The following is a 63100-nucleotide window of genomic DNA, read 5'->3' as shown; positions in this document are numbered from 1 at the left end:
CATCGTCCGGTGTCTGGCTCTGATACCATTCGTAACGATCTAGGCCCACCACTAGCAGATATTGTCCTCTTTACGCTCACTTTCGAGCTTCCCCTCAAGGCTTTAAAATACGTCGGCTAGGGGAAGGTTCCCACACCCTTATAAAAGGTATTTTGTTCTCCTCCCCGACCAATATAGGACATCACAGTTTACTTTTCATTTTTGTAGCATTTTATACCCGTGATGAAATATAGAGAGAGCAAAAAAAGAGAAATTATTGGTGATGAAAAATTGGTAAATGCTCGATTATTAAACTATGTTGGCACAACCTTAGTATCCTCTCATCATTTAACCCATTGCAAAATATTATTAAATTATGTTATAATTACATTCTATGTCCTTAGTAAGTAGATTCTCCAACTATGATCACGTTACCAATAGGTTGCTTCTTAAGAGTGACGACTATCCCTAAAAACCATGNGTCTACTAGGGAGAGGTTTTCACACCCTTATAAAAAATGTTTCCTTTCGAGGATCAAAGTTTTTAAAACGCTGTCTGCTAGGGAGAGGTTTCCAGACCTTTATAAGAAAATGTTTTCTTTCAAGGATCAAGGTTGAATATTTCGTTCTCCTCTCAACGATCTCACAATCCACCACCTTTTAGGGCCTATCGGGAAAGGTTTCCACACCCTTATAAATAATGTTTTATTCTTCTCCCCAAGCGATGTGGGATCTCATAATCCACCCTCTTTCGGGGCCCAACGTCCTCGTTGGCACTCGTTCCTCTTCTAAAATCGACGTGGGAACCCCAAATCCACCTCTTGTCCACCGCCTTCGAGGCTCAACTTCCTCACTGCCGCATCGCTCGGTGTCTGGCTCTGGTACCATTTGTAACAACTCAAGCCCACCATTAGCATATCTTGTCATCTTCCAACTTTTCCTTTCAGACTTCACCTCAAGGTTTTTAAAACGTGTCTACTAAGATAGGTTTCCACACCCTTGTAAATAATGTTTCGTTCTCCTTCCCAACCATCGTGGGATCTCACCGTAAAACTTGATTAAACAAACAAAATTTAAAAATTCAAAAACCTATAAAAGTCAACAAAATTTCAAAAGATTGAACTTGTAGTACAAGTAAGACAATTTTTCCTTTATATTTTAACATCTTGATTGCTCATGAGCTGGAATGATCTCAAAACATTGCAATTCTTCATCACAAACATCACTCAAAACAATAACAAAACCCTTATTTGGAGCAGGTGGACACACAATTGGCACCACACAATGCCAGTTTTTCAGCTACAGGCTTTTCAACTTCACTTCAAACGGTCCAGATTCAAGCATCGACCCAGCATTCGTGAGCCAATTGCAAGCCCTTTGCCCTCAGAACGGCGACGGCAGCCGCAGGGTTGGGTTGGACAATGGCAGCCCCAACAGGTTCGACACATCCTTCTTCTCAAACTTAAGGAATGGACGTGGGATCTTGGAGTCCGATCAAAAGCTATGGACTGATGCCTCCACTCGCACTTTTGTGCAACGCTTTCTGGGTCTGAGAGGGCTGTTGGGTTTGACCTTCAACGCTGAGTTTGGGAAATCCATGGTTAAGATGGGTAATATTGAAGTTAAAACTGGTACTCAGGGAGAGATTCGTAAAGTTTGTTCTGTAGTTAACTAAACAAAACTGGTTTTTCTACTTTAATTTCTCGTGTTTTCTACGTTGCATAATTGCAATGAAAGGGATAATGTATACGTACGATTAATAGTGGAAAAGTTGTTGAATATCATTCACGGTCGAAATATACATGAAACAAATAAAAGAACATATAGAACCGGGGAGAATTTTGTCTTACTGTCCAAATATACCGAAACAAATAATAGAAGCATACAGAACAAGCTGAGGGGAGAGTTTTGTCTCGCGGTCCAAATATACCGAAACAAATAAAACTAGTATACAGAAGTCTAAAAGAAGCCTACAGAACAAGCTGAGGTGAGAGTTTTGTCTCACTGTCCAAATATACCGAAACAAATAAAAGAAGTATATAAAACAAGGCGAGGGGAGAGTTTTCTTAAAACAGAAGAAAAGAGACCTCCCCAATCAATGTGGGACATCACGATCCACCTCCTTTGGGGCCCAGCGTCCTCGCTAGCACTCATTCATTTCTCCAATTGACGTGGGGCCCCCCCCCCCACCAAATCCACCATCTTTGGGGCCAGCGTCCTTACTAGCACACCACCTCGTGTCTACCCCGGTCCCCCCTCACCAAATCCACCCTCTTTGGGGCCCAGCGTCCTTATTGGCACACCGCCTCGTGTCTACCCCCTTCGGGGAACAGTGAGAAGGTTGGCACATCGTCCGGTGTCTGGCTCTGATACCATTCGTAACGATCTAGGCCCACCACTAGCAGATATTGTCCTCTTTACGCTCACTTTCGAGCTTCCCCTCAAGGCTTTAAAATACGTCGGCTAGGGGAAGGTTCCCACACCCTTATAAAAGGTATTTTGTTCTCCTCCCCGACCAANAGTTTGGCCGAGACCTCAACCCAAAGGCAGAGATCCGAGAGTCGTCCGAGAACCGTGAGCGAACTTCCGACGCTCTTAAATCCTCTGATAGTCAAGAAAAAATTACAAAAAAAATACTAGGATGTAGCCTGTAACACGATCTAGAACTTTGCCGAAGAAATCATATCGATCCGATCTACGGATCGAAAGATATGAAAATCGGAAAAAAAAACCGACTGGGTTTCGATTTTCAGAGGACAGAGAACAAAGAAGAAAGAGAGAAAGAAAAAAAAAAAAAAAAAAGAAACGGCCGGCGAGCGGCGGAGGCGGCGACAGGTGCCGGACACGCGTCGACCACTGGCTGGAGCAACGCAGCTCCAGCGAGGCATCGACACATGTCGCCTGCAAGCCGGGCCGGCCGACCCGTGACTGCGCGGAAGTGGGCGCACATGGCAGGCGCGCGTGGAACGGCCAATTTGGCCCTGTTGTTTTCTGTTTTCCCAATTTTTGTCCCGGTTCCAGTTCTAATACTGTTTTTACGTGAATAGGGACCTAATTTAGAGAAATCAGTATTTTTGGACACCTCACGGGCAAAGAAACGCTAGCGAAAGGGCACGCATCAACCAAGTAAGTCACCGCCTGGTATTTAAGAAGAAATACTTGTAGGATTCGCTCGGATTGCATGCATGCTAGTAGTTCTGATTCAGATTAGCTCTCCATGTAAATTATTAGTCAGATTAACTGTTGTGATTGTATTGGGTAAATTACATGAGTGTTGTTGTATGCCTTAAGCCTCCGCCGTATGTATGCATGCGTTATTTTATGTTAGAATTGTGTATGTCGGGTTTCGGGTGCTTGATGGACGAATTCGCCCCATTGAGCGCGAACTTCGTTCTCTGGGTGCTTGATGTAGGTCATCGCCTCGTTGAGCCGGTATGCCTAGTTTGCATGAATTACATGCTATGATGTTAGAAGAAGATTGTATGCACCCTCTGGTAATTGCTAGGGCCCATTTCTTTGATAAGATTAGGGAATCTCTGTTAGGAGCGATATGCCGCTCTAGTCAAACTTAATTTTTCCCTAGAAACTTAGCGGTTTACCACGGCAAGAAGGTACCCCGGAGTGTTCATAGATTGCTAGCGTGTGAACGGTATCTTAGCCATTTCGCATGGGAAATGTGTCCCCACGTCGTACAGCCCATTAGCTGATGGGAACGAGTTGGGTCGCGCCCCCCATAGGGGGACTAGATGGGAGTAGGGGTGCTCAGCACACCCCTAGGCTAGGTACCATGTAGTCCCAGATAGCCATGTAGAGGTAGCACCTCATAGAGAGATACCGACCATATTAGCTTGGCATAAAGAACCTCTAGGCATTTAATGAGAGAATGAAGAACCAGTGAAACCCAAGGGGCAAGCCCCAAGGGACCTAGATTAGAGCCAGACGTCCTAGAACCGAAATAGGAAACCGTGGCAACCTGTTAAATTAAGATGCAAAGAGAACCTACAAGTAGGTGGCTTACTGAGTATAATTTTTATACTCATCCTTACTATGTTTTCCTTTTTTTTCAGGAGCGCGAGGCGTCGGTCAAGAGTGGGCGTGATCAGAAGGGAAGTGTCACAGAGGAATGGGTTGTCTCGGGGCGTCAGTTCAATCTTAGTCTTCATTTTTATATTCGCATTCTTTTGAAATTTATTTTCCAAACGGTCTTGTGTTCTGTGTTTGTCGTTTGAAAAACTTTATTGGAATTTGATAATTTTCGTTATTTCATATTTAAATCTCTTGTGCATTTGCGTCGTGTCGTTAGTCACGGTCCGTAGTAAAATATTGGGCTGTGACAAAAAAAACTTAAAAAATTAAAATTTACTGGCAAAGTACACCTTCCTTTTTAGTAGTTCAATCATAAAAACTTCTACTTACCTTTATTGGACGAAAAATAAAAAATCTTAATTTACAAATCTATAACAATAAATACCAAAAACAATGAAGACAACAAACCCAAAACACATATGGCATAAGAAACACTAGTTAACCATAGTGCAAATCCTCCGAATTTCACCTCGAGTTCCCGTCTTGACTCCAATGTTGCTCATCTTAACCATAGATTTCCCAAACTCGAGTTCGAAGTTCAAACCCAACGAACCTTTGAGCAAGAAACGTCGAACGAAAGCCCGGGTCAAGGGATCGTTCCACAGCTTCTGATCAGACTCCAAGACCCCACGCCCATTCCTCAAGTTTGAGAAGAAAGATGTGTCAAATTGGTTGGGAGTGCTTATGTCGAGTCCAATATTGAGTGAGCCTTCTCCATTTTTGGGGCAAAGTGTTCGTAGCTGATGAACAAAGGATGGGTTCATGGCTGGATCTGCACCACTCCTTGTTGTGGTGCTGAAATTGTAGAGCCTATATTTGAAAACGCTACATGCGGTGGTTCCAATCGTATGTGCACCTACTTATTTACCGTTAATAACTGAAATCTCATAAATTTCAAATATCAAATATTTACAGGTCACAACACATCACTAGCATTGGTTAGAAACGTTAACTATTCTTAATTTTTTTGAAAAGTAAAAATAGGTTAGGTCGTAACTTTATTTTCGCAGTGATCTAGTTGACCCGAAAAAAATAAATAAAAACTCTCAAAACGAATCAAATTTTCGGCTTTCAAAATACTCANAAAAAAAAAAAAAAAAAAAAAAAAAAAAAAAAAAAAAAAAAAAAAAAAAAAAAATCTACCCAGAGTTCGATAGTATGAGTTGGTCGAGTTTTTAGTCATATGAATACTTCTATATCGAACCAACCAAACTATTCTCGGGTTCGAATATACTAGTCATTATTCTCGATTTTAAAATTTACAAACTTCATTTTGCTTTTTTAAAGAGTTGTTGGAGAATAAATAATAAAAAATAATTATAAAATTAAATAAATATATGTATATATATATTGTATATTTTAAAATTAATAATAAATTTAGATCGGTTCTGATCAACCCAATCTAGGAAAACTCATGAACCAACTGAATCTATAAAATTTTCAATTATTTGAATTCAATCCAGCTCAAATAAGTTCATAACCCAACTCAAAACGTACCGGTCCGGTTGGATCCATCGAAATATAAAATTTAAATGAATACTAAATCAAAGGTACATGTATTTTAAAATTTAACGACCAAATAGATATTATATTAAAAGTTTTTTATTAGAATAATCAACTTGTTTATATATATTAAAGATTAATCCTTACCAACTAGAGTGACAAGATCTTGAGTATTGAGACCTTTGCTCTTGAATAACTTCCTATGAGTTTGAATGGTATCATTGACATTAGGAAGAGCATTGTTAGCCTCCAAAGCCAACGAAACCCTTCCATCTCTTCGCCCTGTCGGCACTGCCCAACTCACTCCTTTTGTCTACAATTACAAAGCCAAAAGCTAAGTTGTAATGCCAAAAAGTTGCACAAAATAACCCTACTATTGCCCTTACCAAAACCACCGAGTCACGAGCCGCTAGGGCAAGAATATCAGCACAAGAGACAACACCAGGACAAACACGTTCAAGGCGAGATTTAGCATCGTTAATAACCTCAAACCCGTTTAAAGAGAGGTTGGGCGGTGCTGCTCTCTCGGTTCTCGGACCGACAAGGAGCACAGAAGCATCACATCCTCGTACAAAACAGTCGTGGAAGTGCATTCTCAATAACCCAGGAGCCACCGTTGGATCTAATCGAAAATGAGACTTCACAGTTGCTCTAACAATAGCCTCGACTTGTGGGCATGTCGTCGAGTAGAACCCGACATGCGCACCTCGGTTTGGAACTACGGTTGCAGCCATCGAGCCAACCAATGACACGAAAGCAATTAAAACAAGAATTGGGATGAAATGAATTCGTTTCCCCATTAAGAATGACAATGAATGAGAAATGGGATAGTCGGGTTCTTTGGTTGATGAAGAAACCGAGTCGATACGAGTATTTATAGGGAAAGAAGAGGAAGGCAATGCATGAAAAATACCCTACAACTTGGTACCTTTTGTCCTTTTTACTTAATTTAGGGTTATGGGGTACTTAAAAATTACTCAAGTGGCAAAGATAAGTAAGTAGCCAGGGGTTTAGCATCTGGGGAAGGTCTTAGCTTTTGGATTCTATTTGTTCTTCATGTTATTGACTTGTGTAATAGACTATAATATAACTTTTTATAACACCAAGTTGGATACAAACTTTTTAAAAAAATAATTGTGTAAACATAGAATCTATGCAAAACAACGGGTAAGCCCCTAGAATTAACAAACTAATTTACGCGCGTTCTTCGATTCAGATTTTTCGACGATTTGAAATCAAAATGATTATATAATGTTAAGAATGATGGTTCTGATACTATGTTAAGAATGATGACTCTCATACCATGTTTAGGGGTGTACATAGTCTGGGTTGGGTCGGGTTGGGGGATTTTTTTGACCCAACCCAACCAAACCCGAAACTTTTCACAACCCAACCCAACCCAACCCTCTATTTTCGGGTTGGGTTCGGGTTGGGTTGTAAGTTTTTTTTTTAAGCTTTATTTATCCACAATTTATAATTATTCGGATACAATCTTAAATAAAATATATTAAAAGTTCACCGGCAAACACAAATCAATCTATAATTATTGAAAAAAAAATTTAATAAAAAACAACGAGCAAAAATGGTAACATATTAACATAGTTCAACATTATCATAAAACTAATGACAACTAAATACCGACATTTTTTTAGAATTGGTTAAAGTAACATAAATATAAGTATAGATCCTGAAATTAAATAAACAATAAAAATTATTAATTTAAAGGTATTCTATATAACAAAAATAAAAAATATATAAATATATTTGGATTGAAATATTTTTAATGATCTTAAATAGTCCTAATATTAAAAAAAAATAGATAATAAATACATTATAATTTAGAATATGCTTCAAAATTATTTATATATTAATATAAAAGAAATTAAACAAAATAATAAAAATAATAAAAAGAAACATGTATATATAAAAGAAATTAAATAAAGAAATANTAAAAAAATAAAATAAATAAACGTAGTATAAAGCTGAAAAAATATAAAAGAAATTAAAAAAATTAATAAAAATNTTTATATATTAATATAAAAGAAATTAAACAAAATAATAAAAATAATAAAAAGAAACATGTATATATAAAAGAAATTAAATAAAGAAATAAAAAGAAACATGTATATATATAAAAGAAACTAAACAAAGAAATTAAAAATAATATAAATAAAATAATAAAAAAAGTTATATCGCTGGAATATTTAGACTTGACTCAGTACCATTTTGGCAAGTCCATTAATACGAAAGGATTCTTAACATATTTTTATTGGGCTAGAGTCAACCTGAAGTTTTGCTCACGAACCCGAAGTTTTTATTAGGTTCAGAAAAATGAACCCAACCCTACTCGAAATGCTAATCCAACCTAACCCAACCCTTATAGTTTGGGTTGGATTGGTCCGGATTGTCAAGTTATCGGGTTGAATGTATACCCCTAACCATGTTAAGAATAAAAGGCTCTGATACCATGTTAAGAATAAGAAACTCTGATACCATGTTAAGAATGAGACTTTGATACCATGTTAAGTATAAGAAGCTCTGATATCATGTTAAGAATAAGAAACTCTGATATCATACATACTTGCATGTGTGGGTCGTGTGTAAGAAAGTACTATACATACAATTTTGTCTGGACTGGAGGCCACCCCTATGATGATTTTAACGGTAGGTTCCTAGTCATTAGTTGTTGTGTTTGCATTTCCTACCTCAATAGGAGGGTCACTTACTGAATATTTCTTAATATACTCAAGTCGTGTGTTACTTCTATTTGAGGTAAAAGCAAGACACCTGTACAGCTGACGACGGCATCACAAGTAGAGACCATGACACGTGCATAGGATGATGGTATTTTATTTTCTTAGACTTAGGTTAGTATAGGGAATTTTTACTTTTAATGTTTTATTTGTTTTATTCGATATTTTCTTATGTTGTTTTAAAAATGCTTTTGAACATATAAGTCAATGACAGTGTTTTATGATGAAGTTTTAAATGCATAGTACAAATCTAGAGTCGTTACAATGTCTGGGATTCTTCGATAATTTAATCTAAACATTTTGTGCTTCAACAAGATTGTTAGATCAAATCTCAATAGAAAGCAGCATCCTAAGGCCTAGCCGTGATATTTTTAAAATGATAGGCTCCATCATATTGCACGGGATTGCAATTCCTGATCCCAATAGTGAGGTTAATGATTGAATATTTTAAGAAATACTCGAGTCACGTGCAACTCTTATTTTTCAAGTAAAAGTAAGACACCTCTATACAAATGACACGTTGCAACGAAGGTCATGGAACCAGAGTTAGGATAATTGTGTTCATGTTTGTTTCATAGCCGTTAGGTTAGGTTAGGGCTTGTTTTATTTTATTTAAAATCACGTCATTTATATTCCGCCTCTCTATTTTATGACAACGTTATAATAAGGTATTTATTTTTAATGTTAAATCCAAGAAACCTTTTATGAAATGTTTTAAAATAATGTTTTCGGTACACATTAGTCACGCTATTCATGCAATGACGACCTTGTTTTTAAAAGAAAAATCGAGCTGTTATAGTCACGCATGAAACATAAGGGATTAAGAACTTTATAACAAACCCCGACACAACGGATTAAACTGAAAAAAACACATATTAAAACCTTAAACACACATCAATTAACCTCGGAGCAAACCCTTCTGATTTCACCCTCAATGCCAGTTTTAACGTCAATGTTGCTCATTTTCACCATTGATTTCCCAAACTCAACTTTAAAGGTAGAACGTCCCCTTAGAATCCTTGAACCCAAGTAGTGTCGGACGGTCGGCCGAGTTGAGTCATCGTTCCACAGCTTCTGATCGGACTCTAATATCCCGCCCCCACGCCTCAAGTTTGAGTAGAACGATAGGTCGAACTTTTCGGGACTACCGATGTCAAGCTCGACTCGGTTCGAGCCATCTCCGTCTTCAGGGCAAAGTTCTCGTAGCCGACCGACAAGCGATGGGTTAATGGTTGGATCGGCGCCACTTTTGGTGGCGGTCGTGAAGTTGTAGAGTCTGTAACTGAAAAAACGACATGACGCCGTTCCGATCGTATGGGATCCTACACGCCGTTTGATAACGATTTAGTTTTTAGTTAAAAAAAAAAAACAACAACAACAAAATCTTGTCATGTCTTACCTGCGAGAGTGACGAGGTCATGAGTGTCGAGACCCACTACCCTAAATTTCTCTTTTTGAACTTCAATGGAATCTGAAAAACTTGGCAAGTTCACTTCTGAAACCAATGAAATTCTGCCATCTCGTCGTCCGGTCGGAACTTCCCATCTTAATCCACCCGTCTACGTTTAAGAACGAATGAAATTGACACATATAACACTCGAAGTCAGATAACCCTAACTACACTACAAGAAATAATGGATACAGTAGTATACGGAAAATGCTATTGTAGACAAAAACACACGAAATTCTAACTAGCTAATCTAAGTTAGACAAAAATACTCGAAGTTAGACAACCCTAACTAGCTAATCGGGTGAAGATTTTTTTATGAATATTCTTATATATTGCTCTAAAATTAAAATCTTGATATCTTTACTCTGAATAAGACTTTCGAAAAGGTACCAATAAAATAAGAAACTATATCCAATAATATCTACCAGAACAACGGAGTCACGAGCAGCAAGAGCAAGAATATCAGCACACGACACGACACCAGGGCAAGCATCTTCAAGTTGCGACTTGGCGTCGTCAATGACCTCAAACCCTTTCAAAGTAAGGTTAGGCACAGCCGTCCTCTCGGAATCGGGACCATCAAGAAGTACAGAAGCATCACACCCTCGAACAAAGCAGTCATGGGAGTGCATTCTCAATAACCCAGGAGCGATAGTGGGATCCTTCCTGAAATGGGATTGGACGGTGGATCTAACGATGGATTCAGCATTTGGGCACTTGGCACGGTAGAACCCGAGCCGTGTGCCTTGACCGTGCACGGTCGAGGCGGCAAAGCCAAGCACCACCACCACCACCGTAGTTACAACCAAAATGAAACAAACTTTCGCCATTCAAACAATTGTGGTTTATTTCTTTTGGTATATACAAATCTTAGTTGAATTGAGAAGTTATTTATAGAGAGGAAGACGAGAAATGGAGTAAGCAAAATTGGTTGGGCATCCATTGTGTTACAGCGAGGCAAAATTGTCTTTTTTAACGTTGTTCAGTCAAATAATGCATCATGCATTATTATTATTATGTGTGTCTCTAGTTTATATTGTGTTTTAGTTTTAAAGATAAACACTTCATTAATACATAAGGAGCCAAATTAATTCAAAACGTCAGAGTTAAAAAGAGTCGATCACTGAAACAATTTGGATATTAGATGTGACTTAACATTTTATAAACTACGATGGATGACCTTTCTGACGTCGGTTTTAGAAAACCGACCATAAATTTTTGTATTTTTACGTAAGAGTATGGGTTATTTGTTAAAATAATTGCAATGGTAAACCGTGTTAGGAATAACGAAACTCCACGATGTGGACTCCTCTCCAGCAATCCTCGACAATCCTCCTCTCGAACAAAGTACACCATAGAGCCTCCCCTGGTGTCTATGGAGCTCTCAAACAGTCTCCCTTAGTCAAGGCTCGACTCCTTCAATAGAGTCATCGAACAAAGTACACCTTTTGTTTGACATTTGGGATTCTATTGACACAGCTATGTTTGGGTTGGTTCTAATACCATGTTAGAAATCATGAACCTCTGCAATGGTATGATATTCTTAACTCTGGCTAAACAACTCAACGACCCAAATCCAAATTATTTAATTCCATATACTAAATAACTTCTGACTTGCTAATTCCGCTCAACGTCTTTATAGAGATTAAAATTTATGAATTGATAAAGTATTTATTAGGTTAAACGTGTGAAGGATCAAAACGAGACATGTATTTATTCTCATTTTATTATTGAAAGATTAGTTCTTTGGTAGTTCTTAAATTAGTGTAGGAATGGAAAGTGAATACATGCACCATTTTGCTAAAAGTTGAGTATGATACGTATCAAGTCTTTGGAATCACGATCCCTTAACGAAACAAGACAAGTAACAAGTAGAGTGATGTGAGCAAGCTTCATTGAAATCGAGGCCAAGAGAAGTGTGCATGAATATCTCTTTCTTTGGAATTTTTCTAATAATTATAGATTCATTTGAATTAATAACGAACAAAATTATACGCGACCCATAGATTGAAATAGAGCTATAGTCCAAACCCATACGCGACTCATAACTCAAATCCATTATTGCTCGAACCGACCCCGCTAACTCAACGCTGACCGACTGCTCTCGAGCATCTCTTTGTCGACTTCCCACACAGCTTCCTAATGGCTCTCCAGCAACTCTACTCGGCTCTCAATTTTTACCCCATTTTTCAAGCTTGAACCTCTTCGTTACTATGAGTATGTCCATTTTTTTTTTTTTTTGCGAAATTAAATATTATAAGAAAAGTTAGAGGTATGATTACAAATGTTAGGTAGATTAGGTCGATTAATGAGTTCTAATCCTATGTTGTGAACTCATATAGGTTGACTCGAAGATAAATTAATGATTCTAGCTTAAGCTAGGCAAGTAAGTGACTCTACTATTGACATGATTAAATGAATTGAATAATGTATGAACAACATGTACTTTTATATTTTTTTTTAGGCTCATGGTTTTTTTATAATTAAAAAAAAAAAAAAGAAAAAAAATGTAATGTCGCTCTCTTTCATGCTTTCTAGCGCTGATTCCATCTCTTTCTTTCTCGCATTCAAGCTCTAAATTTCGTCATAGAACATTACTTTTAGAAACTAGGTCAAATTTGATTAGGGCAAAAATACTTGGGTGAATTCCTCAAAATTTTCCATAATTCGAGCGCTACAAAGGCACAGTTTCATCTTGAGTTTGCAAATTTGCCAGTTTAGCAGATTTTCCCTGAATCCTCAATTCCCCCCATAGCTAGCAAATTGTTGATGATGAACCAGTCCAGCCATTTTCAACTCTGGGGGTTGTTGTGGATTCCCCCCCTTTCATCTTATTTCTGCAGTGAACGAACAATCTGCTAGGGATTGATTGATTGATTGATTGATTGATTTAGGACCATGTCTCGCGGTCATGCTCTATCCATTGCCATTTCAAGGTACTTTCTCCATCTCCATAAATCTCATGGGTTTCATTCAAAAGTTCTGGAATCGAATACATTTTCATGCTTATCAACTTAGCCCTAGTGAAATATATTAGTTCATCTCGTAACAGAGGGTCTCTGCTTGTTGAAATCTGTTGTACTCATTATTTAGCATTATAATAGAACATCATTTAAGGAAGATTTCAGGTTGTCTATGAGATTTTACTTCGGAGATATATGGAATTGGATGATTATGGTGTGATATTTATGCAGGGATTCATTATATGGATTCATTTCTATGATTAGAAATGTTTCACGTCTATCTTTATTCAACATATCCACATCATTTGGGCAGTCCTCATATGGAAGTTGTGAGTATCAAATAAGTAATTGTATATCGAAGTCTCTCCAGGAATCGACGTCTATACGCTATCTGCCTGGCTTCTTTTTCGCTAAGCGATATAGTATGTGTGAGAGCCTTGGTGGGTTTGAAAAATGGCAATCTGTTAGGCACTTTAGCAATGGGGCTGTGGAGCTGAAGACAGACAGCAATATTGTCAGGTTTTCTTTTGGTGGGTCTTCTAGTACTAACGGTTCCCCACGGAAACAAAAGAAGGTGGCAAAAGCCAAATTGTCTAAGAAGGCCAAATTGAATGAACTCAGGCTCTATCGTCTTAAGGCGAAAAAGAAGAAGACGTCTCCCAATCCAGAAGTTAGGATCAGATATTCCCTTGAAAAGGTTGGATACCATCTATAATTTATAGTTATACTAACAGCTTTTAATTGATTGCTAGTCTTCCTCTATAGAAACGTGTGCCACAATCTTCTTGTAAGAGGAGTATTCGATTTCAATACTTACTTTTAATCTTTTTATCCATATATAATATGTTTGTTACCGGTATGAAGGTGACTGAGGTTTGATTAGCATTTCTTTGTGTAGTTGTGTGCATGTGATAAAATGCCTAATGTGAGATCCCACATCAGTTGGGGAGGAGAACGAAGCACCCTTTATAAGGATGTAGAAACCTCTCTCTAGCAGACGCGTTTTAAAAACCTTAAGGGGAAGTCCGAAAGGGAAAGCCCAAAGAGGACAATATATGCTAGCAGGGGCTTGGACCGTTACGAATGGTATCAAAGCCAGACACCGGGCGATGTGCCAGCGAGGAGGCTAAGCCTCGAAGAGGGTGGACACGAGGAGGTGTGCTAGCAAGGACGCTGGGCCCCGAGGGAGGGAGGATTGTGAGATCCCACATCGGTTGGGGAGGAGAACAAAGCACCCTTTATAAGGGTGTGGGAACCTCTCTCTAGCAGATGCATTTTAAAAACCTTGAGGGGAAGCCCGAAAGGGAAAGCCTAAAGGGGATAATATCTGCTAGCGGTGGGCTTGGGCTGTTACAGCTAATAACCACTTTTTCTCTAACTTCTTCTGCTTGACACGTTTGTACAACTGTGAAAGTTTATTCTGTGTATCGACCATGTATGACTAATAATCCATAATATTCAGTAATTGTCGTCAAAATTTAACTTAAAGTTTCATGTAAAATCGTTTCTTTTCAATAAGAATCGTTTATATTAAACAAAAATAAGTATTTCATACAAAAATTTCAAAGCAAGCGCCAAGAAGAAAAACATTTTATGTGATTTTTATACCTTCAACACAATGTAAGTGAATTTCAAAGGTTCTGTTGAATTTTGCATTAATATGTAGGACTAATTGAACTCTCTTGGACCTCCTAGTGATCATTTGTTCTTATGAACCATGAAGTTGTTTAATCTTATAATGTCTTGAAGGATCCAATGATATATGTAGGCCAAAAGGAAAGAAGCGTGGCTGATTGAGAAGTTGAGGAAATTCGAGGTTCCAAAATCTGTTCTTGAAACTTATGATCCTGAAATTCTTACTGAAGAGGAGAAGCACTACTTGAAGCGTACAGGGGAGAAAAAGAAGAACTTTGTTCTGTTGGGGAGGCGAGGAGTCTTTGGTGGAGTTGTTCTTAATATGCATTTGCATTGGAAGAAGCATGAAACTGTTAAAGTTATTTGCAAGCCTTGCAAACCTGGGCAGGTTCATGAATATGCTGAAGAACTTGCTCGGTTGAGTAAAGGCATTGTGATTGATATTAAACCCAACAACAGCATAGTCTTTTATCGGGGAAAGAACTATGTGCGGCCTGAAGTAATGTCGCCTCCAGATACGCTATCGAAAAACAAGGTAAGCTCAGCTCATTCCTGAAAACTGAAATGATCAAAGAAAATAGATTTAATTGATTAGTGTTGAAATTACAATGGCAAATTAACCTAATCTGCAGAATTTATTTCATAAGTAGCAGCACCACCCTCCACACACACACACTCTGCAGAGGTTTGTTAATATTTACTCTTATGCATATGAAGTTTTTAGTTTTATATGTTCTATAGAAACTTATGCATATGAAATTTGTAGTTTTTACAATAATTACTTTGTGAATATGTTATTTGTAAGCTTATAGAACCTCATGTTATTTATGGACGAGAATGAACATTCCCAGGGAGGTTGTGAGAGCTCCTGCCTCCTGCCTCTCCGATGCGGATCTGTTCACAAAATGCCAAAAGATGATCCCTCTCTCGCTACCCTGTATATACTAGACTCTCTCCCGGGCCTTGCTGGTCATGAAACTAGCTCAAGGGGCCCACACGCGCAAAATACTCTCTTTTGTGCTCTCCCTCTCTTACCTTTTTCTCTTATATACATTTTTTATAGGGGTCTATATGAGGTCCCACATCGGTTGGAGAGAAGGACGAAGCATTCCTTATAAGAGTGTGGAAACCTCTCCCTAGCAGACGCGTTTTAAAACCGTGAGGCTGACAGCGATGCATAACGGGCCAAAGTGAATAATATCTGCTAGCGGTGGGTTTGAGTTGTTACAAATGGTATCAGAGCCAGACACCGGATGGTGTGCTAGCGAGAACGCTGGGCCGTAAGGGGGTTGGATTGTGAGGTCCCACGTCAGTTGGAGAGGAGAACGAAGCATTCCCTATAAAGGTGTGGAAACCTCTCCTTAGCAGACGTGTTTTAATACCGTGAGGCTAATGGCGATATATAACGGGTTAAAGCGGATAATATCTGCTTGCAGTGGGTTTGGGGTGTTACAGTCTACTATAAACTTTTTGAATAAAAGCGTAGATTCTGCACCTCTTCTACTATTTTATTTCATGCCCATCTTTGTATCTTGCTTTTCTGCATCTAAAGAAACGTTTGTGCCTTCTTTATACCTTCCGGCTCAAAGATCACCCAAGATACTTTCCATACCTGCTTCAAACCCAAGTTTTGGACTATGTAAAGTAGTAAGATTACCTTTCTAACGAAGTTTCTAATGGTTCGAGTTCAGTTTATTGTAACCAAGTGTTCGGCTATTTGGTTAGAAAGGAATAGATCACTTTTTTAGAAAAAGGCTCCAATAGGTTGGATTGTTCAAATTCAGTCGATGGCTTCACTAGTTCACTTTGACCTTCTATCCCAAAATTTTATGTTTTGTTCTTAGACAGTCCTTTTTTACCCCTTCTTCTACATCATAACAGCTTTAAACAAGCAACATAACTTTTCGCATGTAAAATCTTGCAGGCCTTGGAAAAATATAAGTATGAACAATCACTTGAACATACAAGTCAGTTCATTGAAAAGTTGGAGAAAGAACTTGAAGATTTTCAGAAGCATCTTGCTCAGTTCAAGAGAAAGAAGGAAGAGGCTGCTGTAGAATTCATGGTTAACTCATGACTGGTAATATCTCTTTTTTACTTATCATTTCCTAGTCAATTATTGTCGTAGTTGGTTCTTGCCAAACATAAATGTTGTTTGAATAAGTTGTTCAACAATCTAAAGCCATTGTTGTAACAATCTAAACTGTTGTGGTATGATGCAGCTACTCATTCACCCTATTTATTGAACCTTATTAGCACTGAAAAGGTGAAAATAGGCACAGACTGCTTTTTACAAACTGGTTCTTCTTACTACAACTGCTTGTATGCAAGTAGCTATAAAGCCTATTTGAAGTTTATGGGGTCATGCAATGATACAATCGGGAAATTATGGAGCTAGCTCTATTTCAACTTCAAATTGAAAAATAGCCACAAGTTTCATATATGTGAGATCCAACATCGGTTGTGGAGGAGAACGAAACATTCTTTAAAAAGGGTGTGGAAACCTCTCCCTAGCAGATGCGTTTTAAAAACCTTGAGGAGAAGCCCGAAAGGAAAAACCTAAAGAGGACAATATCTGCTAACGGGGGGTTTAGGCCATTACAAATGGTATCAGAGCCAGATATCGGGTGATGTGCCAACGAGGAGGCTGAGTCCCGAAGGGGGTGGACACGAGGTGGTGTGCCAGTAAGGACGCTGGGCCTTGAAGGGGGATGGATTAGGGGAGAGTCCCACATCGGTTGGAGAAGGGAATGAGTGTCAACGTAGACGTTAGGCTCCAAAGGGGGGTGGATTGTGAGATCCCACGTCGGTTGGGGAGGAGAATGAAACATTCTTTAAAAAATGGTGTGTAAACCTCTTTTTAACAGACGCGTTTTAAAAACCTTGAGGGGAAGCCCAAGGAGGACAATATCTGCTAGCGGTAGGCTTGGGCCGTTACAATATATCTCCAATATGGCTGACTAAATTTTGAAGGAAACGATTTTTATTTGTTTTTATCAATTTTGCCCCTCATCTTGTTTTAGATATTTCCTAAATCTTTTGACATTAAATCTTGCTAGATTGTTGAGAGATTTGATTAGTTTATGTTTCTTAAACAAACATTTATTGAGGTTTTGATTTGAAGTGCTCCAACTCTGTTCTTCAATTAAATGAACCATTCTATGAATATTTGCATGTGCTATATGTCAGATTAGGAGCGTGCCACCACTTGTCTTGTGCGATAGGCTATTTTAAAGCAGTGGCTTAACATTTTCCACCATAAATGATGACGCTCAAAGAGATGGTGCACATAGACCCTTCGACAGAAGTGTGAATGATGAAGACATAAAGGTACTTATTCATGTGGGTTAAAAAAATTTGTATAAATGATAGTTTACTTGGTTCCCCTTTCTTTTATTTTTTTTATGCATTCCCTCTGTTTACTTAAATATTTTTCCACATGTTTGTTTAAAAATAAAATTGTAACGGCCCAAGCCTACCGCTAGTAGGTATTGTCCTCTTTGGGCTTGCTCTTTCGAGCTTCCCCTTAAGGTTTTTAAAACGCGTCTGCTAGGGAAAGGTTTCCACACTCTTATAAAGAATGCTTTGTTCTCCTCTCCAACCGATGTGGGGATCTCACCTTCGAGGCTCAGCGTTCTTGCTAGCACACCGCCTCATATCCCCACCCCCCTTCGGGGCTTAGCCTCCTTGCTAGTACATCGCCCAGTGTCTAGTTCTGATACCATTTGTAACGGCCCAAGCCTACCGCTAGCAGATATTGTCATCTTTGGACTTTCACTTTCGTGCTTCCCTTCAAGGTTTTTAAAACGCATCTGCCACCCTTATAAAGAATGTTTTGTTCTCCTCCTCAACCGACGTGGGATCTCACAATCCACCCCCCTTCAAGGCCTAGCGTCCTCGCTGACACTTGTTCCTTTCTCCAATCAATGTGGAACCTCCCAATCCACCCCCTCCCCCCCAGTGTCCTTGCTGGGCACACCACCTCGTATCCACTCCTTTCGGGGTTCAGCCTCCTTGCTGGCACTTTATCTGGTGTCTGCCTCTAATATCCTTTGTAACAGCCTAAATATTGTCCTCTTTAGTCTTTCCCTCCCCCCCACCCCAGTGTCCTTGCTGGGCACACCACCTCGTATCCACTCCTTTCGGGGTTCAGCCTCCTTGCTGGCACTTTATCTGGTGTCTGCCTCTAATATCCTTTGTAACAGCCTAAATATTGTCCTCTTTAGTCTTTCCCTCCCCCCCACCCCAGTGTCCTTGCTGGGCACACCACCTCGTATCCACTCCTTTCGGGGTTCAGCCTCCTTGCTGACACTTTATCTGGTGTCTGCCTCTAATATCATTTGTAACAGCCTAAATATTGTCCTCTTTAGTCTTTCCCTTTCGAGCTTCCCCTCAAGACTTTTAAAACACTAGGTAAAGGTTTCCACGCCCTTATAAAGAATATATCATTCTCCTCCCTAACCGACGGAATCTCACAAAAATGATATCCATTTTTAAAAACATATCCCCTTTAAGGATGTCAATCGCTCCATGTTACAAGCAAATGATGTTAGTTTGAAGACTCTACTTGCGACATGAGATTTCAGCCATTTTTGTTGACTTAGATTTTTGTTCTTTGTGTTTAATATTCTTTGATTGTATATCTTGCTTGTTTTATTTTATTTCACATACCATCACAAAGCCTCCTACCCAGGCTGTACCCAATATGATTAGAATCGAGCACGGAGTAATGTCTCGACCTTCAAAAAATGTATGTTTTTGTGCAGGCACACTTAAAATCCTCACCGAGTTTGGTCATAGGATTGCGGTCGAGAAGTTTATGTTTTTGCGTGGATGAACGAAAGATCCTCATTCAATTTTGTTATATAATCATGTATGACTATGTGACCATTTTGTGAGCATTGTCATTTAGGACTTCAGAATTATTCTTACTTGTTCGGAGCTTTTATGCTATTGATTTGATTGTTTTACATTTAATGTACAATCATTTGTGTTCTCATCTTGCATTACATGTAAGTTAGCGCTTAGAGTCATTTTCTTTATGAAGGGAAGTCTTAGAATGGTAGATACCCCTATGCCTACACGAGGAAGATATGAGAACCCCATCTCGTTCGTGTGTTAGAGTAGATTTTGTTCGCAACCATGCTGAAGATTTGCGAGTTTCATGGGAGAATTTGAATCCAAAGTACAAAGCGGAAATTGCATACGTCAGGGAATAGCAGTGACACGGTTGTATGTTTCCAATTGTGTGGGGTTATGATTTTAGCATACTCATGACAAACATTAAAGAAAGCTCAAGCCCTATTCACATTTTTTCGCCGACTTTGTGGCTTTACTCTAACAGAAAGTTGAGCCTTTACTCTAACTGAAAAGTCACCTTGCTATAACCTTTATATTCATAGTTTGGAAGACTATTCAAATCTTTTATTTTTATACTCTATTCGTTCCTTGAAGCTCCAATTAATTGATACCAAAGTAATGTTCGAATGATTAGTGTCTGTTCTACATGACTCTAGAACGTTATAGGTATGACAAATTGTCAAGGTTCAAGTTTGTTTCATACGTAAGGACCCAAACACTCGAAGTTTCTCATAAATTGGAGAGGTGCCAAAGAGTTTAGAAACGTGGAGGTCGTAAAAAGAATTGGTGTCAAGCGTGATTTGCTATATTCATTCGTGCTACTTTTCTTTTTCGAATAGTATCTGAGTTGTACGATGAGATGAATGCATACCTGAAGTTGAGATAGATCCAAGTCATGATTTAAATTCTTCATTGCTTTATTATGTACCTTATTAATTCGTAAACAATTTCCAATTCATTTTGCAGGTGAATTGTATAAATATATACCAAATTTTGTTTTTCTGAAAGGTATGATTTTAAATAATTAAAATTAAAGAGTCACTTTTAATTTTATGTCAATTTTGTGACTCAAAAATCCTAACTTTTTGGTTTATTTATTTATTTATTTTGTCTATAATTTATTTTAATCATTTTTTACCAAATTTTTATTCCAGATTAAAATAATAAAATTATGCTTCAACTTTGTATCTTGTCTTAAAATATTTGTAAACTTTCAAAAGTTCAAATAATTTCTTAAACTTAAAAAAAGAATAAAAAAAATACCTGTATCTAACTTTGAATGAAAACTGTTTCAAAAGTGTTTCAATAATATCTTCGAGTTTTCAAATGTTTTACTAATACCCTTATTCGAGTTTTCAAATGTTTTATTAATACCCTTATTTAAAAAAAAGCTTCGTAAACACTTTTAAACTTTTTAAAAAAATTTAAGAACACATTTTAACTTTTTTTTTTTAAAAAAAAGAACACATTTTAATTTTTTTTTTTTTTTAAAGAAAAAAACTCAAAAATATATTTTACGGTTAGTAACACGTTTAAAAAATACTCAGAAACTTTTTAAAATAATATTAAAACATTCGTAGATAATCTATGAGGTGTCGATAGACAGTTTCCATTCATATATTGATAGTAAAAATAATTAAAAAAAATTATAAAGGGAGAGAGTGTGAATAATACTTTTAAAATTTTATGAGTATTTTTTAAATGTAGTATTAACCGTAAAACTTTTTAAAAAATTTTAGATATCTTATTAAAACTTTTAAAAGTTTACGAGTATTTGTTAGATGAGATATAAATAATATTTTTATTAATTTAGTCTTTCGGGTCGATTTCAACTTTTTTTTGTTTTTTCAAAATTTAGTTTTGGGCCAAAATTAGTCCATTGGGCCGGGCTTTTGGATCTGTATCGGATCAAAGGTTTCAAATCTGACATCCATTGCCTCAAAATCGAACCAGTTAGATCTCCTTCAACGGAATCCGCCATGAGTCTGGCACTTCTCCAAGGCTATTCTTCAGCCGAAGAAGAAGCTGAAGACAACTCTGTCTTCAACCACACCTCTTCCGACGATGACGACGAAGACCTTTCCGCCGCCGCCTCTTCAGTTACCTTCAATCTTTCCATACGCGACAAGTCACTTTTCGAACTTCCGCAGCCCTCCTCTCATCCCGGCCTGCCTTCCGCTTTCGACGCTTTCTCCGANTTTTTTTTTTTTTTTTTTTTTTTTTTTTTTTTTTTTTTTTTTTTTTTTCTTGTTCTTGTTCGGTTGAGTGAATTCGGAAGACTGTTCGTTTTCTGATTTCTTATTGTGGGTTACCGGAGGTTTCAGGACCGCCGGAGTTTCTAAATAATTCGGTTGAGGAGTACGCTGCACCGAGAGATGTCGATCAGCCGCGAGGGGGCCATGGGAGCCGTAGGAATCGTAAGGAGAAGAAAGATTGCCTACTGGTATGTGTTCGATTCCTGATTTTAGCATTAATTTTATTGTTATGAGCTTCTCTAGGCTGCTAGAAAGTTGAAGGGAAGCAAAATTATTTCTGGAAAATTTGGCTTGAATCTTTTTTGAGCTTCTCTTGGATCCTTCAGTTGTAGATCTATAAGTCAAATAATAATCTGAGAATGCCGTACAAGAATAAAACCCTCGGGAGTAATCAATAGAACCGTAGAAATATTGAACAAGATCCAGTATTCAAGTTTGAGCAACAACTTTCCTTGAAGAGAGTGAGCAAAAATAGGAAAGACATCCATAATGTTTAATGTGCATTTGTTCAAGGGACGAAATGCCCCGGAAGGTAGGGAAGATGGAAATTGACATAAGAGATGAGAGTGTTGGCAAAGTCCCACGCTGGCTGCAAAAAGGGAACATCATGTTTATATAAGTATGAGACAACATCCACGTTCATTTGAGGCTTTTGCAATGAAACCAAAAATAAAACCATAGGTGGTTATGCCTGTAGTGGATAACCAGTTAGGGAGATAATGGAGAGGTCTATTGTCTCCCAACAATTGGTAGCAGAACCATGCTCCAAACTTAGCCATGTTCATGTGCGATCCATGAGTGAGGAACAAAGGTTGTAAGCCTTCAAAAAAGTAGTCGTGTACAATCCATGATTGATCCCCTATTGAATAGGCAGTGTACTTCGAAGAAGATGAGTTGGCTTGGATACAAGCAATGTCCTTAAGACTCTAGATGGATGGGTGGCGATTTAAGGGGTGGCTACGTGGTCTTTTGTTCAAGGGAAAGATTGTTGGAAGTGCAACCAAAACTCTACATCAGCTAGAAAAGGGAAAAATCAAGGGTACATAAGTAAAGAGACTTACATTTTTACTGGTATGGTACCTTTTGGGTGAATCAAAGCAAAGCTTTCATGGCTTATGCCCACGTACCATTGTGAAAATGCGAAAAGTCTATTGTCCCTACCAAAAAATGTAAGGAAAAATTGATAAGTAATATGCTAAAATGCACGATGCGAGTTGAAATTTTGCTTGCTCTCTGATGTTGAAGATGGAGATCAGACATGGAGTTGGATCAATGGGTCTACTAAAACGAATCAACAATATCTTTCTTCACTATGACACTTGCTTAACTTGTAAGGAATATGTTCTCATTGCATACAAATTGCAGTTGCCTAACTTGTGAGGAACATGTGTTCATTGCATACAAACTGCAACCATTGTGAGCACTGGAGACAGCAATGAATAAACTTTCTTGGTCAGTGATTGGGCGATTGGTGTTTCACAACACCTTGCTAGTGGGTGGTATAGGCAAGTTCATTTGGTTGAAGTATAAGAGGATGTATGAAATTAATTTATCAAACGAAGTGATTGTTTATATTTTTAGTTTCTTTGACTCGACTATATGTTGGTTGTTTCACTGCCATATCTCTCCACTAGATGGAAAGAAACTGATGCTGAATCATATATGTCATGTCATGCTATGAAATATTTTGTTCTCTCTCTATTTATATATTACCTATGAAAATGATTTTCATTTTTCTCCAACATCAATTTTAACCCAAAGAGAACAAATTTTAAAATCTGGATGCTGTTATTCATTTATATTGCCTTTTTTTTTTTTTTTTTTTTTTCATGAAAGCAAGTGAAAAAATGAAAATTGTACTGTTTTGTGTTTATATCATCTCATTATAATTGCCCTTCTGCGAACCTTATACTGTGAACAGGTGCTGTAGTGGAGGCAAAAGCTCAATTAGTTGGGATTCATGAGCGAGTGAGGAGCGACTTTGAGAGTAATCAACTATCAAATCCATCTGTTTCAAACACAACACAGCAAGGCAAGCGCATGGCAACTGCAGCCAATCCAAATGCTGAAGATGCTGCAGAGCTACTAAGGTACATTTATTGTATTTTCAAATTGTATCCTGGTTGAGTGACAAGGTTTCATTCCTCCGCCATCTGCATTTACGCACACAAAGGAAGAAAGAAAGAAAGAGAGAAGTTGTTGAGGATTGTTGGGAGGGAGTCCCACGTTGGCTAATTTAGGGAATGTTCATGGGTTTATAAGTAAGGAATACATCTTCATTGGTATGAGGTCTTTTGGGGTAGCCCAAAGCAAAGTCATGAGAGCTTATGCTCAAAATGGACAATATCATACTATCGTGGAGAGTCGTTATTCCTAACATGGTATCAGAGCCATGCCCTAAACTTAGCCATGTCAATAGAATCCTCAAATGTCGAACAAAGAAGTTGTGAGCCTCGAAGGTGTAAGTGTCGAACAAATGGTGTACTTTGTTCGAGGACTCCAGAGAAGGAGTCGAGTCTCGATTAAGGGGAGGCTGTTCGAGGGTTTCATAGGCCTCAGGGGAAGATCTATATTGTACTTTGTTCAAGGGNCTCCCAACAATTGGTAGCAGAACCATGCTCCAAACTTAGCCATGTTCATGTGCGATCCATGAGTGAGGAACAAAGGTTGTAAGCCTTCAAAAAAGTAGTCGTGTACAATCCATGATTGATCCCCTATTGAATAGGCAGTGTACTTCGAAGAAGATGAGTTGGCTTGGATACAAGCAATGTCCTTAAGACTCTAGATGGATGGGTGGCGATTTAAGGGGTGGCTACGTGGTCTTTTGTTCAAGGGAAAGATTGTTGGAAGTGCAACCAAAACTCTACATCAGCTAGAAAAGGGAAAAATCAAGGGTACATAAGTAAAGAGACTTACATTTTTACTGGTATGGTACCTTTTGGGTGAATCAAAGCAAAGCTTTCATGGCTTATGCCCACGTACCATTGTGAAAATGCGAAAAGTCTATTGTCCCTACCAAAAAATGTAAGGAAAAATTGATAAGTAATATGCTAAAATGCACGATGCGAGTTGAAATTTTGCTTGCTCTCTGATGTTGAAGATGGAGATCAGACATGGAGTTGGATCAATGGGTCTACTAAAACGAATCAACAATATCTTTCTTCACTATGACACTTGCTTAACTTGTAAGGAATATGTTCTCATTGCATACAAATTGCAGTTGCCTAACTTGTGAGGAACATGTGTTCATTGCATACAAACTGCAACCATTGTGAGCACTGGAGACAGCAATGAATAAACTTTCTTGGTCAGTGATTGGGCGATTGGTGTTTCACAACACCTTGCTAGTGGGTGGTATAGGCAAGTTCATTTGGTTGAAGTATAAGAGGATGTATGAAATTAATTTATCAAACGAAGTGATTGTTTATATTTTTAGTTTCTTTGACTCGACTATATGTTGGTTGTTTCACTGCCATATCTCTCCACTAGATGGAAAGAAACTGATGCTGAATCATATATGTCATGTCATGCTATGAAATATTTTGTTCTCTCTCTATTTATATATTACCTATGAAAATGATTTTCATTTTTCTCCAACATCAATTTTAACCCAAAGAGAACAAATTTTAAAATCTGGATGCTGTTATTCATTTATATTGCCTTTTTTTTTTTTTTTTTTTTTTCATGAAAGCAAGTGAAAAAATGAAAATTGTACTGTTTTGTGTTTATATCATCTCATTATAATTGCCCTTCTGCGAACCTTATACTGTGAACAGGTGCTGTAGTGGAGGCAAAAGCTCAATTAGTTGGGATTCATGAGCGAGTGAGGAGCGACTTTGAGAGTAATCAACTATCAAATCCATCTGTTTCAAACACAACACAGCAAGGCAAGCGCATGGCAACTGCAGCCAATCCAAATGCTGAAGATGCTGCAGAGCTACTAAGGTACATTTATTGTATTTTCAAATTGTATCCTGGTTGAGTGACAAGGTTTCATTCCTCCGCCATCTGCATTTACGCACACAAAGGAAGAAAGAAAGAAAGAGAGAAGTTGTTGAGGATTGTTGGGAGGGAGTCCCACGTTGGCTAATTTAGGGAATGTTCATGGGTTTATAAGTAAGGAATACATCTTCATTGGTATGAGGTCTTTTGGGGTAGCCCAAAGCAAAGTCATGAGAGCTTATGCTCAAAATGGACAATATCATACTATCGTGGAGAGTCGTTATTCCTAACATGGTATCAGAGCCATGCCCTAAACTTAGCCATGTCAATAGAATCCTCAAATGTCGAACAAAGAAGTTGTGAGCCTCGAAGGTGTAAGTGTCGAACAAATGGTGTACTTTGTTCGAGGACTCCAGAGAAGGAGTCGAGTCTCGATTAAGGGGAGGCTGTTCGAGGGTTTCATAGGCCTCAGGGGAAGATCTATATTGTACTTTGTTCAAGGGGAGAATTGTTGGGAGGGAGTCCCACATTGGCTAATTTAGGGAATGATCATGGGTTTATAAGTAAGGAATACATCTCCATTGGTATGAGAGCTTTTGGAGAAACCCAAAGCAAAGCCACGAGAGCTTATGCTCAAAGTGGACAATACCATACCATTTTGGAGATCCGTGATTCCTAACCGAAGTTTCTGTTTAAGAATTTTGATATTGCAAAGTAAACATTTACTTTTCTTCCTTTCTCTGGAACCCTTAGGTCAATCATGGCTGTTTCGCGCATAACTCGACTTATTTATAAATTTCTGGTGCAAATGTCGGTATTTTACAACGGTATCGTGTGATTATTTTTCCAGAATGTGCGTGCATTGTGGCATTCCCAAGACCTTTTCGAACGCACGAGGAATGTTTTGTCCTCTATGTGGCGATCGTCCTCCCGAGCCAGACAGTGAAACCAAAAAGAAGGGATCTACCGTGAAAGATAAGGAAAAGATTAAGAGAATGAGGGGACAGTCGTCTCATGCTTCTTGGAAGAGTGAAACAGAAATGCATCTGAGACAACAGTTTGATTGAAGAGTATTTCATGTATGTCTTTGAGCTCTTGAATACATGTGATAGATAGTGTACCATCATTATTCATACTAATCTGTGACATTATGATGTAAGGTTTATGTAGTTTCTAACCTGTTATTTTAACATTATTTTAATATCCCTCTCTTAAAACTTGTGTTATTTTATAAACGGCTTTGATGTTGACTCTACGGACATGGTTTTAATCTTCTCAATTAGTGGATTTATAAAGAGATTTAATATTTCGTGGTCTAGTGGTATACAAATTCATTATATAGGATATATTCACTCTCATGTCTCCACGTGGACGATTTTTTGTAACAATTACAAAGTGAGTCATATTAATAGCCTTACTGGATAGGTTATTACTTGAACATAATTATTTTGTATGTCAACCACAAATTGTGCAGGATTACGTTAATAACTTTAAATTTTCATACTTAAATGCTTGGTAAAATAGTCAAAATTATTATTAAAAATTAAATAATTAATTACAAAGCTCTATGATCATCCCATATCGAGGGATTTCTACAAGCATGATGCACAAGCGTTCGATGAGTAGTTCATTTGACCCAAGCGTAATTGACACAAACTATGCTAAGATGATATGAACTAAGCGTAACTCAATGACCCAAGCGTAACTCAATGACCCAAGCGTAAGATGACATGAACCATATAGACCATGCTAAGATGACATTAACTATGGAGACCATCTTTAGGCACACGAACTGCCCTGATGACCAGAAGATGAATTGTGCCTCGTACATGCTAAGAACTCACTTTTGGTGGAAGACTATTGTGAGAACCTTGAGAGTTGATGATGACCAATTAGTTGGCACCAGATGAAACAATCTTTCTTCCACAAGTACTACCCGATGGTCAGCTAGAAATCAAGTTGTCTTCTTGCACGTGAACTAGAAAACTAAGACAATTGAAGTATACACTAAGGAGTTCACTAGATCGTCCAGATTTGCCTATGAAATGGTCGATACAGAGGCAAAACACATGCAGAGACTCATCACGGGTCTCAGAAGCAAAATCCAAGGTATAATTGGGACAATAACATCCACAAACTATGTCCATGCCCTCGATATCACCAACATGTTAATTTTGTGTCTTNAGGCAAAAGCTCAATTAGTTGGGATTCATGAGCGAGTGAGGAGCGACTTTGAGAGTAATCAACTATCAAATCCATCTGTTTCAAACACAACACAGCAAGGCAAGCGCATGGCAACTGCAGCCAATCCAAATGCTGAAGATGCTGCAGAGCTACTAAGGTACATTTATTGTATTTTCAAATTGTATCCTGGTTGAGTGACAAGGTTTCATTCCTCCGCCATCTGCATTTACGCACACAAAGGAAGAAAGAAAGAAAGAGAGAAGTTGTTGAGGATTGTTGGGAGGGAGTCCCACGTTGGCTAATTTAGGGAATGTTCATGGGTTTATAAGTAAGGAATACATCTTCATTGGTATGAGGTCTTTTGGGGTAGCCCAAAGCAAAGTCATGAGAGCTTATGCTCAAAATGGACAATATCATACTATCGTGGAGAGTCGTTATTCCTAACATGGTATCAGAGCCATGCCCTAAACTTAGCCATGTCAATAGAATCCTCAAATGTCGAACAAAGAAGTTGTGAGCCTCGAAGGTGTAAGTGTCGAACAAATGGTGTACTTTGTTCGAGGACTCCAGAGAAGGAGTCGAGTCTCGATTAAGGGGAGGCTGTTCGAGGGTTTCATAGGCCTCAGGGGAAGATCTATATTGTACTTTGTTCAAGGGGAGAATTGTTGGGAGGGAGTCCCACATTGGCTAATTTAGGGAATGATCATGGGTTTATAAGTAAGGAATACATCTCCATTGGTATGAGAGCTTTTGGAGAAACCCAAAGCAAAGCCACGAGAGCTTATGCTCAAAGTGGACAATACCATACCATTTTGGAGATCCGTGATTCCTAACCGAAGTTTCTGTTTAAGAATTTTGATATTGCAAAGTAAACATTTACTTTTCTTCCTTTCTCTGGAACCCTTAGGTCAATCATGGCTGTTTCGCGCATAACTCGACTTATTTATAAATTTCTGGTGCAAATGTCGGTATTTTACAACGGTATCGTGTGATTATTTTTCCAGAATGTGCGTGCATTGTGGCATTCCCAAGACCTTTTCGAACGCACGAGGAATGTTTTGTCCTCTATGTGGCGATCGTCCTCCCGAGCCAGACAGTGAAACCAAAAAGAAGGGATCTACCGTGAAAGATAAGGAAAAGATTAAGAGAATGAGGGGACAGTCGTCTCATGCTTCTTGGAAGAGTGAAACAGAAATGCATCTGAGACAACAGTTTGATTGAAGAGTATTTCATGTATGTCTTTGAGCTCTTGAATACATGTGATAGATAGTGTACCATCATTATTCATACTAATCTGTGACATTATGATGTAAGGTTTATGTAGTTTCTAACCTGTTATTTTAACATTATTTTAATATCCCTCTCTTAAAACTTGTGTTATTTTATAAACGGCTTTGATGTTGACTCTACGGACATGGTTTTAATCTTCTCAATTAGTGGATTTATAAAGAGATTTAATATTTCGTGGTCTAGTGGTATACAAATTCATTATATAGGATATATTCACTCTCATGTCTCCACGTGGACGATTTTTTGTAACAATTACAAAGTGAGTCATATTAATAGCCTTACTGGATAGGTTATTACTTGAACATAATTATTTTGTATGTCAACCACAAATTGTGCAGGATTACGTTAATAACTTTAAATTTTCATACTTAAATGCTTGGTAAAATAGTCAAAATTATTATTAAAAATTAAATAATTAATTACAAAGCTCTATGATCATCCCATATCGAGGGATTTCTACAAGCATGATGCACAAGCGTTCGATGAGTAGTTCATTTGACCCAAGCGTAATTGACACAAACTATGCTAAGATGATATGAACTAAGCGTAACTCAATGACCCAAGCGTAACTCAATGACCCAAGCGTAAGATGACATGAACCATATAGACCATGCTAAGATGACATTAACTATGGAGACCATCTTTAGGCACACGAACTGCCCTGATGACCAGAAGATGAATTGTGCCTCGTACATGCTAAGAACTCACTTTTGGTGGAAGACTATTGTGAGAACCTTGAGAGTTGATGATGACCAATTAGTTGGCACCAGATGAAACAATCTTTCTTCCACAAGTACTACCCGATGGTCAGCTAGAAATCAAGTTGTCTTCTTGCACGTGAACTAGAAAACTAAGACAATTGAAGTATACACTAAGGAGTTCACTAGATCGTCCAGATTTGCCTATGAAATGGTCGATACAGAGGCAAAACACATGCAGAGACTCATCACGGGTCTCAGAAGCAAAATCCAAGGTATAATTGGGACAATAACATCCACAAACTATGTCCATGCCCTCGATATCACCAACATGTTAATTTTGTGTCTTAGTTTTAATATATATATATATATATATATATATATATATATATAATTATGATGTATGATATAAAGGTGACTGGCTTATAAAGACAAAAATAACTCCTTATTTATTTTATTTTTTGTTTCATTTTTCTCAACAAAATTGGCTTATAAAAAAATAACTAAATTACATTTTTTTAAAAAAAATTAATAATATTCTTAAAACAATTAAATAAAATTAAAAGTTTATAAAAATTGTTATTTTTGTTTTTTAGCAGTTAGAATTTAACAATTTTTATATTATTTTTCATGCTTTTCTCGTTGGGTGGTTTTTCGTCTCTTCAAATTTGCCGCCTCACATGTTTGTCACGTGTTCGATTGGACTGACCAGACAGACCAATTTTTCCATATAAATTGTCGCAATTTGCAATTCAATCCATCTTCATCTTCACTACATTGTAACACGGAGAGAACAATGGCTACTCTGACGGTCCCCGACCAGCTTCCTCCGGTGGCCGAAGATTGCGACCGCCTCCATAGTGCCTTTCAAGGTCTCTCTCTAACTAAATTCTCGCCAATTTTCTGTTCGTCCAGTTGATTTAACAATTTTCGAATTCTTTGCTGCTGTTCTCTTATGTAGTGGTTGTTTTTCTGATCTAGTACGACAATCGCTTCAAATCCTTTTCGATTTGCTTCTGAAAATTTGAACTACGTGTTCTGCTAACCGTTGCGATTTTGATCCCTGTTTTTCCCCCTCTGTTGAATCTTGTTACGTATGATTGCAAAGAGGTGTTTATATGCTGTTTCTTGTCTTGATATTGGCTTCTATGAATGTACTGGTTATTGTGAAGTTCATCGGTAGTCTTAACGCGTGTAGCCGAGAAATGAAAGTCGATTGGGTGATTTGTTTGGTTTTTTTATATGATTTCAGTCCCTTCTGTAGCTATAATTCCTGCAAATTTGTTTCTCATTTTGTTGTTTAACGATTCTAAGCCACAATGCTTGCCTTGAAAGTTAACAGTGTCAATTATTGATGTATTTGTGAAAAATACTTGTTGATCAACACCGTGTGCAAGGCAAGTAGTCTTTGGATCACTTTTGTGCAATCTGCTATTTTGTAACTTATATGAATGCTTTTTTAGTTCAAGTTGAGTAATAGGATTTGAACTTTGACTTCAAGTAATGAATATATGAGCTAAAAACTTATCTGAGTGTTCGAGCATTCAACATTAAGAAACTTTCTAAGGTAGCGGGGTGGTGTAACAGTTAACTTGAAGCATATGTTATGAATGCAGAGTAAGTTTACAAATACGAACAATGATGTTCAAAAAGTGAGATTATTTTCGAAATTAGATATAGGTGAAGAATACTCCGATTCATTTTTCAAGATTGTGGTAAACCTTTACTCGGGAACTGCCCTGCAATCTACCTCTTGTGAGTAAAAGACTTCGATATCATTATTATTCTTTTAGATGTATTGACTGATGTGAATAAATTAGCTATTTTGGTTTAATTAGATGCAGAGTGAAATATTTTGTCTCTTACAACAGGTTGGGGAACGGATGAGGGGGCGATTATATCCATTTTGGCTCACAGAAATGCTAAACAACGCAGTCTGATTCGACAGACCTATGCTGAAACGCATGGAGAGGATCTCTTAAAGGCACTAGACAAAGAACTTTCAAGTGATTTTGAGGTCGGAATTTGGAATCAAACCTTTCCCTATTTTGATTCATTACAGTTTAGGCTATTTAACGTATTGGGGGCTTCGAATCATTTTGAAAACAACATTTCTGTAGCTGTTTTAGCTTGAAACATGATTATATGATAAGCTTCTAGAAAAGAGCGCTGAAATGATGTGATTTGTCTTCTTCCATTAACAGAGAGCTGTGCTTTTATGGACTCTACATCCGGCTGAACGTGATGCATTACTAGCCAATGAAGCAATAAGGAAACTTACCCCAAAGCATTTTGTTATACTGGAAATAGCTTGTACTAGAACTCCTCGGGATTTATTCTTAGTGAAGGAAGAATACCATGCTCGTTTCAAGCGGTCGATTGAAGAAGATGTTGCATATCACACTACAGGTGATTTTCGCAAGGTAAGACAATGCTTTAATATCTTGGATTTGAAAGCTTCTGAGCTTCACGCTTGATCTTCTTACAGATGTTTGCTACTACTGTTTGTGGTCTGCTGGACACGATTTACACGCTATATTATTTGTATTTCTCATTTCATTTTCAACAGTTGTGTAAACCATTACAAACTATTAGTGTAAGGATTAAAAAAAAAATTGACCAGTCACTGGAAAAGACGAAATTCCGGCAAGATCCCACATCGATTGGGGAGGAGAATGAAGCATTCTTTATAAGAGTGTGGAAACCTCTCCCTAGTAGACATGTTTTAAAAACGTTGAGGGGAAGCTCGAAGGGGAAAGCCCTAAAGAGAACAATAGGTGGTGGGCTTGGGCCATTACAAATGGTATCAGAGTCAGACATCGGGTGATGTGCCAGCGAGGAGGCTGAGCCCCGAAGAGGGGTGGTGGATTGGGGGGTCCCACATCGATTGGATAAGGGAACGAGTGCCCGCGAGGACTCTGGGCTCTTACATCGGTTAGAGAGGAGAACGAAGTATTCTATATAAGGGTGTGGAAACATGCCCCTAGCAGACTCGTTTTAAAAACCTTGAGGGGAAACCTGAAAGGGAAAGCCCAACGCGTTTTAAAAACTTTGAGGGGAAATCCGAAAGGAAAAGTCCAAAGAGTACAATATTTGCTAGTGGTGGGCCTGGGCTACCCTAACACAATTGACATAGCTTAATGTTTAGTTTAGTTACTTCTCTTGAACTTATCATCTTTTTTCCATGTAGCTTCTGGTACCCCTTGTGACTGCATATCGATATGATGGCCCTGAGGTAAACGCAGCCCTAGCCACATCAGAGGCTAAGATACTTCACGAGAAAATCTCTGAGAAAGCTTACAATGATGAGGAGCTCATCAGGATTATAAGCACTAGAAGCAAGGCACAACTAAATGCTACATTTAATCATTACAACGACCAATTTGGGACTGCTATAAACAAGGTTTGTGTCTAATATTTATTCTTCAAAGTATCCTCAATAGTTGCTGGACTCTTTATGCTTAATGATTAGCAATGCATCTTGATCTCGTAACGCAGGATCTAAAGACCGACCCCGATAACGATTACCTTAAATTTCTGAGAGCTGCTGTCAAGTGTCTAACTTGGCCTGAGAAATATTTTGAGAAAGTTCTTCGTTTAGCCATCAAAGGGCTTGGAACCGACGAAGAGGCTCTGACTAGAGTAGTCGTGACGCGAGCTGAGGTCGACATGAAACGGATTGTTGAAGAGTATTACCGGAGAAACAGCGTTCCTTTGGATCAGGCGATAAAAGGCGATACGTCTGGGGATTATGAAAGGATGCTTCTTGCTTTGATTGGTAATGACAATGCTTGAGCCAAGAGCCCAGCCTGAGTATGTTGGATGTCGCTATGTGTTGTTATCAATAAGGTACATTCGTACTTGTTTTATGCTGCTGTGATAGGTAGTTATAGATGGATCTTACATTAAATTATATGCTTATATCTTGTTGTTTGTATATTTTTCATGGATATTAATATTCAATAAGACCCTTTACTTTGAAGTATATTCTTGAATCTTTAGAGGCACGTAGGTTCGGTATCTTAGGGAATGTTAATTTTAGAGTTACTTTCGTTTTTTCGGAATCATCTTCTAATTGGAGTTGCCGATGATCATTGGTCAAAGCAAAATTTTGTAATGTGTTAGGGTATCTCATTAGTAAGCCGACCTAGATCGATTTGTCATCTACGTGGGGTTTGGAGTATCTAGGTTTAGAAAAAATATATTTGGCGTGCATATTAAAGAAGATCGAAAAAAAAAATGAAACTAAGAAAGTTAATGATTTAGGCACATATTATATGCCTACGACTTTTCATCCACCTCAAGATTCATGTATATTAACAAAATGAAACACGGTTGTTGCATTAGTTAGAACATGAAAGGAATCTTAATGCTGGTCATGTGTATGTCTCATCTAAATAGATTTTATACATTTCGATAGACAAATTATGAACGATGCATTACTAAGATAAATCATCGAGATAGATTTTGACTTGATTTTTGTAGTACACGATTCATAATCTATTTGTCAACATATAAAATTGAGCCGAGCATTTTTTCTTTCAATTTTATTTTAAAATACAGATGAAAAGACGTTAAAGAAGGTTAGATGTTTCAGTATGATGTCTCATAACATAGTGAAACGTTGTAGTGTTATGACTATAAAGATGGAAAAAATGTATCCACTAGTGAATAAGGCGTTCAAACGAAAATATACTAAAGAAACGTGATAGACAAAAACCAACATCTATCCTTATATTTTCCTTACTTTTAGAGTAACCAATTGCTCATGAACGGTCGATATTTAGTTGTCTTTAGTTTTATGACAATGTTGAATTATGTTATGATGTTACCATTTTTGTTTGTGGTTGTTATTGATGATTTTTTTTTTTTAATTTATCATAGATTAATTTATGTTTGTTTGTGAACTTTTAATATGTTTTATCTAAGACGATATGGAATAATGATGAATTATGAATAAATAAATAAAATATTAAGAAATTAACTTTTTTTTTAACAACTGGACAACCCAACCCGAAAACAGAGGCTTGAGTTGGGTTGAGTTGTAAAAACTTTCACGTCGGGTTGGATTACCAATCCAACCAACCCGAACTTTTAGATTCATCCAATAAATTCTCTCAGCCCGACCCATGTAATAGGTTACTACTATACATATTAAAATTTGTAGGGTCGAAATAGAATAAATTTCGTGATTATGAAATATTTAAATATGAAGTGATTTGGATTTACCAAATTGAAAATTTACAACATAACACCATAAAATTATGGACATTCTGTACATGTACGAATCGTTAAATGCAATGGCAGACTTTAACGTGAGTTGAGTTTGGAAGTAGCAAAATGAAAAAAATCTTCGTATCTTAACACTAATTGCAAGGTTTAAAGCTATGTTTGAAAACAATCACGAGAGTATAATTTATAAGATTATGTTCTAAAACGGAGTTCCGATCATGTTCAAGGTTTTACAGTAATTTATAGAGAAAGATTATGGTATGAGATTTTCAAGATATAACTTGCCGTTGAAATAAACTTCAGAAAAATTTCCCTTGAATCAATCATGATATATATATAGCAGCGGTTTTATTTTAAAAGAAAAAGCAGAGTCGTGTACATATATATATATATATATCATCCAATGCCCTTAAATTAAATTACCAAACTAACCTTTTTTATATTTATATTTCTTTAGTTGTGGAATATTTGTAATTTTAAAATTTAAAATATAAAAATTATATTATATTATTGTTGATGAGATAATATTAAATTTATTAGAATGTTTTATATTTTTAATAAATAATTAAAGAGGAAAAAAAAAGAGACTATTTTAAATGATAAAAATTAAAATTGACTATTTAATTTGATTTTATGGGATGTCGCTGGGCACAAATACCAAATCTAAGAACAGGATCGCGGAAACATCGAATGCAGCGGATGATCGGGTGAGTTCTTAGCTCCCTCGCTAAGTCTCTACACAGATCATGAAGTTGAACAATAATTGAATTGCGAATTTGCGAAGATTCGGATCATGGAGGACAAGGGCAAAGGAACGGACAGATGGAGCGGTGCCGTAGCCAATATCACGGAGATGGCCTCCAACCTAGAATCACTCCAGAAGATTTTAGTAAAGAAAGCCGTCTATGTAGACGACGAGACGTTTGCCAGAGCTTCATTGTGCTCCGAACAAGCAAGGACGATCAAGGTTACTAGAACTCGCTTTTGCATTTTTTTCCCCTTTTTTTTTCCATGTTCTGTAGTTAGGTGTTTTTAATCTGATGTCTGGATTGGAATTTCGATTTTGCTCTTTGAAATTGGGTGGAGTGAGGAATTGGTGGGATTGCCTTCGTTCGTATTAGCGATCTAAATATTAGTTTTCTTGCTATATGCTGAATCGGAGTGGTATACATGTTGATCTAGGTTGCTTAGATATCTGATATAGGGTTTGAAATTTCAATTTGCTTATGGAATGTGGAGTGGGAGAGTGATGGATTGCCCAAAGGATTAGCAGATTTGGCAGAGTCAGGAAGTCATTCTCTTAAATCGATCCTGTTAAGAGGCCATTTTGAACACGGTCTTTGAAGAATCAAGGAGTAAATACACCTGATCTTCGATGACCTTCTTGGAGAAATGGATGTTGTGTAGAGTAGTAAACTTTAGCCAAATGAGTGGGTGGAGATTGCCAACTCTCAGGTAAAATGTGAGTCATGCACATGATGGAGGGATATTGAGAATAGAGATACTAATGTACTTACTCGGTCGGAGGAATTTAGGATCAGTTAAAAGTGATATGAACCAAGAGACATCAATCATACAATATACTTCAATGAAAATGTGAAGAAAATGTTGTCAAAATTATCGTAAGATGTTTCAATTCATGCCACATTGAAGAAGAATCAAGCTTCATTGTTATAGATTTGGGTGGATCATAATTTAGAGTAATTTAGAGTTATGGTGTTTCTTTAATGTATTTTAAGGCTTATTTACATACTGGTTAATTATGGCCCTAAAGTATACATATTGGCTAATTATGGTCATAAAATATAGTTTTACAACTCTTGGAATGCCTCATGGAAGGTTAAAGGTTTTTATTTTGATGCTATATAAAGCTATGTAGATTTGGAAAATGTATGTAAAATGAGCATTTGTGTTTTCTTTAACAAATGACTAAGTTTCTTTGCAATTCTATGTAGTTTAGGTTGCATGTAGAATCATTCAAGCTTGACATGATCAATCTTGCTTGTGGAGTGATTCGAATCTCAAACAAGTGTTCTTGCCTTGAGATATTTGATCTACAAGAATCATTCATGCTAGACATGATCGATCTTGTTTGTGGAGTGATACGAATCTCAAACAAGTGTTCTTGCCTTGAGATATTCGAACAACAAGTTAATCTAAATCTTACTTCCCTTGTAGTGATTTCTTATCATTTGGTATAAGAGATTTCCCTTGGGTCTTGGGTTGATTCCTTATCACTTTTGTAGGAAAATTTGTTTGCTCCTCTCTAGCATTTTATCTTTGAATACGACTTTGTTCTCGCCTTTTGAACCTGGCCGATCTTTCTTTTACTAATCTACTTCTGTTTAGATTAAAATTGTCTGGTAAATCATTTGCTTTAACATCACAACCCACCATTAAATATCAAATATCATATCACATGAGCTTAAGTGATGCTCTTTGTTTAAATAACATGCCATTTGGCTTTTGTTTATTACGGATGTATGATACAATTTTGCCCACTGGTTATGATAATGAAATAATCTTTTGCTAGGTTCTTGAACAAAGGGTTGAGACTTTGGAAAGAGAACTTGATGCTGCTATCACTGCTGCTGCTCATGCTCGTTCAGAAAAACGTCAGGCTGAGGCAGCACAAAAAGCTGCTGAACTACATGTGCAGGAGGTCACTAGAGAGCTCGAGAACACGACAAGTATGGAATATCTTACTCTTTTCAGCTTCTTTTTCTTCTTCTAATTTTCTTGACCTTTTTTAAGACCATTTTAATTTCTAAACAAAAATATTTGTAGACTTGCCTTGCCTAACCCCTAAACCCTAAAATTAATTGATTTGTTGAGCATAAATTGGAATTTTGTGTAATGGAACCTTGAGTTTTCAGTTTCGTGTTTAGTATTTAGTAGGTACGTGAATTTTAAAAAATATTGATTATGTTAAAGACCTGTCATATACAAAATAGGACATAATATTGATAGTTAAGGGACCGATCAAATACTTTTTAAAATCCAAGGACTCAATGGACACAAGATTGAAAAGATTAGAAAGAGTAAACCTTACATAATCTAGCGAGTGTTTTCAATCTTTCTCTCTCTCTTTTCTTTTTTTTCTCTTTTTTTTTTTTGTTCCAACCAATCAGGACTGCTGTTCGGTTAAATAGTTTATACTAATGTTTAAAGAGGGGAAGTCGGTATTGATAAAGGAAAGGAAGTATTGTGGATGACTTTGGTCGTATTTAGTTCTTTCTTTCCTTTCTGGAGTTCACGACTAATTGTTTGATAGCTCGCTGTGTGACTTTCTCCACACGTTGTCTAACCAAATCCAATGACCATCAGTGAGATTGTCTCTTATAGAAACAATAATAATAGACGGAATATTGATTAATAGTCAATTATTGTTCTTCAATGGCACAGTACCATAAGAAATCTCCACGCAGAGATGGGTGTTCTTTAAAATTACTCTGTTAATGTTATTGAATGATACTGCAGAGGTATTTCAACTGCACATGGATGAATTGCGTGCAAAGCAAGAGGAAATCAACAAGCGTGATAAGGATATCAAGCTCTTGGAAGCAATAATTCAAACTCTCGGTGGTAAAGAATAATATTTTATGGTAATTAGGGTGTTGGTATTTTTCCTTTTTCCTTATTATGCGTGGGTGAAGTTTTAGTGTAAAATATCTATGGTTAATCTGGTTGAGTCTGCTTAGGAATATGGTGCATAATATATTATTTTGAACATAGTGAAGCATTAGTTTATACAATACGAATAAGTAAAATTCAAATCACTTTTGATTGAAGAACAACGTACAAGTTATTCGCTCCGAACGTCTTTTACTTACTATGGTTTAGTTTTTGTTGATTTGTTTGTTGAAAATAGTTTTTGTGAGCAAGGGCTTGTTTTAGGATTACTTTTTTTTGTAAAAGTTCAAGTTATTGTAGGTTTTATAATCATTATTTATAACCGATCAACTATTGTAGCATAGTTAGCCAATTTTACATGCTTCAAAGTTCAACTCAACTTCAAGCAGCAAAAGGATCTTCACTGTCTGAAGAGCAGAATTTCACTTGGCTTTAAGGTTTTTTCTTCACCCTACCACTGACACTTGTTATACTATTGCTGATAGGGCGATTAGCGTAACGATCGAAGAAGTATAAGTAGGTTCTGTTGTTTTCTTGAGTCCAGTTTGGTTTCTTAGATCTTCTGAAAGCAAAATGTTCTGTCAAATTCAGTGTTGTATGGATAATGTGGCTTTTGAAATTGTGTGGATACGATCATGTATGGATAGAACTTCATCATTCTCTTACTTTCATCTTTTTTACTACTCTGTGTCAATATTAGCACTCAAGTAGACACATCTTAATAAGGTCGTGATATGTAACAGTCCAAGCCCATCGCTAATCGATATTGTCTTCTTTGGCTTTCCCTTTCTATACCCTATAAAGAATGTTTCGTTCTCCTCCCCAATCGTTCTCCTCCCCAATCGATGTGAGATCTCACATAATATTAGGTCTATTTATCACAGCCCATCTGACCATCCCTTTTATACTCAAAAAGAAAGTCTTGACAAACAAAGCGAACAAACAACGAGCTGCTTGTTTATATTCTTTGTATATCAACTTGCGAATATAATGATTTGGACTCTAATTCTCAAGAGTTTTTCAGCTTAAAAACCAAGCTCAATTTGGTTCTAGTACAATGTTCTTGAGGGGATGATAGAATACATTCTTTTGCATTGTTTGATTTTCTTTTAGTTTGTCACTTTATTTGTTACTATTGACTCTCTTCCTTTCATTACTTTACACATGGCTCGTACCGTTGTTCCTTTAGTTGATTGTCATATCTGTGATTACAAATAACCTATAGAGTTACCTGTTTTACAAGCTCTTCTTGCAATTTTACATCAATTTTCTTGATATCGGACTGAAATTATCTCTCGAGATTGATGATGAATTAGAAGGTGACGTGTGCCGACCACCATCGCCATGGGTTGACCTGGTGGTCATTAAGGGTCGTGAAATAATTAAGGATTTCGGAGTAACGAGATCAAGACATGGTGGTAATATCTAGGATTTAATATTCCCCGAGAGTTTGCTTAGCAACTAAATATAGTAGAATTAGATGATTATCTCATGAGAATAATCAAGATGCGTGCAAGCTGAAAATGGCATGTGTTTATAGCAAAGAATAAAACATGGAAATGAAGGGCTAAATGGATCATTTAACTCTTTTCTTTAACTTAAAAAAAAAAAATCTCGAAAAAAAACAAAAGAATATACGAGGACTATTTAAATACGTTAAAAAGTATTATTTAAGTTTGTTTTTAAAAAAATGCCCTTATAGAAGTAAAATTAACAATAATATCTTTATATTAAAAAAATTAAAATTTTTATCAAATTTTAACTTTAGTACTTTAAAATTGAAGAGATAAATAATTTTCGTTTGGTAAAAAAAGACGTTAGTAGTGTTAATACTACGTTTAAAATTCGTAAATATTTTTTAATTGTATTAATATTTTTAACTTTTTTTTAAGTAAGATATAAATAAACTTTATTTTTAAATGAATTTTAAGAACAAAATATAAAATCTAACCGTTTCTTTTTTCTAATTATTATTTTTGTTATAAAAAGAAAAAAACGCAAAATATTTGAATCTTAAAGAAATATAAGATTCTTGAGAACTTCTGCCCGTTGCTCATTCTATTCGGCGCCTCTATGGAGGAAATACACCAAAGCGCCGTTCCTTAGAAGACGAACATGGCGGCTCTCTCAAACCCACTGCGTAAGTTTCTAATTCTTCTCTCTTTCTTCTAATTATTTGCCTTCCTCGCGCTTCTCTCAATCTTCGATTCTTTCAACAAGATGAACACAGTGATTCCATTAAACCCTCTGCGCAATTTGTTGACCCTTGATCGCCCTTATGTTGTTCTTTTTCTTTTTCTTGTGTGTTTGGAGTTCTTTAGCCTCACACAAATTCCGAATAGAGTTTTGGTTGCGCTTTCAATTGATTATCTTATTTAAAACTTCGATTCAGGTCAGCTTGTTGGTTGTATGATTCAGGGGAGGAACAAGGAGTTTCCCCTTTTAGTTTGTCTTAAATTCATGGAAATGTTTACAGCAGTTAAGATTAAAAAATTTCCATCTAATTTGCTCCTTAATTTTTAGAACTGAAAAATTATGTTTGTGAGAAGTTTGAATATAAAATTGTCATGTTTACAAGAAGTTAGAATGTAAAATTTATACCTGAGTATATACTGAAACGAAGTTCTTTGAAAATTTGTAATTTGCTGACCATTTTTCTGTGAGCATCTAATTGGAGTGTAACTCTGCTTAGAGAGTGCGGGGAGGAGGTCTGGTGTGTGGGTTGTCACAATCCGAGGAGTGGTTGTGCCCCAAGTAAGTCATCGAGGACGATGACTAGTTTAAGTGAGGGAGAATGTCACAACCTAACAGTAGTTGTTCCTCCAAGTAAGTCATCGAGGACGATGACTAGTTTAGGTGGGAGAGAATGTCACAACCTAACAATGATTGTTCCCCCAAGTAAGTCATTGAGGATGATGACTAGTTTAAGTGGGGAGAATGTCATAATCTAACTAAGAAGATAGTATGTTGTGACCCTCATGTTGTGACAAGAGAAGCGGCAACCCTTAAGTGGCACCCATTAGCCACGTGAGGGTCTAGACGAGTGGCATGATGCGACCGAGGAGGACGGCGCATCGTGCCATTGTGGAGAGTCGTGATTTCTAACATGGGTGTCTTTTACTTCTGTGGTTTTGAGCATAACCCCCTCGATATAGTTTCATGATTATTCAGCTTATTCATTTACCACATCCATCTAAATGGGGTCTTTTCCCTCTCAACCTGGGAGTTTTATTTTTTCAGCCAAAAGCGAGTACGGTTTCGAAGGGTAGGAAGGTGAAGCCTGGAGATTCATTTGTGGATAAAGGGAAAGCTGAAGAAAGCCTAAATGATTTAACAGACCCTCGACTTGCTGCCAAAGAGCGTGCGAATCGACCGAATCAAATGACTGCTGACCTCCTTAGTGAAGAGAACAGAGGCCTTGTGAATTGTTGAGGATTATTGGGAGTGAGTCCCATGTTGGTTAATTATCATGGGTTTATAAGTGGGAATACTATCTCCATTTGCATGAGGCCTTTTGGGAGGCCTAAAGTAAAGTCATGAGAGCTTATGTTCAAAGTGGACAATGTCATACCATTGTGGAAAGTCGTGATTCCTAACATGAATGATACATCGACAGCTGAAGTAACCTATGAGGTAAGGTTTAGATTCATTATTCAATCTTTAGTACCCTGCTTAGTGCTATCACTGGTTGGTTTCTTCATCAACCGGTGAAGATTGTGCATGTTCTTTTTTTTTTCGGATCATTACAACTTGAAAGCCTGTCTTATCATTTTTCTCTAGTCAGCTAAGTTATTAGCTTGCATTGATCTTCATACATTCATTATCATCGGCATTAACCAGGATTGTGTTCTAGAAAAATCGTTGTCATAACGCAACATGACATTTAAAGCATGTATTTCATCTTAATATGGACAATAACGTCATATTAAGGAAATTCCACAATCTTTCATCGTTATGTTATCATCCATCATCATCATCATGTAACGGAATCATATAATAACATCATAATCATTCTATAACATCATAAGGCATCATCATATAACTCATTCCCGTCATACATCATACATCATCATCATATAACTCATTCCCGTCATACATCATACATCATCATCAAAGCATCATAAGTATAAAGCATAAATGACACGTGCAGAGGCCATTAGGCACGTGTCGTCATGTATCAAACAATTGTCCAACCTATCCTATAGTAAGACCACTTGGTTGGTTGGTTGGCCTTAGCCGGCGTTTTTCCTAAAATTCGAGTATGCTTGTCTTCCGTTCCTCGAAGTTGCTCAAATTATCGTCGGGAGCCCTTTCCTATTTGGACGTCCATTTCGTTTCATTAGTATTTCATACTCGGTCTGTCTTGTCACTTTTTCAAAAAATTTTAAGGTTAAAGTTAAATGGAAGGAGAGCTACTAACGTCTCTCTTCCCCGTAAACATTTTCCCCCAATTGACAGGATAATGAGAACTTGGAGGCTGAAGAGTTCTCAGGTTTCAATTCTGTACATGCGGGTCGGGTTGGCACAAACGGGTCGGGTTGGGTCAGAATGCGTCCAGCGGATTTCGACTTCTTCCTCCCACCTTCTTCCAAATTCTTCTTCACTCTCAGTACACTATGTCTTCTTCTCCATGAGAGCCAACCAACCTCCCTCGACAACAAACTAGATACGAAGACCTACGAAATACGTTAGGGTTCTGAGGGGGAAAAACAACGGAGATCACACCACTAGAAGCTTAGCGTCGGAGTTCTCCCCTTCTCAACCGTTTGAGTCCCAATGTCATCGCTCACGAGTGCCTCGAGTTTCGTTGCTCTTCTCTCAAGTTTCGCCTCCTTCCTCTTGCTCAACCTCGCTTCCTGTCAAACGCCCTCTTCTGCCATTTCCTATTCTTTTGTCCTTCTTTTCTTTTTCTTTTACTTTTTACTAAGTGTTTTTCTTTTTCTTTTACTTTTTACTAAGTGTTGGGACAACTGGCTCTCTTTTCATTTAGTGTCAGTTGTACGGTTATTACAGGTATTCCTCATTCTTACAAACGTAGGTATTATTTGAGGAGTATGGAAAATTTTGGAACTTTGTAGAGAAGCAAACCCGAACCAAAAAGTGTCACGCTTTCCAGGTAAGTGGTACCTCGGAACCTTGGAATTAGCTATACTCGTAGTATGCATGAAAGTATGATATGAGGAGTAAGTCATAGAAATTTGAGCATGAAATGAGTTGGTTTGATGTATGTAAAAGCACGTTAAATGTTATGGTGCACATTTATCGAGGAATGAACTGTTGAGTTACGATATGACCGAAATTGAGAGCATGTCTTTAGTATGATTTAATGCATGTTATGGAAAAACGATTATAGATGTTTGAGCATAGAATGAGTTGAGATGAGACATGTTGAATGTGATGATGTACGTTTACTGAAGCGCGTATGAACTGTCCTACAATTGAGATATATGACTAGGTTTCCATGATTAGATCATTAAGCTATGTCTTCGTTACATATGTTTCGATATTAGCAGTTATACAGGGACGGTTAGGGGTTCGCCAACTAACCCTTAATCGTAAACCTGGCTCGATTGTCAGGGGTCCGAATAATTATAGAACTGGTCATATCATTATTGATGGTACCTTGTAGGGACTTATAGGAAGTTTGCAAGTTAACTTTCTATTAGTGAACCTGTCACGAGTGATGTGGGTCGACATTGGTACATTAGAGTTGGTCGAGATGTATTGTTCATGCATGTGAGTTAGCAGTTATACGGGGACGATTAGGGGTTCGCCAACTAACCCCTAATCATAAACCTAGCTCGATTGTCAAAGGTTCAAATAACTATAGAACTGGCTTATTATTGTAGATAGTATTTTATGGGGACTTGTAGGAAGTTTGCCCGTCACTTTCCTTTAAGTGATCCTGTCACGAGTAGCGGGGGCCCACAGTAGTACACTTTAGAGTTGGTTGCCCCTTGAGGGCTTTGAGATATGGTGATGATGATGAGTGACTAGCAGAAATAACTAACTTAGAGAACTTTAGAATATTCCGAGGGCTGGAGGTCTAGACAGGACCAAGAACGAGAGAAAGAAGAATGAGAAAACCAAGAACGAGAGAAAGAAGAATGAGAAAACCTAGTGTGTAGCCTAGGAAGAGCCTATACGGGGAACGAATACTCAAAAGAGAATAAGATACGGAACGTATAAATAAGATCAATAAGACTTAATAACAAAATATACAGCTTACTGAGTATATTTTATATGCTCATTTCAAATGAGACGTGATGGAGCAGATGCGATGGAGGCGCACACGAGCGAGGGGGGGCTATGGAGTATTGGGCTAGATTGGTGACGTGTACCCCATTGATATGTTTTCTTTACGAACCTTGGTGTTTTTTTTGTAATTCTGGATTTTCTCAAACTATCTATATCATGTTCTTTTATGTGTGCGTCACGTGAGTTTGTAGTTGTGATATATTTTTAAACAATTTCGTACTAAATCTAAACTTTCTTCGTGTGTGTGCACATTTAAAAATTTTAAATTCTCTTTAATTTTTACTTATTTCCATGTCAGTAAGTAACGGTCCATGGCTCGAGTCTCTCGAAAAGCGGGTCGTTACAGATTGGTATAAGAGCTTTAGGTTGATAGGTTCTGTAGACCGTTTAAAGAGTCTTAGAGCCCTCCATAGCCCAGCTCAACTACCCTGCCAACTGTCTCATAAGCAAGGATAGTATTAAATAATTGAGATACTTTAGTGAATTGAACTGGCTAATTGAGTTTAGGTCAAATTTTGAATGTGGAATATATGATGATATATCAAGAGACGTGATGTATAAATCTTAACCTTAGATTTGTGAATTGGCATATATGGCTCAAAAAACTAGAGGCGGTGTTAGCAGTGTCGTACAGGAGGTAGGTGGGCACATGTCATAGATGTTCCCTCGCAAGAGACCCCTGAGATAGAGGAAACCCAGGTCCCAACACCAGACATAGGGACCCCACCACCCCACAAACATGGTGACGATGTTTGTTGAGGAGCTGCAAAACCTGTTGCAGACCACCATGTCCAGCCAAGTAACAAACATTGTGGATGCGGTGTTAGCGAACCGATCCGGACAAGAACAAAAGAATCCGTTTACGTTCGAACAGTTTCGCTAGCTGAGGGACTTTAAGAAGTATGACCCTCACAATTTGAGGGGCAAGCCCTGGATACAGAGGCGACATAAGGCTGGTTGGAAGCCATCGAGTTAGCTTTCAAGTACATGAACTGCCTTGACACCCATAAGGTCCACTGTGCAACTTAGATGTTGAAGAATCGAGCTAATTTCTGGTGGGAGTCAGTTCTCCGCTCCGTCGAGAACGTGGGCCAGTGACATGGGAATTGTTCCAAGAGGCATTTTTTCAAAAGTATTATCCCAAGACTGTTAGATTTCACAGACAAGAAGAAGTTAATTAGCTGAAGCAAGGGGTAATGACAGTGGAGGAGTATGAACACAAGTTTGCTCGATTGTCCCGTTTCACCCCAGACATTATGCGCACAGAGGAGACCAAGACTGAGAGGTTCATCAACGGCCTAAATTGGGACATTCAGGGGCAAGTGTCGGCCCATACAACATACGACTATGCTGAAGCTGTCAGGCTGGCCACTATCCTCTACAATGCCAACGGCCAAAACACAAGGGGACCCAATAATCAACAAGGCTCCAAAACAAGGTTCGACCTAAACTCTTTCCGGTCTCAGCAGCAAGCTCCACGGAGACAGTTTGATCAACAACAAGCACCACGAGAGCAATTTAATTGACAGCCTCCTCCAACTATTCAGAGACCAAAATGTGGGCGTTGTGGCAGAGACCATGATGAGGAGTGCATGGCCGGTTCAAGAGCTTGTTTCAACTGTGGAAAAAGTGGGCACCAAATGACCCCCCATAAAAAGAAGACATCTGTCAACCGATCTTCAAGGTCGAACCAGGGGAACCAAGGTGGGAAGGTACAAACTCGAGGCATGGCTCACGCTACCACAGCTCGTCGAGCCACGGATGCAGGAAACATGGTGACATGTACCCTGCCAATACTTGGCTATTTCACATTTGCCTTGTTTGATTCTGGATCAACTCATTCTTTAATATATGCTTCATTCGATAGACCAGCATGAATAGGAATAGATAGAGCCTTTAGAGTATAGTCTCGCAGTGTCTACTCCAGCTGGCACGATAATGATGGCTGAGGAGAGAATCAGTGAGGGAACGATAGTAGTAGCGGAACGCCAGTTTGAGGTAACGCTGATAGTCATTGACATGGTTGAGTTCGACATCATCTTGGGAATGGATTGGCTCGCTACATTGATTGCCATGCAAGAGAGAAAGTTTTAGATTCAAGGGCACCCAGTCCCAAAGTGTACCAAAGGTAATATCTGCGGTGAAGGCAGAGAAACCAATGGACCAAAGAGCATAGGGACAGTCGGCCATTCGGTGCTCGCTTTTTCCATAATTAAAACAAGCTCTTGAACCGACCATGCACTCCCCATCATGGTCTCTACCACAACGCCCACATTTTGGTCTCTCAATAGTTGGAGGTGGCTATCGGTTAAACTGCCCTCATGGTGCTTGTTGTTGATCAAACTTCTTCGTGGAACTTGCTGCTAAGACCTGGAAGAGTTTAGGTCGAACCTTGTTTTGAAGCCTTGTTGATTGTTGAACCCTTGTTTTTTAGCTGTTGGCGTGTAGAGGATAGTGGCCACCCTGACAGCTTCAGCATAGTCGTATGTTGTATGGGCCGACACTTGCCCCTGAATGTCCCAATTTAGGTCGTTGATGAACCCTTAGTCTTGGCCTCCTCTGTGCGCACAATGTCTGGGGCGAAACGGGACAATCGAGCAAACTCGTGTTCATCCTCCTCCACTGTCATTACCCCTTGTTTCGTCTGCAAAAATTCTTCTTGTCTCTGAAATCTGACAGTCTTGAGATCATACTTTTGAAATGATGCCTCTTGGAACTGTTCCTGTCACTAGCCCACGGTCTCAACGAAGCGGAGAACTGACTCCAGAAATTAGCTCGATTCTTCAGCATCTAAGTTGCACAGTAGACCTTATGGGTGTCAAGGCAGTTCATGTACTTTGAGGCTAACTCGATGGCTTCCAACCAGCCTTCTGTCGCCTCTGTATCCAAGGTTCGCCCCTCAAATTGTGGGGGTCATACTTCTTAAAGTCCCTCAGGTAGCGAAACTCTTCGAACGTAAACGGATTCTTTTGTCCTTGTCCGGATCGGTTCGCCAACACCGCATCCACAATGTTTGTTACTTGGCTGGACATGGTAGTCTGCAATAGGTTTTGCAGCTCCTCAACAGACATCGTCACCATGTTGCAGGGTGGTGGGGTCCCTGTGTATGGCGTTGGGACCTCTCTATCTCAGGTGTCTCTTGCGAGGGAATATCTGTGGCGTGTGCCCACCTACCTCCTATACAACACCTGCTAACACTGTCTCTAGTTTTTGGAGCCATATCTGCCAATTCATAAATCTCATGTTAAGATTTATACACTACGTCTCTCGATATATCGTCATATATTCCACATTCAAAACTTGGATCTAATCTCAATCAGTTAATTCAATTCACTAAATTATCTCAATTATTTATATTATCCTTGCGTACCAAATTACGGCGTGGCGTAGTTGAGTTGGGCTATGGAAGGCTCTAAGACTCTCTATTTAAACGGTTTACATAAAGTTCTTATACCAATCTGTAATGACCCGTTTTTCGAGAGACTCGAGCCATGGACTGTTACTTACTGACATGGAAATAAGTAAAAATTGCATAGAATTTAAATTTTTTAACGTGCATACACATGAAGAAAGCTTAGATTTAGTACGATATTGTTTTTATACATCACCACTGCAGACGCACACACAAAAGAACATGACATAGATAGTTTGAGAAAATCCAGAAATACAAAAAAAACACCAAGGTTCGTAAAGAAAACATATCAATGGGGTACACGGCACCGATCTAGCCCAAAACTCCACAGCCTCCCTCCCCCTAGCTCGTGTGCGCCTCCGTCGCATCTGCTCCATCATGCCTCATCTGAAAGAAAGTCAAAGTAGCAGGAATGAGTATATTTTATATACTCATTAAGCAGCTTGCTGGTAGTTTATATTTCGTTATTAAGTCTTATTGATCTTCTACATACGTTCGGTTATTCTCTTTTGGGGATTCGTTCCCCCGTATAGGCTCTTCCCTAGGCTACTCTAGGTTTTCTCATTCTTTTTCTTTTGTTCTTGGACCTATCTGAACCTCTCGCTCTTGGAATATTCTTAAGTTGTCTAGGTCTCCAGGTTTGTCATTTCTACTAGTCTCTCATCATCATCATATCTCAAAGCCCTCGAGGCGCAACCTCGATGCTCAAGGTCCATGCATTCTAAGAATCGACCGACTCTCAAGTGTACTATTACGAACCCCCGCCACTCGTGACTGGTTCACTTAAAGGAAACTAATTGGCAAACTTACTATAAGTCCCCACAAAGTACTATCTACAATAATAGGTCAGTTCTATAGTTATTCGGACTCCTGACAATCGAGCCAAGTTTACCATTAGAGGTTAGTTGGCGAACCCCTAATCGTCTCCGTGTAATTGCTAATATCAGAACGTATGTAACAGAGACATAGCATAATGATCTAATCAGGGAAACCTAGTCATAAATCTCAATCGTACACAGTTCATACTCGCTCCAGTAAACATACATAATCACATTCAACATGTCTTATCTCAACTCATTCTATGCTCAAACATATATAGTCGGTTTCCCATAACATGCATTAAATCATACTAAAGACATGCTCTCAATTTCAGTCATATCATAACTCAACAATCCATTCCTCGATAGACGTACATCATAACGTTTAACGTCTTTTACATGAATCAAACCAACTCATTTCTATGGTTTACTCCTCATATCATACTTTCATGCATACTACAAGTATAACTAATTCCAAGGTCCGAGGTGCCACATACTTGGAAAGCGTGACACTATTTTTGGTTCGGGCTTGCGTCTCTGGGGAGTTCCAAAATTTGCCAAACTCCTCAATAATACATTTTCCTTCAAGGCTTTTAGAACGCGTCTGCTAGTGATAAGTTTCCACACCCTTATAAAGAATACTTTGTTATCCTCCCCAACTGATATGGGATCTCACAGATAGCCCTCTCGAAACACTATTGATACTATAATTTCTTATGGTATTGCAACATAGTTGTACCTTTAGTTTCTTGTTAGAAAGATCCTAGCAATATTATATGAGACATCTTCTTTTCCGTTATTTTCCTTAAACTTTTGACTCGGTATTTGTATGTAACGCCAGTTGAGTTTTTATCTTCAGGTTTTATTACAGTAGCAGTTTGGGGTATTATTATGATCCATCTACAGGACTCTTCTGTTCTGCTACATCTGGGCAATGGTATGCTCAGTGACTTTCTTAGTTTGATTGCATTTTTGCACTTATCTTATTATATATATGGCTGGGAACATTGAAGTTGTTTGGTTGATTCTTGTTGAATAAGTTTTAAGGGTTTGAAAGCTTAATTGTGCTGGTATATATACCTTTGTTTTATGGGATTGCCTTTGTTTTATGGGATTGCCTGATTTTGATGGTAGAGTAGTGTGTTGGGTTCACTCATATGGATCCATTGGATATCAGTCAAATGTCAATTTCTTGGGTTTTTTTTGTTTCTTCTGCACTCTCGTTTTTAAGTGTTCCTGGATGAATTAGATTAGTTCTTGTTGATGACTTGAAGAATAGAGAACTAAAACCAGGTGGCATGGTCAATAGAATTTCAATGACAATGGAGAACTGGCGTAGATCGGTAGTTGTGTGTGGGAAAATTTGGATTCGTGTCGCATACGACTGGGTAACGTATGCTCAAGCCTCTGGTCTCGTTTTGAGAAGAAAGTTTTAGAGAACAGGGTAGAGAAATTTGCATACGACTGGGTAACGTATGCTCAAGCCTCTGGTCTCGTTTTGAGAAGAAAGTTTTAGAGAACAGGGTAGAGAAATTTTCGAAAACGAGTTTGAAAGTAGGAACGAAAGAAGATTTGAAAGTAACGTTATACAGCTATAAGCAAAAGGCAACACAACGGCTTAGATAGCATATAACTAGTCGCATCCCCCTAATACATTTTGAGGCGATTCAGGTTTGGTGGGTCTAGCTGTGATTTCACCGGTCATACAAAGTCTAAGGGGAAGAGTTGACGACTAGTCACACCCCTATAGTACATATTGAGGTGATTCATAATTTCACCGTATAATTATACAAACATAAATACAATAGTAAGGCAATACAAAAATTAAATAAAGGGTTTGGCATGGCAAATCCCAATTTGTATGTATTTTTTTCTCTCTTGGAATGTCATTTGTAAGTTATGTTTTAACTATTGCTATTTCATTTTGTTGTTGTTACGTCACTCAGAATGGGAAAGTGGTCTAATGGGAAAGTGGTCTAATGTAACTTCGTTCGTCCTCTCTCTTCTAATCAAAAGATAGGAGAGAAATCCTAAATTCTAAACCCTAAACTCTCCTAAATTCTAAACCCTAAACTCTAATTATTGTCTCTCATCTAATCAAAAGTTACGAGAGAAACTTTAAAGTGGGATTCTAACTTGTTAGAGTTATCTTATTGAGGTAAGTGAACTTAATGTTGCACGACTTGGTTGGATGAATTGTTTGTCGTATAATTAGCATGTGCAATACAATGCTCATGAGTTACTGAGACTAAATGTTGTATGGTGTATGATTAACATATGCTATTATGATGATTGGTCGGGAATTTTTTGAGAATAGTAGTCATGTATGAATACGAAAGATGATAAGTGAGTTACGAGTTATGATTATGTATGAGTACATGCAGTGTTTGTACCTCACCGTTGAATCATTAATTTCTCGTCTAAGAACTTCATGCTTCTTGGGCATTACTTTTTCAATTATACATTAGACGTACACACAATTATGTTATTTCTCATTTTCCGTGATTTTGGTATGCGTAAATGTATGTGAATGCATATAGTTAGGCATAAGAGGTCTATGTGTAGACTGTAAATGTATGTCCAAATTTTCCCATAAAAGTGGGATCCAAGAGCAAATAGGTTTTCTGTCCTACTAGTCACATACATGGTCTATTTCTCAATCAATACACAAAAACAATATATGTGCTGTGCTGTGCTGTGCTTGACTTGTCAAAAACACCCCATCATTTAAAATGTGCATTTTACAAAATATGAATTTTTAAAATAAAATGTTAGTGAAGTTTCTAAAGCCAACAAAAACAAGAGACAGGATCAAATTCATTTAAAAGTTTTTAGTTTCATCTCCCAATATATTGAACACTTTGATCTCTGACAAGCAATACACAAAGATCAAACAGTTCACAATTCATAACAGCAGTGACTAAAAGACTCAGCACGTAACTCAAAAACTAAATCATTAAATACCAACCCATCCCAAAATTTATGATTTAATCTTCCACTCCAATTATTAGAACTTGAAAAAAAAGAAACAGCCACACAATGCATACAACATATCAAAATAATACTAAAAATATATCCTTAATTATGTAGGCCTTTCACAAATTGGAACATCAATGATCAAACACAACACAACTTACCTGATAACATTGGAAATACTTTGTCAATGTTCCTCATTTTGTTTGGATGTAAAAAAATTAGAGCAAACAAAATTGTTGATGTAAAAAATCTGCAAGCATCTAAAAGCAGACTCTGTAATGGAATAAACCATAAAAAGGATGCAAGCAATCTAACAAGCTTCCTGCCAGTTAAAGCATCTCTCTTTCGAGCAATAGATAAAAGATCAGATAGGCAGTATTTCCAAATCCAAAACCTAGTTGCAGCTAAAAGCAATATAGTAATCGTGTTCACCAAGCACGTAGTCGTACGTGTTCACCAAACTACTTAATTTATGTTGCAAATCAATGTCAGAATTTTTATCAAGCAAATTTTCTTACAGACATGAAGTGAGCGAGAACATACGTGCAGAACTTTATTTCGAGGCAAGCAAAGATCAATGCATCCATTGTCAAAGCAAACTGCAAACATCATTGCCAGCCTCACCCCCACAAGGGCAGCAACAGCCAGCTACAGCGTTAGCACTTCAGAATCAATCAATCAATCGAACCGATGACTATCGTACATCAATAAAGATATCTGCTATCAAACACCACCGCAACAATTGTGTATCCAAAAGCTACAACAAGTCAGTCACCACATCAAGCAGCAAGCAAGAGATTGATTTAAATGTTTGGGATACTAACCTGTCATGTTCGGATAATACACAACTATAAACTAATACACAAAACTATAAACTTATGTTACCGTGGCCAATCATGTTCGGACGCAAAGATCAAACCTGCAGCTAAGTTTTCTTAATCCAGCCTTCGCCATTAAAATCAATACCGATCTCAAATGCATCATCAGCTATGAGTAAAATTCGATCAACACAGGAGGGTCAACCCTATATATCAAAGCCTCTAGATCTCCTTGGCAGGTGAGGTGCAACTTTCAAAACTTGGATAGACCAGAATGAATAATCAGGCCAAACATCAAATCCTAAAGCATTATCAAGTTTTTAAAAACATTCAAATGTGGCCAAAACCTTACCAATAATTTTTTCATCCAGTGAATATTAGTTAAGACACTGTCCACAGCAACATCATACTGCATAGACAATCATACTGATAAATCAGCAAACTGCTGCAACCAGCATCAAAGTCACGATCACCCATCTATCACACAGAAACAGCATCAAGAGCCACAAAATCAACATCGGCCAAATCAGGCGCCGGTCACTCTTACCCCGAACATAACTATAAAATCCAATAGAGGATTCAATGATGAATCAGGATAGCTAAAATATTTATTAAAAAAAAGGAAAATGGGGAAAAGAAAAAGACACCACAATTGCTCAAGGTAAAATATTACTAGTACTACAGGGTGGAGAGGAGAAATATAAAGGAGGAAGAACATGTCCCAAGCTATATCCTATGACTGGATATAAGGATACAGACAGCAGAGCCAAAAAGTATCAAACTGATACAAGATAGTAGATAGGCACATTAAGCTCAATATATGATAATTGAACACCATAGGAAAGTCCTACCAAAACTAGAACTTATAGTCTGATAACATTTTTAATCAACGAGTCCTCAAAGCATCCATTCCTGCACTGCTCGGAAATGTAACAGTTCTCCTTGCATCCATCAGTATTCACTTCTGTCAAAATTAAGACAAGTGAACATTTAACTACTAACACCAAGTCTAGACTAATCATTTAAAATAGTTCCTAATGCAACTCACATCAACATCTGAATTTGGTTGAGATGGGCTTCTTGAATCAGCAGGTTGACCTCGGGGTGAAACACTCCTGGAAGTTGGAGACCTTCCACCATCGCCATTTCTTTCAGGACTTTCACCCCTGGGAGATGGACTCCCCTGAGGAGATGCACTCCTTGGACTAGGGCTTTGTCGACCAGGAGAAGCAGCACTGTAATATGTAGAACAATGACTGATTAGAAATAAGATTTTCCGCACTTTTTCCCAAATGGATAAAGATGATTAGAAATACAATTCCCAACTTTCTTCCAACTGGATAAAAATTGTAAGAAATTAACAACCTATCCACAGAACGACCACGACCACGGCCACGACTTTGGCTATGGCTACGGCTACGGCTGCGGCTGCGGCTTCTACGCTCATCAACGTAGCGTCCTCTTCCCCTCCCCTTGGAATAATCAGGACTAGGCCGCCTAGGACTGATGCTCCGGCTTCGCCTACGATAGTCTCTTTCCCTCTCCCTTTCTCTTCCACGCCTATCATGATCAACCCTGTCCAAGCTTCTGCTTCTACTTCTGCTTCGACTTCTTCTCCTATAATCCCTATCTCTGTGATCATCCCGATGTCTGAAAGTAATAAATTTCAATTAGTAACTTGAATTTAAAAAAATGAAGATAAAACTACAAAAGCTCATAAAGTAATGGATCTTAATAGAAAGAAAGTAAGAAATTCCAAGTAGTTACTTTACATGCAAATGGTCAAAATTTGAACTCCATGAAAGAAAAGGTTTGAGCACCACTATCTAGTCCTAGCCATATATAGAATACACTGCTACAGTCTCCTTTTAGATCTTCCAACATTTTACGTTTCCATAATTATAGTATCTCATGTTAAAACAGCATACCATATCTAACCTAAAAAAGAATGAAAAACTTGGACAAAACAGCATCTTCGAACCTCATATCTGAGATAGCAGAAAACAAGAGCTTGCTAAAGTAATCCTAGGCACAAACAGTTAACACAATATCTTAGGGTTCAAAAATGTGGCTGCATCATATTCCTCGAATATCCTATTTCAACCGAAGCTTTCACCCTTGAACATCTTAAAGCTGAAGAAATAATAATTCCACCAAGGAACTCTAATGACCAGACAATATTCTTCAAGGATAAGGACAACAAATATTTAATCCCAATATAAAAAATTCATAGGGATGTGGAAGAGAAAATTACCGTCTCCGTGGACTGCGACTTCTAGACCTGTATCTCGACTTTGGAAATGATTCACTGACCTTTCCTTTGTGACTAAAAGCATATTTTGACATAAATACAACACCCATTAGCAAAACAAATATATAAGAGGTGAGAAGTTAGGCCCAAACGTAAGCATTCATCGAGGAAAACCACTACTTCATTACTCACATCCTTTCTGCATTTGGACCATATTTTGCAAACTGAACGGTGATCTCTCGTCCATCAACCACAATACCTGGAACATGACAAAATTTAAAAAATTAAATAAATAATTATATATATAGCTTCAAATTTATATGCAGCAGATTAGCTCCCCAAACAAACTGCATAGAAATAATCAAATGGAAGTAAGTAGAGGCATGATCGTAATTCAAAACCAGAACTAACAAAGGAGTGAGGGAGTTAATTCAGAAAATATTGATCTTATAGGGCCCGCCCAAACTGATTTGAATAACGACCATAAGATTATCAGCCTTCAATCCAACAAAAATATAAAACATCTTCCTTGTAACTTGTATCTACAAATTAGTTCCACTTGAAGAGGAAAAGGACAAAATCAAACAACAGGAAACAAACAAAGAGGCATGGGTACCATCTAGCCTTTCCACTGCTTTCTGAGCCTCATCTGCATACTTGTAACGCACAAATGCAAAACCTCTAGAATCACCAGTTCTGAACCACGATACAATAAAAGAGACAATTACAAAATAATCAAAACGAGAATAATTGATGGCTAACAAAAGATGAACAAACAGAAAAATAAATAAAGTTCCCAACTGAGCCCAAGCATAATTTAAGCTGAATGAAGAATATCATTTCACCCTCACGTGCAAACTAATTTCATAAGAACCAGATGAATATCAATGGAAGGAAATCAATTCAATCCTAATCTCAAAATGTTTAACCTAACAAACACAAAACTCTTACCAGCTATTAAAAAAAAAAACATTCATCGTCATCTCTTACAGAAATCGAACAAATTTCATAAGAAAACAAACGCAACAAAGCAGGGAATCATACCTTCGGTCTCTGGGGATGAAGATATCGACAACCTTACCATACTTGTGGAACAGCGGGTAGAGATCATCAGCAGTGGTTCCTAAAAACACAAAAAAAAAAAAAAAAAAAAAAAAAAANGACTGAACACGATACAAAACAGAAAAACACAAAAGAAACAAGGAAATTTGAGAAAGAAAAAGAGAGATATATGGAATCATACGGAAGGTAATGTTGAGCACGAGAAGCGAATAGGTGTCTGCAATATCTGGAGGACCGGACCTTCCGAAGTGCGACATGTTGGTTGGAAGATGAAGATTAGGGTTTGGGTTAGAGACGACGGAGAAGAAAGGTCCCTGAAACTAACTTTCCTGACGAGCCCAGATAGAATATTTATACAGAGAGAGGGGCAGATCGGTAAAATCCTTCTTCCCTAATTGACCTTCCGTACATGGATTCCATTATTATAAAATTCAAATATCGAATATTTTTAATTTTTATAATGTGATGATTTGTTGGATTGTAATCCTATTTTCAAGTTAGTCAGTTTAGCCGACAAGAAAATGTCAATCAACAACTGACCCAAAATTTTTATTTACTCAAAATTTAACCCAACTCAAACTCTTTTGTTTTTAATTATGAAACATTTTACTTATCTAATACAATACACGTTACATTAATAACTAAAATCTTATAAAACTCAAATATCAAACATTTACTTGAAGCATCACTAACATTGGTTACAAACCTCAAATATTTTTATTAATCAAACTTATTCCAATTTTTTATTTTCTAAAAATTCAATCCAATTCAAACCAAAAAAAAAATAATAATAATCTTGTTGGGTTGGTCGAAATCTCAAGTTATGTGAACATCGCTCTCGCCGTCCCTACAAAATAATACTCTATAACCAATTAAGGATAATAGTACCATCAAATACGTTGAGAGTAAAATGTTTTAATAAAATTGATGTAAAGTAGATTCTTCGATCCTTTTATATTTTTTTTTTTTTTTTCATCCATTTGAATCAAACAATATTAAGAATGTTACATGATTTTACTAAAACGTATGCTCTTTTCAAGGCGAAATCTCCACCGACTTTATTTCAGTGTATCAAGATATCGATCTGAAATAAGATTCTATTTATTATTATGTCAATCAATGTGTCAAGATGTCAATCTGAAATCTTATTCCAGTTCGATATATCCACCTACAAAACTCTCATTTGACTTTCGGCTCGGTAGGTGTATTATTTTATATTTTTCTAAAAGAATATTCGTTTGTTTCTTTCTTCCTTGTCGACCACAACAGCCAAAAACAACGCGATTGAGCTTACTTAGAGAAAGGAGGGGTTGAGTCGACATCATTCTCTTGTTTCACGATATTGTCACCAAGTAACCTTAGAAGTTTGGTTAATTGATTTTAAGAAGGTTTTAGGCCATAAATTGAATATGAGAGAGAAAATGAAACAAGGAGATAATATGGTGAAGATAAACCGTTTTCCACGAACTATCACCACCTCACCTAACCCTCTATTTCCGACCCAAATGGTCCCGACCTAATGCCATTGACTCTGTTCATCTGCATTTCCTAAACTTTTTTTTTTTCTTTATTTTGGGTGTAACAAAAACATCCATAAACTACTCCCAACAAAAGTTTAAATACTAGATTCCTTAAACTTAAAAAGAAAATCTTAAATTTTCAGCATTTCTATTCTATCATGAAACCGTCACAATTCAAGATGCGATTGTGCCTCGAGAAAGTCATCGAGAACAATGACTAATTTGAATGGGGGGAGAATGTCACAACCATACTATGAAAAGAGTAGGTTGTGACTCTCACGTTGCAACAAGAGAAGCGAAAACCTCAAGTGGCGCCCATCCGGCCATGCAAGGGCCTAGACGAGTGCCATGATACAACCAAGGAGGATGGTGCATAATCTAACACACCACACAGAATGAGAATTGAAGACAAGTCGAGGCATAAGCAAGATAAAGGCATCAAATAGACAAGAGTGGCAAAGATAGGCTTGGTGAAGGGCCTATTGTTCTCTGTGACAAAACCTAAGAAAAATAGTAACAAAATGCAACTAATATGAATATAATTTAAAGCATAAGCATTTTAACTCAATACTAAAGTATAAAATGTTTATTTACTAATTATATATTAATTTTTGAACATTTTATTTTTATTATTTTTCCAGAAATATCCATCAACATATAGACATTTTACATTTGGCTTGTATATAACATTAAAACATAACTACTACATAATCAATTTTCAAGTAACATTTTTCAAATGCTAATAATAATCTAAACAGCTAGCACAACATGAGCAAATAATATCCGTGGCGCATAAAAACAACCAAACATACACTATAGCTTGTAATCAACTTCAAAGAATTATACTCCTACATACCTGAAATATGTCACTCTCCTCGCAGTATGCAACATCCCCTCCTATAGTGAAACGTCCCCTCCTATAGCACCTTGTCCTGTAAATAACCAGCATTGTTCATATAAGCCATGGGAACTACATAAATCCTGAGATAATACATGTACATGTTTCTTTTCTTCTTCTTCTCTCTTGCAAGGCTGAGTTACTGGAGTTTCCAGTTTTCTTAGTACCCTTCTAAAGGGGTAGATTTTCATCGTGAAATTAAATATATTGATAAGTTGGAAAGTTTTGCGCCTAAATTTTTGAAGGCATCATGTAGCAATTTTGAACAACGAAGAATCTAGCACTTCAAGACGCAAAACATTGATGCATAGATACAGGCCTTATCAGTTAAATTCTAGTAATCAAGTTTTGAGCGAGCATCATTGCAACGGCCCAAGCCTACCGCTAGCAGATATTGTAGTCTTTGTGTTTTTCCTTCTGGGCTTCCCCTCAAGGTTTTTAAAACGCGACTACTAAGGAGAGGTTTTCACACCCTAATCGATGTGGGATCTCACAATCCACCCCCCTTCGGTGCCCAGCGTCTTTTCTGGCACACAGTGTCCATCCCCCTGGGGCTCAGCCTCCTCACTGGCACATCACCTGGTGTCGCCTCGTTCCCTTCATTGTTTTCAGTACAAGATGCTGATTTGTTTTGTTTACTATCCCCAACAATATTTTATGGTTTAATGTTTCAAATGCCAATTTCTGAAGGACGAGGAAAAAAAGAAGAAAGATAAGAGAGAAGTAAACTGAAAAGTCCAATAGTCCTCGGATATGCCTTAATGCGGAAAGAAATTCAAATATGTAAAACAAATAAACAGCTGCAAAATCTCATCACGTTCAGCATCAGAATGCATTAGTTGAATCAGAATGCATGCAAGAATGATAATGTAATAACTAGTAAGACATCAGTGGGATTAATATTATGGAACTCAGTTGTCGCCAAATTGTACAGTACAAAGAAGCTTCAACTGAATTCTTGAATTATGCATGAATAAAGTAGAATACCAAGTGCAGAATGAAAAGAAGTCGGGCCTTATTGAGTACGTATGTGCAAAGAAAATTTTGCGAGCACAACAGGATAATAGTCGGGTAGCTTGCCTGAATGCCAAGTCTTTTTAGTAAAGCGCGCTAGCAGTAATCAAACTAAAGCACACACTCAAAAGTGCTTCGTTCAAAAGGATCAAGCTCTCTAATTACTTACAGCACTGCTACGTGCTGGTACTCAATTAGTTGCACTGACACGTTTCATTTCAAACAGGTCAAAAACTATGTTTGCTTTTATAGAGTTGTTTATGCAAAATCCTAGTAACTCAATCATGTATGGGGAATCCTGATAAGATGTACTCAAAATTCAAATTCAGACCCCAGAATCCCATTATTGATTGCAGAGGTTCCTGCCATAGATCTCCAAGTAATTGATGAACAAACTATATGGTGAGACATACAAAATTAGCTAATTCTAGCCAAGTATAACTGAGCTCACCTAGACGACAATAGGATGCATACAAGATTCTAGATTGTCTAAACTTTTAAATATAATACTACAGAAAAGCACCATACGAAAACCATATATCTTAGCTTAAAATATCAAGCGTGGAATATCATGGAGGTTGAGATGGGATGATGGGTTTTAGCTAATAAACAAACTTGAAAAATGAATTGATAAGCAGCTTTCCAGGCAGGAAGATTAAAATTTAGAACCCTAAGAACTGGAAGTGTGAATCTTGACAAGAAGAAGAACATAACATAATAAATCAGATGTAGTTGTGAGTTGTGACTTACGAATTTATGATGCTGACCTTGAACCTTAGAAGAAAAACCACAAGTGGTCAAATGCTTCGCAAGTGCCTCTCCTAGCTCTTCCCGCCAGTTGGGTGTGATTTTTGCTTCAGCTGCAGGCCACACGACTGCGGTCTCAGAAGCAAGGTCAACACTAGCATGTGACACTTGTGGCTGTCCATAATATAACGAGAAGAACAATGAAAGGTTATTTACAGGGCAGAGAAAAATTGTTACTGTGAATTCGAAAAGTAGATGAAAATCATGGTCAATTCAAAATTATAAGCGGGTTGATCACACCAGTATTGGAGAGCTAGAAGAATCACGAGTCTCCACAATGGCATGATATTGTCCACTTTGAGCATAAGCTCTCGTGGCTTTACTTTGGGCTTCCCCAAAAGGCCTTGTACTAATGGAGACTCGTGAGTCCACTTTGAGCATAAGCTCTCATGGCTTTGCTTTGGGCTTCCCCAAAAGGTCTCGTACCAATGGAGATAGTATTCCTTGATTATAAACTCATGATCATTCCCTAAATTAGCCGATGTCGGACTTTCATCATCCAACAATAGTCAATTCAAAATTATAAGCGGGTTGATTACACCAGTATTGGAGAGCTAGAAGAATCACAAGTCTCCACAATTGCATAATATTGTCCACTTTGAGCATAAGCTCTCATGGCTTTACTTTGGGGTTCCCCAAAATGCCTCGTATCAATGGAGACTCGTGATTCCTAACATGGTATCAGAGCTTTTCATCTTCACAGATCTTGGTGAATTTCTGATACCATTTATTAAGATCGCACAATAACGCACACACTCGATCAAGATGAACACGAAGACATAGAATAGAGAAAATGCAAGGAGGAATATTGGCTAAAGGATTTGTATCGATGAGTGTGTGCATTGTTGTGCGATCCTAACAGCTATTATACAATCTACCCCTCCCTGTTCAATCGCTGGCTTTCATATATCAATTCAAAATAATATTTGATAGGATAAACAAAAGAATCAGCACCTATAGAGTATCTACAAACTCATTTCAGACAGCAATTCAACTATTCAGGTATAAATTACAATGACCAAAGAATAAGCAAGACATACAAGAAGAAATTATTAACTACATAACCACCTGACTTTCAAGAATCCTCTTGACACTCGCAGAACACCCCTTGCACCTCATCCCCTACAACAAAGAGCACAAAACCGATCAATATTTAGCCCCAATCAAAAACTAAAAACGGATAGAACTCATCTCATACTCCAACACCAAGAACAATCGCGTCTGCGGACAGCGTAGCGTCGTCCTCAGCTTCTCCAGCAAGCAAGTTCGAGCCGACATCGCCGCCATCAGGTCCACCATCGTCGTCGCCGCCGCCACCGCCGCTCTCTCCTCGAACGCCGCCATTTCCATTGCCAGAAGATGAGTTGGAGATGAATTTGTGACGACGGTGGAGAGGAGGAACAGCAGCGCGAAGCGAGAAAGAAAGAGTGGAGATAGGGGAAATGGAGGTGGAGTGGGTGAAATAGAGTGTGGAGAAGCTGCGAGTAATGGTTGAGAGAGGCGCATTGGACGCCATGAGAGAGAGGGCGGAATCCATGGAAGAAGGGAACCTCCTCGCCCAGTAAACAAGGAGAATGGAGAAGAAGATGGGCAACTGTGGTAGGAATTTGGTCAACCACTCGACTGATGGCCTTCATTGAAAAATTTGCTCGCTTATTTAACACGTCATTTCTATTATTATTATTATTATTATTATTATTATTATTATTATTATTATTATTGCACTGTCCATCAACTTTCCACTTTATCCAAAATAATAATCGTTTATTAAATTTAAATTGCCTTTAACTTTTAAAAAAAATTAAAAAATATTTTTACCGTAAATTTTTTATTAAATCGATTAATAATTTCTTTTAAAAATATTGTTTCCAACTTTTCATCAAATTTAAAAAATATATAAAATATCCTAAAAAGTTTTTAAATTTTTTTATAAAGATTAAAAATGTTAATGCCAATTTTAAAATTTTATATAGATATTTTTTAAATACGTTACTATTAAATAATAATAATAATACTTTTGAACTTTTAAATATATAATAAAAATACACGTATGAAAACATTTATAATGTGGAGTGTAATTATATATTTATTTATTTATTAATTATTAGATTTATTATTTTTTAATTTTGTCTTAAGCTAATTGTGTGCCCCACAATCAACCAATACCGAACTATAACTAACTTCCTTTTGTGGCCCATAACTACTCTCTCTCCTCTCCCTTCATTTTGCATGTTTTTTAATTTCTTAATTTATAAATTTTTCTTTATTTTTATTAGTTTTCTCAGTAATAAATTAATAATTAAATCTTATTTTTTTTTAAATATAAAATATCATCTATTACAGTTTTATTAAAGTTTAAACTAAAATTTGTTATAAAAANAAAAAAAAAAAAAAAAAAAAAAAAAAAAAAAAAAAAAAAAAAAAAAAAAACAGGGGTAGATCGGGTTGAATTCAGGTTCGGGTACGGGTCGGGTTATCCCGAGACCCAACTACCACCAGGAGCAGGCCACACAGGGCAACCTAGCTCTCGATTCCGAAGGCCAGCCCACGGTCAAGCCCAGAAGTCCAATGCAAAAATCGACCCAACATTGAAGCCCACGGTCCAGCAGCACTCCAGGCCCACGAGTGCGGCCCAGCAGCAGACTAACAACCCACATCCCAACCCACGAGGGCCTTCAGCGCGTGAAACGGTCCTCAGACGTGGCCCGCCCACCAGCATTTTCGGTTTTACTTTCTTCAATTCATACTATGATTCAAGTGCGCATGAATCAACTAGACCGACTCGTCTAGGCTTGACTATGGGC

The 63100-nt window shown here is 37.6% G+C and overlaps 10 protein-coding genes and 2 long non-coding RNA genes across 24 annotated transcripts in view; 8 read left to right on the top strand and 4 right to left on the bottom strand.

Moving 5' to 3' along the window:
- The window catches only part of LOC111811345 (peroxidase N1-like), a 3144-nt gene extending 1369 nt beyond the window's left edge, over positions 1-1775 (top strand). Inside the window, exon 3 of the mRNA XM_023698148.1 lies at positions 1238-1775. Coding sequence (XP_023553916.1) covers positions 1238-1653 — 416 coding nt within the window. The 3' untranslated portion in view covers positions 1654-1775. The remainder of the gene's footprint in view (positions 1-1237) is intronic.
- A 737-nt stretch (positions 1776-2512) lies between these two features.
- LOC111776359 lies at positions 2513-4102 on the top strand. Its single transcript, XR_002812242.1, has 3 exons — positions 2513-2552; positions 3026-3104; positions 4046-4102. It is a non-coding gene; the product is annotated as an uncharacterized LOC111776359 (long non-coding RNA).
- A 396-nt stretch (positions 4103-4498) lies between these two features.
- Positions 4499-6367, bottom strand: LOC111776269 (peroxidase N1-like). Its single transcript, XM_023655679.1, has 3 exons — positions 5954-6367; positions 5715-5880; positions 4499-4920 (listed from the first exon to the last, which is right to left on the bottom strand). Exons 1-3 carry the CDS (start codon positions 6365-6367, stop codon positions 4499-4501), a joined length of 1002 nt encoding a protein of 333 aa, XP_023511447.1.
- Positions 6368-9070: 2703 nt separating this feature from the next.
- LOC111776411 (cationic peroxidase 2-like) lies at positions 9071-10616 on the bottom strand. The gene is made up of 3 exons (XM_023655849.1): positions 10196-10616; positions 9720-9879; positions 9071-9642 (listed from the first exon to the last, which is right to left on the bottom strand). Exons 1-3 carry the CDS (start codon positions 10598-10600, stop codon positions 9215-9217), a joined length of 993 nt encoding a protein of 330 aa, XP_023511617.1. The 5' UTR covers positions 10601-10616; the 3' UTR covers positions 9071-9214.
- Positions 10617-12298: 1682 nt separating this feature from the next.
- LOC111776410 (uncharacterized CRM domain-containing protein At3g25440, chloroplastic) lies at positions 12299-19366 on the top strand. 2 transcript variants are annotated; one of them, XR_002812247.1, is made up of 6 exons: positions 12299-12706; positions 12965-13430; positions 14502-14903; positions 16293-16448; positions 17558-17698; positions 19135-19366. XR_002812247.1 is itself a non-coding variant. In XM_023655848.1 (5 exons), exons 1-4 carry the CDS (start codon positions 12669-12671, stop codon positions 16443-16445), a joined length of 1059 nt encoding a protein of 352 aa, XP_023511616.1. In that variant the 5' UTR covers positions 12299-12668; the 3' UTR covers positions 16446-16448; positions 19135-19366. The 2 variants fall into 2 exon arrangements, 1 of the variants encoding a protein (XP_023511616.1); XM_023655848.1 differs by lacking the exon at positions 17558-17698.
- Positions 19367-21182: 1816 nt separating this feature from the next.
- Positions 21183-23538, top strand: LOC111776298. The gene is made up of 3 exons (XM_023655721.1): positions 21183-21426; positions 21546-21671; positions 23405-23538. Exons 1-3 carry the CDS (start codon positions 21208-21210, stop codon positions 23411-23413), a joined length of 354 nt encoding a protein of 117 aa, XP_023511489.1. The 5' UTR covers positions 21183-21207; the 3' UTR covers positions 23414-23538.
- Positions 23539-27470: 3932 nt separating this feature from the next.
- Positions 27471-28830, top strand: LOC111776348. The gene is made up of 2 exons (XM_023655779.1): positions 27471-27766; positions 28614-28830. Exons 1-2 carry the CDS (start codon positions 27471-27473, stop codon positions 28828-28830), a joined length of 513 nt encoding a protein of 170 aa, XP_023511547.1.
- A 1532-nt stretch (positions 28831-30362) lies between these two features.
- Positions 30363-33582, top strand: LOC111811179 (annexin D2-like). Its single transcript, XM_023697931.1, has 5 exons — positions 30363-30469; positions 31469-31614; positions 31802-32020; positions 32788-33000; positions 33096-33582. The coding sequence occupies exons 1-5, from the start codon at positions 30394-30396 to the stop codon at positions 33390-33392; spliced, it is 951 nt and encodes a 316-aa protein (XP_023553699.1). The 5' UTR covers positions 30363-30393; the 3' UTR covers positions 33393-33582.
- Positions 33583-35470: 1888 nt separating this feature from the next.
- LOC111776508 lies at positions 35471-39141 on the top strand. 2 transcript variants are annotated; one of them, XM_023655970.1, is made up of 4 exons: positions 35471-35796; positions 37363-37519; positions 38310-38414; positions 38802-39141. In XM_023655970.1, exons 1-4 carry the CDS (start codon positions 35623-35625, stop codon positions 38804-38806), a joined length of 441 nt encoding a protein of 146 aa, XP_023511738.1. In that variant the 5' UTR covers positions 35471-35622; the 3' UTR covers positions 38807-39141. The 2 variants fall into 2 exon arrangements, with proteins under 2 accessions (XP_023511738.1, XP_023511737.1); XM_023655969.1 differs by lacking the exon at positions 38802-39141 and having other exon boundaries at positions 38310-38661.
- A 2850-nt stretch (positions 39142-41991) lies between these two features.
- Positions 41992-43756, top strand: LOC111811359. Its single transcript, XR_002817533.1, has 2 exons — positions 41992-42095; positions 42921-43756. It is a non-coding gene; the product is annotated as an uncharacterized LOC111811359 (long non-coding RNA).
- An 8499-nt stretch (positions 43757-52255) lies between these two features.
- LOC111811552 (serine/arginine-rich splicing factor SC35-like) lies at positions 52256-56391 on the bottom strand. Of its 6 annotated transcripts, XR_002817564.1 has the most exons (10): positions 56239-56391; positions 56040-56118; positions 55612-55691; positions 55188-55254; positions 54999-55070; positions 54110-54394; positions 53793-53979; positions 53596-53708; positions 53097-53302; positions 52256-53003 (listed from the first exon to the last, which is right to left on the bottom strand). XR_002817564.1 is itself a non-coding variant. In XM_023698455.1 (8 exons), the coding sequence occupies exons 1-8, from the start codon at positions 56312-56314 to the stop codon at positions 53703-53705; spliced, it is 852 nt and encodes a 283-aa protein (XP_023554223.1). In that variant the 5' UTR covers positions 56315-56391; the 3' UTR covers positions 53373-53702. The 6 variants fall into 6 exon arrangements, 2 of the variants coding, with proteins under 2 accessions (XP_023554223.1, XP_023554224.1); XR_002817563.1 differs by having other exon boundaries at positions 52256-53302; XR_002817566.1 differs by having other exon boundaries at positions 52256-53302; positions 53596-53705.
- A 1353-nt stretch (positions 56392-57744) lies between these two features.
- Positions 57745-61924, bottom strand: LOC111811346 (copper-transporting ATPase PAA1, chloroplastic-like). Of its 6 annotated transcripts, none has more exons than XR_002817526.1 (5): positions 61495-61924; positions 61365-61418; positions 60240-60410; positions 58434-58509; positions 57745-57955 (listed from the first exon to the last, which is right to left on the bottom strand). XR_002817526.1 is itself a non-coding variant. In XM_023698152.1 (5 exons), the coding sequence occupies exons 1-4, from the start codon at positions 61831-61833 to the stop codon at positions 58475-58477; spliced, it is 582 nt and encodes a 193-aa protein (XP_023553920.1). In that variant the 5' UTR covers positions 61834-61924; the 3' UTR covers positions 57745-57955; positions 58434-58474. The 6 variants fall into 6 exon arrangements, 4 of the variants coding, with proteins under 4 accessions (XP_023553920.1, XP_023553918.1, XP_023553921.1 ...); XM_023698152.1 differs by having other exon boundaries at positions 60257-60410; XR_002817525.1 differs by lacking the exon at positions 57745-57955 and adding an exon at positions 57962-58078.
- Between the last annotated feature and the right edge of the window lie 1176 nt (positions 61925-63100).

The sequence above is a fragment of the Cucurbita pepo genome, chromosome LG15 (genome assembly GCF_002806865.2).
Source record: "Cucurbita pepo subsp. pepo cultivar mu-cu-16 chromosome LG15, ASM280686v2, whole genome shotgun sequence".
NCBI classification, from domain to species: Eukaryota; Viridiplantae; Streptophyta; class Magnoliopsida; order Cucurbitales; family Cucurbitaceae; genus Cucurbita; species Cucurbita pepo.
Note: the sequence above shows the minus strand (reverse complement) of the source record. Positions and strands in the feature narration are given on the sequence as shown.

Coding starts and splice junctions, on each gene's coding strand:
- LOC111776269 (XM_023655679.1), bottom strand. CDS start 6,367: ATGGGGAAACGAATTCATTTCATCCCAATTCTTGTTTTAATTGCTTTC. Junction 5,881..5,953: donor CTCGTGACTCGGTGGTTTTG/GTAAGGGCAATA, acceptor TTGTAATTGTAG/ACAAAAGGAGTGAGTTGGGC. Junction 4,921..5,714: donor AGATCTTGTCACTCTAGTTG/GTAAGGATTAAT, acceptor GTAAATAAGTAG/GTGCACATACGATTGGAACC.
- LOC111776411 (XM_023655849.1), bottom strand. CDS start 10,600: ATGGCGAAAGTTTGTTTCATTTTGGTTGTAACTACGGTGGTGGTGGTG. Junction 9,880..10,195: donor CTCGTGACTCCGTTGTTCTG/GTAGATATTATT, acceptor TCTTAAACGTAG/ACGGGTGGATTAAGATGGGA. Junction 9,643..9,719: donor TGACCTCGTCACTCTCGCAG/GTAAGACATGAC, acceptor AACGGCGTGTAG/GATCCCATACGATCGGAACG.
- LOC111776410 (XM_023655848.1), top strand. CDS start 12,669: ATGTCTCGCGGTCATGCTCTATCCATTGCCATTTCAAG. Junction 13,431..14,501: donor TCAGATATTCCCTTGAAAAG/GTTGGATACCAT, acceptor TGATATATGTAG/GCCAAAAGGAAAGAAGCGTG. Junction 14,904..16,292: donor ATACGCTATCGAAAAACAAG/GTAAGCTCAGCT, acceptor AAAATCTTGCAG/GCCTTGGAAAAATATAAGTA.
- LOC111811179 (XM_023697931.1), top strand. CDS start 30,394: ATGGCTACTCTGACGGTCCCCGACCAGCTTCCTCCGGTGGCCGAAGAT. Junction 32,021..32,787: donor CTACAGGTGATTTTCGCAAG/GTAAGACAATGC, acceptor TTTTCCATGTAG/CTTCTGGTACCCCTTGTGAC. Junction 33,001..33,095: donor TTGGGACTGCTATAAACAAG/GTTTGTGTCTAA, acceptor CTCGTAACGCAG/GATCTAAAGACCGACCCCGA.
- LOC111776508 (XM_023655969.1), top strand. CDS start 35,623: ATGGAGGACAAGGGCAAAGGAACGGACAGATGGAGCGGTGCCGTAGCC. Junction 35,797..37,362: donor AACAAGCAAGGACGATCAAG/GTTACTAGAACT, acceptor ATCTTTTGCTAG/GTTCTTGAACAAAGGGTTGA. Junction 37,520..38,309: donor AGAGCTCGAGAACACGACAA/GTATGGAATATC, acceptor ATGATACTGCAG/AGGTATTTCAACTGCACATG.
- LOC111811552 (XM_023698455.1), bottom strand. CDS start 56,314: ATGTCGCACTTCGGAAGGTCCGGTCCTCCAGATATTGCAGACACCTAT. Junction 56,119..56,238: donor CGTGCTCAACATTACCTTCC/GTATGATTCCAT, acceptor TTGTGTTTTTAG/GAACCACTGCTGATGATCTC. Junction 54,395..54,998: donor AGTCGCAGTCCACGGAGACG/GTAATTTTCTCT, acceptor TATTACTTTCAG/ACATCGGGATGATCACAGAG.
- LOC111811346 (XM_023698152.1), bottom strand. CDS start 61,833: ATGGATTCCGCCCTCTCTCTCATGGCGTCCAATGCGCCTCTCTCAACC. Junction 60,411..61,364: donor AGAGGATTCTTGAAAGTCAG/GTGGTTATGTAG, acceptor TATTATGGACAG/CCACAAGTGTCACATGCTAG. Junction 58,510..60,256: donor TTTTTCTTCTAAGGTTCAAG/GTCAGCATCATA, acceptor GGTTATTTACAG/GACAAGGTGCTATAGGAGGG.